At 37.5% G+C, this 72,089-nt stretch overlaps 1 non-coding gene and 3 pseudogenes across 1 annotated transcript; 2 read left to right on the top strand and 2 right to left on the bottom strand.

Annotated features, from left to right (window-relative positions):
* Window positions 1–33,282: 33,282 nt before the first annotated feature.
* On the top strand, window positions 33,283–36,089 carry LOC127128910 (50S ribosomal protein L2, chloroplastic-like; annotated as a pseudogene).
* A 435-nt stretch (window positions 36,090–36,524) lies between these two features.
* Window positions 36,525–37,241, top strand: LOC127128899 (30S ribosomal protein S3, chloroplastic-like; annotated as a pseudogene).
* Window positions 37,242–48,944: 11,703 nt separating this feature from the next.
* On the bottom strand, window positions 48,945–50,855 carry LOC127128887 (ATP synthase subunit beta, chloroplastic-like; annotated as a pseudogene).
* A 3,082-nt stretch (window positions 50,856–53,937) lies between these two features.
* On the bottom strand, window positions 53,938–54,044 carry LOC127115937 (small nucleolar RNA R71). Its single transcript, XR_007800934.1, has one exon. It is a non-coding gene; the product is annotated as a small nucleolar RNA R71 (small nucleolar RNA).
* Window positions 54,045–72,089: the final 18,045 nt, after the last annotated feature.

Below are 72,089 nucleotides of genomic sequence, written 5' to 3'. Positions count from 1 at the left end.
TTTTTCAGGTAATCCTTGCAGGTTGAGTCTAAGAGAAGTTGTTATGGATGTTTCAAGGGATGTTGTTTATCATGATCTTCCGCTGTGGAGTTGTGTGCAATGAAGGTATTGCACATAGTTCTTAGATTTTTATTGTTTAGGCATTATTGTATAACATGTTCCATTGATGTTTTTAGTTTGGACATGTATATATATATATATATATATATATATATATATATATATATATATATATATATATATATATATATATATATATATGTATATATATATATATTGATGCCATTAGGCACTTATGTTGGATAAGTACCAATTATTAACACTTGTATGATATTATTCTAGATATATATTATACGGGTTGTTACAGTTGGTATCAGAGCAGGTCGATTCTCGACCTAGCCTTGAAACATCATAAGTAAATCTACTCCTGCCTCATATGTGTGTTTAGCCAACATGATTCTTAATATCACTGTATGTAGTATTAGGCATGATCAACCTAATGCTATGTGCATGGTAGGTAGTGTAGCGGGGTATTCGTTACCTTTAGATTTATTGACTAAATCAAAAGTAAACATACAATTCGAGTCGCCACCGCACTTTTATTTATCCAAAGGAAAGGTTAAAAAGCGAACAAAAACCAAGTAAGAAGTTTTATCAAATCAAAACCTAATAAAAATGTCAGAGATCTGGGTAAGGGGGTTGGTTATGAAATGGGAAGGTTTTACGCACCCAAAACATCCTTGGTACTCTAAGGGAGCCCGTTTTGCAAATGTGTGTTATAGGTTGGTATTTGTGAAAATATTTGTGCAAACAAGATTGGGGGAATGGGAAGAGAATGTACATTATATTTACAATTTTGTTGTTTGAATGGATGAACCCATTGCCTACGTACCATCACAAAGGTAGGATCAAAACCTCGTAGTTCGGGGTAAAAATCACAAAGATTGGTGAATTGATTTGATCAAAAGCCTTAAGGTCTTTTGTTATCAAAGGGAGAAAACTCAACCTAAACCATCAATCCACCATGTGAGGAGAGCTTCAACATACTAGTGAGGGGTTAACCCTATAATAAGTATGGAAGACTTATAGTCCAATCACTAAGGATAAGGTGAGGTTTACATCAACCACTATGATAACTCAAACCTATGACTAATGTTTATGAAAAAAGTTTTAACAAAGGTGGCCATTGGAACCACAAAAATAACTTGAAGTGAGTTGTACTTACTAGTTAGAGGTATTTACAAAGTGAGGTCAAAGTTGACATAAGGTTCATTCATAATGAGTATTAATGAAAAGAGTTTGAAAAATCAAAGGCATAAGGCCTAGGTTTCTATTTTGAAAACCATGTCAAAGTTTGCACAAAAATGAGTTTGGCATGGGTTAGAGTGGAGAGAAGAAGAGAAAGGATAGTCCTAAAGCATACAGAGATGAGAGAAGAGATAAAACCCTTGGAGTTCCTTTTCTTGAAATCATAAAGATGATTCAAGATACTCCTTTCCTTTGGACTTAGCAAATACTCAAGCAATCAAAACAAATAAGCATTCAAGCTCCTAGGATCTCCATTTGGCTTGTCTCACATAACTTGGCTACTCATGACAATGGTCCTTACTATCTCAAGATGGAATCCCTATCACACAAGAGCAAACATCAAAAAGTTCACAACACAATAAGAGGAATGGACAAAGAATGAGTTTAGATTAGGGGTCCTTTGAAGTCAACTTTAAGATTTAGCATTCTAAAGGCATGAGGCCTAGTTGCTCTTCAACAAGTTTAGCATTCTAAAGGCATGATGTCTAGTTGCTCTTGAACTCCTTTAAGCATAGGTAAGGTCCTAATTCTAAGTCCTTTCTCCTTTTTTGCATTGGGTTCACACAAACAAAGACAAAACAAACACAAAGCAACAATATATTTATATACAATAATGAGCTCAAATGAGCAAAAGGAAAATGACATAAACATAAAATATGAGCTCAGGTGAGCAAAGTAAAAAGCAATATAAATAAATGAGCAAGAAAGTAAATTGCATTAAAGTAAATTGCAAGAAATTAAATGCTCAAATTAAAGTTAGTAGTTAATGGTTATGTTAGTGTGTCATAAGACAATTTAGCGCTATGTTAAGCAATCGTAAGTGGACTAATGTAGTAGTCACACCTATCTGAGGCCGGTCAAAAAAACTATAGGCATATAAACACAAGTTAGAGCTCACGAATAGTAAGCCAAGCTCCTACAACTTGCCATGCCAAAAGAAAAGAGGAAAGGCCTTGTATGGACTTTAGGTTTTTTGCTTGACCAAGAAGCAACTATCTTGGACACAAAGCAACTCACTTAATCATGGATCAAGTTGAGTTTGATTTGGATCAAAGAAGGTTAAACTTCTCATATGTCAAGACCAACCACAAATCATTAACTCATTGGCAAAAAGAAAAAGAAAAGAGATGGAGATGAAATGAAAAGGAAAGAACATTCAAATGTCAAACACAATTCGTCAAAAATGATCCAAATCATCATCAACCAATGTAAAACAGAAGAGAAATGAAGATTAGAAGTCAACAAAGTCAAACATATTTTTTGGTATTTTCGGAATTAAAATAAATGCAAAAATTAAAATGGGCAAAATATGGTCAAACCTCAAATTCAATTCAAATCAACTTCAACAAGTCCAATTGAATTCTCATAGGTCTAACATGGTCAAACAAGGTTTGACAAATTTTCTCAACAATTTTTGAAAACAGAAACTATTTAAAATCAATTAAAAACAATGAAAAATAACACAAATGAATTAAAATCTCAAATCAATTAAGAAATTGATAAGACTATTTTCATAGACTTATCATGATCCATATGTGTTAAGAAAATATTTTTGGAATTTTCAGATATCAAAAAGTATTTAAAATGAATTAAAAACTATTAAAAACAAAATAATTCACAAAAAATATTAAATGAAGTCACAAAAATTATTAAAAAACAGAATATGAAACTAGATTTTTCAAGAAAAATTTTGTTGTTGGTCTCATATTTTTGTGACTTCAAATAAAATAGTTATGAATTTTTGAAATTAAAAGGAATTAAAAGAAATTAAAATAGAAAATAGGAAAAATCAGGAGCGCTTGGATCTGATTCATTAAATGACGTGGCTCCATCACACAACCCAGAAGCGTTGATGCACCATAGTCTTTGGTCAGGCGCATCACATGTGGTATTAAAATAAGTCAAACAAATGCAAGGCCACGATTAGAAACAATTGAGAGAGATCCAAAGGCTCAGAGGCATCCACGTGGGGATGGTGGTGGAAACCACCATCTTCTCCGGCCAGAGAACAAACTCCGGCCACCACGCGCAGGTTTTTCAACCTCAACCAAAATGAAAAACTATGGTACCAAAATGAAGCTGGGGTGATGTACATCACCCCTGTAACTTTGGATTGTCCTCAATGTTTGTATTAAGTGAGAAATCTGAGCTTGAAAGTCAAGGTACAGAAACTGAAATGGCTCAAATCATGAAATCAAGACCACCACTGGCCTGCCTCTTGCTCGAGGACTTCAGAAAACAGTTCCAATCAAAGCAATTCACATTGTATGATAAGATCCAGATCAAAACAGTTGAGTGATATACCTTTGAAGTGCAGCTTTGAACAACACGATTCCTTCAAGCTTTTGATTCCAATTTGATCAGGAGATGTAATGTGGATGCAAGGCTAAGGAATTAAGACTTGAAGATCAACTAAGGATGTTGAAATTCAAGCTTGAAATTGAGAAATGAAAAATTGAAATTCCTTTGAGTGAGGTTAGGTTTTGAATTCTGCAGAGTTTCAGATCACCTTGAGGTTGAAATTTGAATGAGCAAGGCCCTCTATTTATAGCTAAGCTGAAAGGCAAGGCAATGAAATGCTCGTGTGCATGAAGATTGGGTCCTCCATGCATGGGCCTGTACAGGCGCATGTGAGGCCCAAAAGTGGATGGAATTGCAAGTTGATATCACAATGAGTTGAATTGGACATGCAATTGGCCTGGCATTAGCTTGCATTTCAAGTTACAAAGTAAATTGTATATTTGATCACAAACATTCATCTCTTCGAAAGTCCCACATGGAAAATCCAAACATGGTGGTGTGAGTAATGGTTGGAAAGCTCTTGACATAAGGAACAAAATCTATGTTGGGAAAAAATCCATTTGGAGTTTGGAAATTTGTGAAAACTGGCCTTGAAGTTTGAGGTACAAAACATGTCTAGGTTTCCTTGGAAATATTTTACCAAAAGTGATTAACTTCAAGCCCTTCTGTTTCAATGATCCAAGCCTCAAATGGAAAAACCTCCAACATAAAAGTTGTAGATCTTTTCAATATTATCAATCTAGACTTAAATTTTTCATCATTTGGATATTTAATGAAAAGGTTATGGGCACTTGAAGTTGGACATTTTTCAAATTCAATGGTTTTGGTCCAAAGTGACCTATAATGTTTTGTATTATCAAAAGTGTTTCTATTAGGATTATGAAATTTTGTCCAACATAACATTTGAATTAGACATCTTTAGCTTTCCAATTCAATTGGTATCACCTCAAAATCATAAAAAATGAGGAAGTTAGGTCTTTGGGAAGTTGACCCAAAATTAGGGTTTCAATCAAAATGACCTGTAATGTTTTGAAATGAATGATGACCTTACAAGTTTCAAATGGATTTTTGATGAACATGAGAGTTGTTCATATGGTTCTTAAGAACACATTTTCTCTTGGGATCATCTTCATTTGACAAACACATCAAAAGTTGTGTCTCAGTGATTCTCAGTTTAGTCAGATGACTTGACTGGTCAACTTCTCAAGGCCAAACTTCAAATCCTGATGAATGAATGATTTAGAATACTCACATAGGCTAATATATGCATAAAATAATGAATTAAAGAACTTCCCTTGATTAAATTTGATCATAGGTTGAGGTTGCTTCATGAGCAAGGTATAGTCAAAGCACAATTGAATTAGGGTTTCCTTGGGAAACAATCCTCAAGCCCTTTGGGTTATCCTGATCAAATTGACAAATTGAGATGATTGGGAGATATATATGATAATTGAGAGCTTTGGGAACCATTATCATGCTTGTTCTCATCTTCATCTAGCCACTTCATTGAGCATAGGATCCTCCTAGGAGCAGGGGATCTCATGATTACTTGAGCTTCAAAACAAAAAGAGTTAGTGACATATTTTTTGCTTTTGGTTAGTAAACAAAATAAGAAAAGCAATAATATACAATACAAGCATGCTTGGTGGTCTCAAACCAACTCACACAAGTCCCAACCCAAGGGTAAAGGAGCCACAAATGCTATGATCCTTGAGGTAAATGCATTGAGCAATGATATGATGCCATGAGGGATCTTACGGTCAAAGTTAGAGTCTTACAGATGCCCCTATTTAAGGTCATTCTAGCCGGAGATATGAAGATTAAAATCTTCGTCTCGACGAGGTAGAATGGGCTTAAATAATAACAAAGAGACGAATTTTGGTCCCTAAGAGACCTCTTGATGTAGATGTATGCATGCAAAAATTAATACTTTGTGGGGAAATATGACCACAAAGGAAAAAGAAATCAGAGAAAGACCGAAAGTCCAAAGGAGGAGCACACTCACTAGGGAGACAGAGACTCTGGGAAAAATAGGGCAAAAATGCGTGAGCAGGTTACGACTTGGAAACTTGCTGGGAGACACGAAGGGATTCCACGAAAATAAATTGATGGAAAGACTCGAGCTGACGCAAAGCTGCATGTATTGGGGAATATGCCAATATAGCAAAACTATCCACAAAGGATACTTCGGATAAAAAATCCGGACTCAGACGGGGATGTCCACAAAGGACTCAGCTGAGGAGGAAAAAGCAAGATATAATCGGTTACTGGGTAATAAACTCAAAGGGAGACATGTTATCAAAACATAGGTTATTGGGTGAGAGAACAACATGCTCAGGGAGAAAGAATATCTAAGACCGGTATAAGGGTGAGAGATATCAATCATCCAAAACATCCGAGGAGGACCCGAAGGCATATCTCAACTCAGGGAAATCTGACACCATAGGGGACAAAAAGTCATAATAGGGAGCAGAAGGAAGGAACACCAGGGATACCGATTACTGGGCATATAATAGGTGACCAACCAAGCGTGAATTGGGAACATATCCAAGACACTCATCATCCGAAAATGAGGGTTGAAAAAGCAAACTCAATTTACAGGATGGGTATTTGATTCCACAAGGAAAAATGAATCTTACTCAACTGGGGAAGAAAAAGACTTCGATTGAAAAGTGCATGAGATATATTATCTATTACCGTCAGAACGTAGATAACAAACTCGCATGGAAGATTATCCACAACCGGTTACTGGGTTAATAAAGGATAAATCGACCGAAAAGAAAGGACATCGGGATACCAGTTACTGGGTATAAAATGATGACCAATCCAAAGGAGAAACAATCATTACCAAATAAGGGTAAATGAAAGATGACTCGCGGGGGATGAATTGCTTGGCAAAAGCAAACATCCGAGAGATATATCACCGGTTACTGGGTGGTATGCTCAAAAATGAAGGAATATCAATACCAAACATTGGATAAAGATAACCAACAGAGAGGGGATTACATCTACCGGTTACTGGGTAGAAAACCACATAAATAAGACTTACAAATACCGGTTACTGGGTAGAAGGCCGCAGAAAAATCCACTGGGGAAAAGATGAACAATTACTGGTTACTGAGCAACTGAACAACTAAACCACAGGGAAAAGCAGGGGAATAACAAGAAATGAGTCAATCTAGGAACAAACTAGAAAGACACAATCAAACAAGACTCAACCCGATGAGGATATAACTCAGGGGAGTAATTCCATCCAGATACACAATTGGGGAGGAAACTGAAACAAAAATCATCCACGAGGACATAACTCAGTGGGGAATATAGAAGGAAAGATATACACTTTCTGCTTGGGGAAGAATATTTCACCAACAACAGGAGATAACAAGCAAAGATATATGGCAAAGAATGCAACATGAATATCTGGATGCTATAATTATGCATGTATATGCATGGTTTATGTATGATTAATGCTGACAGACAGACATATCTAACACAAACAAGTCCGAAAATCAATGGACGGACATCCGGTATAACATCTTAAAAGAGAAAGGCCGGGCCCCCAGGAGAAATCAATTCTGGTGGGGAGCATCAAAACCAGGAGACACAGACCACCGCTGGGGATAGGCAAAGTATTAGTTGGGGAACATGCAGAGATATCAATAAGATCTGCTGTTGAACAGACCTAAGATCCATCATAGAGGAAAGTCTATTGGGGAGCTCAACACAGATAAGATCCTCCGTAGAAGAAACTCTACTAGGGAACTTATCAGGGGATAATATGAAATTCCGTGGGGAACAACCACCAAATAGATACACATCAATCAAGCATTCTCTTCTAACTGCTGAAGAGACATCTCTGCTAACGGGAGAAGGAACAAGTTGCCCCGCTGGGGAAGGAAACAACACATCTTCCTCAAAATCCCTCAATACTGGAAAATGTCTTCCACTCGGAGGGGATACCAATGTCAAACTAGGATCAGGAAACCCTACAGTGTCTGCAAGCGACCAAACTGGGGATAATCTGCTACAAGCAACCCTACTGGGGGTGAGTTGTAGGCAAACCTGCTGGAGAGAAACCACAAGTACCTCCGGAGGAACTGTCTTGGCTGAGGGAATCGGAAGTGAATCCTTCATCAACACGTGCCATGCTGGGGATGAAAAAGGAACAAACCCTTCACCAACTGCTCTAGGCAACCACTGCTGAGGAGATATCTGAAAAATAGCTTTGTAGGGAACACATGCTTACTTCGCCGAGGACTTTTACTCATGTTGGGAATTTCTGCTCACTGGGGAAAGACAAAATTCCTCATGAATAGATAACATATCAACTTTTATCAATTTAAGGGATTTTAGGTCAGTCCACACAAGGGATGACAATCATATGATTGATAAAACACAATGCTAGTGCCTGATATAGAGGTATACACATCTCTAAAAGATCGAGGCCAAGACTCCAGACTCTCTGGGGAATTCCTGAGGTTTTGTTCTTTCTGCGCTCGCTGGGGAGAACCTGAAAGATGAAGAAGAGGATACAAACATGCCAGAAGTATGAACAAATGTCTTACCCTTTGGAAGATCATACTATCTTTAGGAGAGCATTGAAGACATTCCATTTATCCTTTCAGTCATTGTGAATGTTCACTTTGTTTAAAAACAGTTTATAAAAACTTTATTCGTTTAAATCAATGATATTTATCAATTTAAAACATGCAAACATTTGTTAAACAGAAACAAATAAGAGTGCAAAGAATTGGATAAAGGCTCAAATTTATTTGATAGAATGGTAGTCCGCAAATGGCGAGACTCCATGGATCTTTACAAATTTGAAATTGGTGATATATATTGGAAAAAGGGCTACATTGAACATAATGACCGTTTCTCCACCAACTCTGAATCCAATGTATTTGAAGCTTCAATTGACGATGACTGAGCGAGAATCTTTGACAGAAGACACTGCAGAACAAAGTCTTGTCAAGATGCAGTTACTTGCCAAATCCCTAATTTTTCCCTAGATTGCCCCAAGGTGAGGAGGTACTCAATCTAGCGGGATATATATTCATTCATTTTTTTTATGTCTCTAACTTTTGCCTGGACCGCCCTTTCGGGTTTTCGATCCACCAAGACGCTCATTTTTTCCTAAGTCGCCCTTTCGGGTTTTCAACTTAGCGAACTATTATGTTTTTATTTTAGGCGAAGTATTTCATGATTGCATCTGAGTTCACAGGACAAGTGAAATCCTCCCCATCCATAGTTGTGAGTATCAAAGCACCGCCTGAAAAGGCTCTCTTAACAACATATGGGCCTTCATAGTTTGGAGTCCACTTGCCCCTGGAATCGGGCGCGAAAGACAAAACTTTCTTGAGCACGAGGTCACCTTCTCGGAACACACGAGGCTTAACCTTCTTATCAAAGGCTTTCTTCATCCTTTGCTGATATAACTGACCATGGCACATGGCAGTTAATCTCTTCTCTTCTATCAAATTCAACTGGTCATAACGACTCTGAACCCATTCAGCCTCAGTCAACTTGGCTTCCATCAAGACTGTCATTGATGGGATCTCGACCTCCATGGGGAGCACAACCTCCATGCCGTATACAAGAGAGAAAGGGGTTGCCCCTGTTGAAGTGCGGACAGACGTACGATAACCATGTAAAGCAAATGGAAGCATCTCATGCCAATCTTTGTACGTAACAACCATCTTCTGAATAATCTTCTTGATGTTCTTATTAGCAGCTTCAACAACCCCATTCATCTTGGGTCTATAAGGAGAAGAATTATGATGTGCAATCTTGAACTTGCTACACAGCTCTTTCATCATCTTGTTGTTCAAGTTAGATCCATTATCAGTAATGATCTTATTTGGCACACCATAACGACATATGAGTTGATTCTTGATAAACCTCACAACCACCTGCCTGGTTACGTTCGCATACGATGCCGCTTCAACCCACTTGGTGAAGTAATCAATTGCTACGAGAATAAAACGGTGACCGTTTGACGCCTTTGGCTCTATCATGCCAATCATGTCAATTCCCCACATGGAGAAAGGCCATGGTGAGGAAATAACATTCAGAAGTGTCGGGGGAATATGAATCTTATCCGCATAAATCTGTGTAACAACCCGTATAATATATATCTAGAATAATATCATACAAGTGTTAAATTTTGGTACTGTCACAACATAAGTGCCTAATGGCATTAAGATATACACATGTCCAAACTAAAAACATCAATGGAACATGTTATACAATAATGCCTAAACAATAAAAAAATCTAAGAACTATGTACAATATCTTCATTGCACACCACTCCAAAAGTGATCAAATTTTAGCCCTTCTGTTCCAATGATTTAAGCCTCAAATGGAAAAACCTCTAAAATCATAGTTGTATATATTTTCTAGATGATCAATTTAGACTTAAATTTTGCATCATTTGGATTTTTAATGAGAAAGTTATGAGCACTTGAAGTTGGACATTTTTCAAATTCAATGGTTTTGGTCCCAAGTGACCTATAATGTTTTGTATTATCACATGTGTTTATCTTAGGATTATTAAATTTTGTCCAACATAACATTTGAATTAGACATCTTTAGCTTTCCAATGCAATTGGTATCACCTCAAAATCATAAAAAATGAGGAAGTTAGGTCTTTGGGAAGTTGACCCAAAATTAGGGTTTCAGTCAAAATGACTTGTAATGTTTTGAAATGAATGATGACCTTCCACGTTTCAAATGGATTTTTTATGAACATGAGAGTTGTTCATATGGTTCTTAAGAACATGTTTTCTCTTGGGGTCATATTCATTTGACAAACACATCAAACGTTGTGTCTCAGTGATTCTCAGTTTAGTCAGATGACTTGACTGATCAATTTCTCAAGGGCAAACTTCAAATCTTGATGAATGAATGATTGAGGATACTCACATAGGCTCATATATGCATAAAATAATGAATGAAATAACTTCACTTGATTAAATTTTATCATAGGTTAAGGTTGCTTCATGAGCAAGGTACAGTCAAAGCATAGTTGAATTAGGGTTTCCTTGGGAAACAATCCTCTAGCCCTTTGGGTTATCCTGATCAAATTGACAAATTGAGATACTTGGGAGACATATATGATAATTGAGAGCTTTGGGAACCATTGTCATGCTTGTTCTCATCTTCATCTAACCACTTTATTGAGCATAGGATCCTCCTAGGAGCAGGGGATCTCATGATTACTTGAGCTTCAAAACAAAAAGAGTTAGTGACATATTTTTGTGCTTTTGGTTAGTAAACAAAATAAGAAAAGCAATAATATACAATACAATCATGCTTTGTGGTCTCAAACCAACTCACACAAGTCCCAACCCAAGGGTAAAGAAGCCACACATGCTATGATCCTTGAGGCAAATGCATTGAGCAATGATATGATGCCATGAGGGATCTTAGGGTCAAAATTAGGGTCTTACAGGTAGGATCGTGGTTGAGCGACCATGAGGACTTCGAAGCATGGGTGGAACTTGTGCTTTGAGAGTAGACTCAAGCCAAGAGTTAGAAAGTAGGGAGAACTGGATAGCCCACATACGAAGAATATTTTTTGTTGCCGTGGGAAAAAGTAGAAGTCCTACCCCTATTAAAATAGGAACTGGAAGAGGGATGAAAGGTATGATCCATGAAGATGGATGTGTATATTCCATACAAAAAAAATAAAGAATAAAAAATATTTAGATTCTTGATGAATTTTGTTTCTTATTTGTTTGTTTTATCTCTTGGCTTGATCATGTGAATTTTGTTTCCTATTTTAATAGCGGTAGGACTTCTACTTTTTCCCACGGCAACAAAAAATATTCGCCGTATGTGGGCTATCTAGTTCTCCCTACTTTCTAACTCTTGGCTTGAGTCTACTCTCAAAGCACAAGTTCCACCCACACTTCGAAGTCCTCGTGGTCGCTCGACCATGATCCTACCTACCATGAACATAGCATTAAGTTGATCATGCCTAATACTACATACTGTGAAATTAAGAATCATGTTGGCTAAATACACATATGAGGCAGAAATAGATTTACTTATGACGTTTCAAGGCTAGGTCGAGAATCGACCTGCTCTGATACCAACTGTAATAACCCGTATAATATATATCTAGAATAGTATCATACAAGTGTTAATAATTGGTACTGATCCAACATAAGTGCCTAATGACATCAATATATATATATACATTGTAAGGGCAAAGTGTCAAACAACATACGATCGCAAGTTTCGATGATGACAAATGACCACCATGCATGTCTACAAACAAATGCAACACATCACCTATCATATCCTTTCCTATGCTTATCTAAATCTGTTATAATTCTTAAAAACATATGTGGACAAAGTGTGATCATGACGAAATGCATGAAAATCACAAAATACGAATTTTTGCAGGTTTGCAGGCTTTGAGTCGACCGCAAGGGTCAGCGCATAAGCCTCGGGTCAGCGCATGATGCTTTGAGTCAACCACAGGTCAACTCATGGAACCTTTGAGTCGACCATAAGGGTCAGCTCAAAGCTCACGGGTCAGCGCATGATGCTTTGAGTCAACCACAGGTCAGCTCATGGAAGCTTTGAGTCGACCATAAGGATCAGCTCAAAGCTCACGGGTCAGCGCATGATGCTTTGAGTCAACCACAGGTCAGCTCATGGAAGCTTTGAGTCGACCATAAGGGTCAGCTCAAAGCTCACGGCTCAGCACACGCCGACCTATGGTCGACCGCTCGCGCGTAAACTCAGTTTTCTGAGTTATTTCCACTGTTTGAAATTCTGTTATGTTTGATTGGTTTTGTCAGTTACTATATATATACAAGTCAAAACACTTGTATCAACTAACATTTGCTAATTTGAGTTCAAGTGTTCAAGGAAACAAGAAAGAGTGAAAAAGGTGTCCAAGATTCATCATCTTCATCTTCAACGTTTCACAACACATCAACTACACACAATCATTTTTGATGTGGTTCGTGATCGATTAAAGGTGATAAGGTTCGAAGCTGTGATCGAAGAATCCAGTTCGGGTTGATTCTTGTGGCAGGTTCTTTCTTGAATAAAACCGTTAGGGTTTTGTCCTCCAATACGGGTTTGTGTTTGGGGGTTTTTGGACGAATCGTTCTTCAATATTCAGCCGAGCGAAGGTGATTGAGAAGAGGAAAGTCTTCATCAGTCTAGTAGCGGATTCGGTGGCATTGAAGTGAAGGATTCGGGTTCGACTCGTTGTGTTTGAGATCAGCCGGGCCGAGGGTTTGAAGAACGGAAGATTCTTCAACAAAGGGGCTGGAATCGGAGGTCTAGCATTAACGATCGAAGGTCTTGATTCATCTTGAATCAAGGAGCAAGGATAGGAAGCATCATTCAACACATTGGAAGTTCTGTTGTTTACATGCTTTGCAATCCTTGTATAAACGATTAAATTTCACAGGTGATATCTAATTAATCATCTCAATTCTATTTTTAGAATTGAGGGCAGACGTACCCCGAAGCGAGGACGGCGGGGGATCTGCCTCATCAAATCTGCGTCTTCTTTAATTTTCTACATAATCTGTTTTTCAGCTTAAAAATTAAGTGATTTTAGTTTAAGCAATTTTACCAAACGTTGATATAAGTTGAGTAAGAGATTAAAACTGTTGTTTGAATACAAAGTACAATAGTGTATTGTACTAGATAAATTTGAATTACTTACTCAACTCAAATATCTCTTGGAGTGTATGCACACCAAGTGTTTGCAAATTTGCATAAGCCAAAGTTGTCTTAAGTTTACATTCAGTTTTATCTGGTATTTTGGATCATTGGAACTAGGCTTGCTAGTTAGTGAAATATATCAATTGAGTGTGCAAATTGTGTAGTAATTAGTATTTCATTTTATCTCAAATCCATTAGCTTAACGCATATCCGGTTTTCCAATAACGGTTCGTTTTAGACTAAAATTTTCCTCGGCCGCTTCCGCATTCAAAACAAATTTTAAAAACCAATTTTCTCTCAAATTGGTAGCGCCGACTCAAGTTTTTTTAATTGGGATCTATTCAACCCCCCCTTCTAGATCCGTGCCATAGTCTAACATACATGTCCAAACTAAAAACACCAATGGAACATGTTATATAATAATTCCTACACAATAAAAATCTAAGAACTATGTGCAATATCTTCATTGCACACAACTCCACAGCGGAAGATCATGATAAACAACATCCCTTGAAACATCCATAACAACTTTTCTTAGATTCAACCTGTAAGGATTCCCTGAAAAATAACAACAATAATGGGATGAGATAATAATCTCAGTGAGTTCTCCTATCCTATGGGTCCACTCGGCTCTACAGGATTTTCTAATCAATATTCAACTCATATCCAACTCAAGTCAACAAGGGAACGAAGACTTGAGTGATGGGGAAACTATCTCGCAATTGTATGGCAACATGCATCTGAGTTCTCATAACTCAACCACGATCATTATTCAGATCACGAAACATTAATTCCCGAACGGACTTACGTCTAAGCCAGGCCCAGTTCATGCATGCTCGTATGATTCGACTTTCGCGATGGATATCCAGTTCCCCTATAGGACTTAAACTCACTATTGAGAACCAACACTCGTATGGGACTCTACCCACTTTGAGTCTCTTTCACCGTATGGGCCTTATCCCACTTTGGTGTCCACCTTTCCCCCATGTCCGCCATGGTTGGGGGTCAAACCCAATTGAGACTCGAATCATTGGTCCCACATCCCAATACTTAGTCGTTTAAGCATACCAAAAGAGATGTGTACCATCACAGAAAACACACATTCTGCATACATGATCGGTTCCACAATCATCAGTTCCACGAACCATAACAAAATCCATCAAACACAAGGTACTTCATTCACCATAATACACAAATAGTAACATGGCATGTTCCATACAATGCGTCTCATTCTCAATCATGGCAACAATTCGTCCACGACCTCCACATAAGCGTCGTACGAATGAATACCGTATTCTCATACATATATCACACATGTTCCATAACCTAGATTATCTTTCTAAGTTATTAATCATGTTATACTCCTAGGTTTCCTCACTCACCTTTGTAAAGTTTTTAATCATGTTATTTCATAATCAAACATATCAACCATGTTTAACATCCATCATAATATAATTCATAGAATTTGTAAGACACATAATAAACTATAACTTGGTATCATAATAATAGCCTTTTTCGTTATCTTACTGACGCATTCGTCCGCATCCAAAACGGAGTTATAACACTCAATTAATTCATTAATCTATCTTACTCAAGATTTAGATTAACATTTATTCATTGCATGACTATTCAACAACAAGATCCTTAGCCTAGTGGTAAGGCTTGTACCATATCAAGGAGGTCCCGGGTTCGACCCCCATTGTAAACATATTTTAATTTATCAAATAATTAATTCATGTCAATAGATTGATCAAATGAATCGATTGAATGTGAATTATTCTCAAAATTTTCACTAAACCAATCGTTTGTTCTTCAAACTTCTTCAAAAATTCATCTTTTAACCACTCCTTTTTCCAAATTCAACCCTCCCAATCCATACTAAAACATATATTGTTATGAAATCATGTGATTAACCTCCATAACTTCAACAACAAAACACATAAGCATCAAACACTCAAGGATCACAACTTCAACAACAACAACATGATATCAACACATAGCATGGATGAGGAGTATGAACACAACAAGTTCATCACAAATTCACACAAATCCTAACCCCCCAAATATAGGTTATTTTCCCCCAAATGCTAGATCTATCTAAGAACTCACCTTGTAGAAGAAGAAGATGAAGTTTGGTGAAGGTGAGAGTGAAGATGACATGATGATGGTGGTGAAGATGATGATTCTCCATGGTTTTTTTCTTCTTTTCCTTCAAGCTCTTCTTTCCTCTTTCTCTCTTCTTCTTTCTTCTATTTCTTTTCTTTTTCCTTTCTGATATCTCTCACTCTCTCTTACCTACTTCTTCTTATCCTTTTCTTCTTCTTTCAACCCCCACCATACAAAAATATATATATAATATATATAATATCAAGTAGTAATATAAAATATCCCAATTGATATTTTATCTTCCAGCACCAATTGACCAATTTTTAATGTTATCAAAAATGCCCTCTCTTGTATTTATTAATATTGGTATGTCTCTTTTATTAATAATTAATCTTTTCAGAGTTCAATGGTTACTCTATTGTTCCCATTTTATAACATTTATAGCACATAGGAGCTCTAATTTTTCCAACTGACAAAAGATAGCATACATAGGAACTCAATTGGTCTCAACTGACAACTAATTAAGCATTTAAGGAAATATGGGATATTACATTCTCCCCCCCTTAAATTGAAATTCGCCCCCGAATTTCTTTCACTCAACAAACAAATAATTCTTGCATTAACGTCTTAGACTAGCACTTAACTTCTCTTTGATTCCAAGCCTCTGACATACTCATTCTTCTAACCTCTCCCCCTTGGAAAACTTCTCTCTTGTGGGAACTCTCAATACTTCATGGTCTTAACCATATCCTTACTGTAATATTGGATTAACGTTTAACTTTGCTCCCACTTAATTCATCTGATATACCACTCAACATAAGTTGGTCACGTTCCTCCCAGAAACCACGACTTCCCTTCCTTGCACTAAGTTACACAAAACATAATTACGACATCTTATCTTGACTTGGTTAATCAATACTCATTAATTCTTCATAAGAAAGTTTATTGGTTCCTTGACCACACACAATATTGACTACTTTTTTTTTCTTATTATTCTTCAACAAGTGTGACAAACTTTATAATTCATCTATTGATAATCTCATAAACTTCACTTGATATGATAATGTATGCTACAAGCCCTTACTCCTACTGCTTCACTTCTCTCGTACTACTCCAATGAGATAGAACCATTAGCACGAGATTGTCTTACTCTCATCCTTACCTGCATTCTTACGAGCAATTATCTCCATTATCACCATAGACTTGATTGAGCTCTTTCTTTTGTCACCTTCCATTGTGATACTCTGATTCCAATAGTGGAACACTTGGGATTCCTAGGCACTACTGTTTAGCTAACAATCTACAAAGAAACACACTTACCTTCCAAAGTGCTTACTATCCAAAATGGTACTAGAACCTTACTGACTTCCATTAGTAGAATAACTTCCTTGATGACTCACAAAAGTTTAGAATAAGACCAACACTCTTCAGAAGATAGGTATCTAGGAGTTACATTGCTACAACCATAAAAACGTAGAACATCCAAATTCATCATGTGTTTGATGCAGCTAAACCAAATTAGTTTGACAATATCTGGTTCTAGTTACTATATTCCATATCAAATCCTCTTGTTGGGTTTTATTTCATTCAAGATTTCTCCCGACACATGATCTCGACCAAAAACAACATAACACCATCAAGGAACTTTAAATCATCAATGAGACACCACTTCTAAGGAACTTAAGCAATCTAGAGCGTAACTATGAGTGTCCATACACCTCATAGAGTCACACACAATATTTCACACACATTTAGCGACAACATTTCACTTCGTATCCAAAATCATTCATCTCAATCGTCCCGTCCCATCTTCCATAATCTTAGCTCATGCTCTTACTCATATATAGTCCGAGTTACATGTTTAACTTCAGGAATAACTGACTCTTGTTCCTCCTGGGAAGTATAATTCATGAATCCTTCCAATAAGGTAGAGTATCATTGTTCACACAAATACTACTCTCCTAAGGGACCTCATCCGAAGCCATGAATCCAAGAAATTATTGAATTCCATATTCTGACTAATCAATTTACACCTTACTAACGCATACAATATATTAAACTAATCCCTTCCAAATCACCACTTAGTAGGTCTCTTCCAGCTCTGTTCCTTATAGTTATTCATAATCATAATAATGGTACTTCTAAGACTTACTTAAACTGAGCATGGTTCACCAGGTTGGTTTTCCCAAACGTCTGACTTCCATGATATCTCTACAGATGAATAACGACGCACTACACCTTCATAAATCCCAATTTTAAAACTACCAATCTGACTTGTGGTGACTTGTAACTCCATCCTCAATTTGTACATCCACAACGGTACACTTATGACATTTAAGAAACCCTTAGCTCCAACACGGTGTGAAAGTTTATACTCCGTGACCAACCAACCAAACACTCCTCAAGAAGATAAATAACAATCAGACTTCCAATAAGCCATTATTACTCTTGCAATTCAAATAAAATGGACTTAAGATGAACCTTAACATTGCCAAACACTTATGACTGAAATTTTCTTCTAAACCAATACCTACTACACACTTCATCATACTGGGGTTACTTGTCTAGATGACTTGCTACGGACAATCCTCATTGTCTCCCAATAAGCTCTTACATCATAACATATTTCAAATGCTACACTTAGTCCCCATGCTCCAGCTTGGCTTATCTTTTGTTGTCTATCATCAACTCAACTTCTTAGAATACAAGACTCAATACTCAATAAAATGTGTGTTACTTCGCATACATCTCAAGACAAGAAATCCATTACACTTACTTGTGACCATAACGCTGCTATCACATACTTCTCTTAATACCAAGGTATAACTTCCCCCACTCCACTACATACTCTAGAAATCCTCGATGCGAACAATCACCAACTACATACCCATAACTTCGTCTTAATGAATCTTAATGGTCCCATTGTACCTTTATCTAAAATGTACCCCATTACAACAATTGTATTGTAACATTCATGCTTCTTCCACACTCTGCGTTAAAATATCTTCATATGGTAATTCTCCCAGTTCCAATTACAAAACCATTCTACTAGAATTCCTTAAATCCAACTTACTTGCTCTTCTCCTCAACCAAGTCTCCTACAACCAAAACTCACCGGAGCTTCCATTACTATATAATGTGCATTCTCTCTTTCCACACGAACTCTTACAATTGATCCTTAGGTAACTTAACATTCCATAATGGTCTCTTACTAACACTGAACCGCTGACGAGCTATCCCAAATCCGATCTCCCTTCTAAGACTGAACATACTTGGTTTATCTTCTAGCTTCCATTTGGCCCATACATGTTTCTCTTGAAATAGGTAGTCATGTCCTCGAGTCTCTCCTTAAACTTCACCACTACCTTAGGCTCCCAACAAAACTGAACGTCCTTATCCCTCAAGTCCTTAACCACTTGCAAGGTACAATTCCAAATATATATACTCCATGAAGTACTCTCGTTCTTCCAAAATATTTTATTGGCCTCAGAAACTGAAACACTGATACACTACGGTTAACAATAAAATACTAGGAAAAGCCCACATACGGCGAATATTTTTTGTTGCCGTGGGAAAAAGTAGAAGTCCTACCCCTATTAAAATAGGAACTGGAAGAGGGATGAAAGGTATGATCCATGAAGATGGATGTGTATATTCCATACAAAAAAAAATAAAGAATAAAAAATATTTAGATTCTTGATGATTTTTTTTTCTTATTTGTTTGTTTTATCTCTTTTGTAAAGGGGTTCGGGTAATAAAAAAGTGGATATAGAAATAGAAAGGGGAGGCAACCCACGTGTTCCAAAAACTTGATCGGAAAAATAGCAAGTGTACTATTTTTACCGATGTAGTAATAAGGAGTTTATTTCCCAGTATTGATCTCAAGGATTGCGTAGGAATTACGTACTTTAATTCGATTCTATCAGAACAAAAAGATAATGGTTGTGTTGTTTTGGAATTTAGAATAGTAACACGAAAATAGTAAAAGTAATTGATTAAGACAAAAGATGCTAGGGTGAGTGGTTGATGTAACCAGTTATGAATTCAGTCAAGATTTCCTTAATACATATGAAACATTCAATCACCTAACCTCAGAATGTTCTTACTTAAGTCCTTAAGGAAGAAACTATTAAACTACCAATTCTTACTCAAATGTCCATTCAATTAAGTATTGGTTTTAATCATACATAATATCAAGGTTTACGGTGATTTACGAAAGTTACTAGTCCTAGATGATGCATTCATAAACCCAATTGTGTGAAAACCCTAACAATCACAAGCCTGTTATTGAAAGTCATAGATCAATTTGTATTTGTCCGATACAAAAGCATAATAACATCACACAATTGAATTGAAATAAGTAACATAGTAATCAAGAAATCATTTGTTCAAATTCATAACATGCGATAACATCAGGACCACCCCCCTAGCATCAGGGGGTTTAGCCTCTCATAGTACTTAAAGAATTCATAACGTAAAGGTTAGACATTACAAAGAATTAGGAGATTTTGATCTTCAATGGTTGATGCCTTTGAATCTCGCCGTCTTCGAATCCTCTGTAGTAGCTATCTTGCAATCTTTTCTTTCGTCCGTCAAAAGTCCCTTCTTCTTTCTCTTCCAAGCCTTCTTATAGCTTCAGATGACTCTCTTCCAAGCTAAAAGTCCAAACTACCCTTAATGAGCATAATCGGGTTAAACAGCAAAAATTAGGTTTTCCAAGCTGCGTTGAATCAACACGGCCGTGTGGTGGCACACGGGTGGCCGTGTTGTTCTTCAGTATTAATTAATTTCAGCATACGTTACAGTGGCAACAACACGGGCCGTGTCCCTACACACGGGTGCCCGTGTTAATGCACTGTTTTAATCAACACGGCCGTGTGGTGGCACACGGGTGGCCATGTTGATTTCTGTTTTCTGCTCCATCTCTGCTCTGCTTGATCAACAACACGGCCGTGCGGTGGCACACGGGTGGCCGTGTTGTTCTGCTGTTCTTTCATATTTTCGTCCTTCAAAGTGTCCAGAACTTCACCATTTTTGCGTTTAAACCTGGAACAATGACACTACCAAACGAAGCATAAACGAGATCTTTTTTTTTGACATAAACTCTTAATCGAATGCAATGCAATACCAAACCTACAAAACATGATAATTGACTCAAATGCAACTAAAAACAAACATAAATCTTACCAAGGTGATGAAAATATGTCGGATTAGCGGCGGGAATTCAATGGAAATGGTGACCGATCACAACCCCAAACTTGTCTCATTGCTTGTCCTCAAGTGATGTATTGAGTCCAAACAAAGGTCACCCCCGAATTCGTTTTCCACAATGCAACCTAGTCTTTCACCATTCGTGTTCTTCCTTTCCAATCGAGTTTCAGGTCTCTCCGAGTCAGGCAGTTTACCACATTTCCACATCCGAAACCTTTTCACCTGCAAGCTTTTCACACACTCACAATATCTCTCAGGGTTAGGTGTGTACACTCACAGCACAGTATCCAATATCAGACTCTTAACTTTGAATACATTCTAATGTCACTACCACAACAGATTCCACACACTTTTTGAGGTCTTTTTAGGTTGTAACGGGGCTTGGGTGCGGTGGGATAAACAAAAAAAATTGGATAACAAGGGTTTTTTGAACTCGGTAGTCATGTTGTGTACTTTTTCTTTATTTTCTTTTTTTTCCGTGCATCACGTATACTCTGGGGTAAAAACTCTTTTGACTTTTTTTCCTACTCACATTTTCCGAGCACTTTATATCTGTTAGAGTCTAAGGTCTCGGCAAGTGCATTTTTCTCTTTTGTGTTTCTTTTCTTTTTCTTTCTTTTCTCTTTTTTTTTTCTTTAAAAGACAATACATACTGTTTTTCTTTTTGTATGATCTCATCTTATGCACTTGCCTTCTCTTTCAAGATTTCCACCCCAAACTTAGTTTTATTGCACATCTTGCAATTCACACAATCATACCGAGTTATGACACAAAAGGAAATGGATGATTAAAAGTTAACAGAGGGTTTATGAGGAATAATGCTTAAACGTTAACATGGGGTTTACAATGAACAAAATGGCTAAGGCTCAACGGGGTTTACGAAGGGAAACATACATATAGGGATGGCTAGAAAGGCTCTGGCTAAACAAACAACTTGCCTCAGTGTGTGTTGTCATGCTGTGACGTGTCAACAGAACATACGTAAAATCAGAGTGATAAAGTCATACCTGGCTGAACTCTCATGTTGATATTTCGTGTTTGGCTTTTTGTGATCTCACCATGTTGGTTAGCTTGCAAGCTCTGAAGTCTCTTCGTGTTATGTGGTTCTTTCCTGACTTGGTCTTTCCATACCGCTTTCTTAGTCCGGTGTCCCCAAAATGTGTCCGACTTCTTTTCTCAAGGTTGCATCAACTTCCGGGGTGCCTTATCAACCTTAGTTTGAGGGGTGTCCTTCATCCACTACCATTGACCCCGGGCTCGTCCAACCGTTTCTCATCACCCTGTACACACAGTAGGTCCAAAAGAACCGAAAACAAACAAGACACACAAACATACTAAGATAGTGATAACATAACAAAAACAAAATAAAAACAAAACAAATTAAAAGAAAATAAAACATGAAAGGAGAAAAACCCCCCCACACTTGAACTAAACATTGACCTCAATGTTTAAATTCAAACACGAAGGGGACTTACAGTGCTCACTGTTGAGGAGGCGGAGGATCGTGCGGGAAATGCAACATCAGACGTTGCATCATGGCCTGCATATCATCCATGACTGTCCCTTGCCGGAACAGTTCCACACTCTGTCTATCAAGTTCCGCACCTTGCCTGGTCTGCTCGGTACGGAGGGTTCCCATCTCCGTCTGGATCCAACCCCACTGATCCTGCGACATAAAAGAGGAGCCTTCACCCGGTAGGCTCGAATCATGTGGGGGCGGCATACCGTGGGTCTCATCTTCTTCCATGTTCTCACCTGAAAGCTCATGGTCAAATTGTTCATCTTCCCCTACCGCCTGGGCTGAACCTGTGTATAACCAATTAGCAGCATTGGCAATGCCAATGGACACGGGTGCCGGAAGTGCGAGCACTTCCACATTGTGAATCATCAGGGCGTAATGAGTCGGCCTGATGGCTATCATTTGTAGATTGACTAGCGTGTGCATGTCAATCCTATTCTTGCCCATTACCGCAGTCTCTTCCATCAGCAGTTGATCATACCCGAAATGGCCCGCAATCTGCGTGATCATCCCACCTATAGAAATATCCCCAGTAGTTGCATGACCAACCTGTTTCAGATGATTGGCGGCGAAAGCTGCTGCATTGATTCGCTCATTGTGAGCCATGCAATACAGAAAATATAATTCTCTCTTTGCCGCAACCCCAGTACTATCACCCCGTCCGAATAGGGTGTATGCTAACCCTTTTTGTGCATACCTAAAGCACGGGTTGTGAATTCCAGAAGCCTTTCCCGAGCTGGGGTTATACCCAGTTTTACCTGTAATAGCTTGCCAAAAATCAACAACAGAAAAAGTGTCCGGTGGGGATCCGGGTCCAGATACCGGGAGTTTCAGAATACTCCCCAGTTCCGCAACCGATAACTCATGATCTTCATCAAACAGCCGGAAAGTTATTTGCCCATAAAACTCTAACTTCGTCCCTGTCCACCTTCTCCGCATCTTGAACTCAACCGTACTAAAAAATTCAAGGGTTATCCGAGCGAAGGTCGGTGCCTCAAATTGCATATATTCCAACATACCAATGGTGTGGAACATGCGGTGCACCTCTTCTTTCAAACCTAACTCATCCAGGGTGGCATCACACATGTATCTGGTTGGGATAAGCTTACGTTTGGCTAGAATGACATACCTCTCTTGATGCTCCTGTTGGTCAAACAAAATGCCATGATTGTTTGTCGAGCGTCTAACCCGTTGCTTCGGTCGAGACGACGTGGCTACCTCCTTCTCCTTGCTTGCACGCTTTGGAGGCATAATGTACCTGACAAAAATATCTCCAAAAATCCAACGAAAAGGTTAGTGAAAACTGCAACCGTCACTGTGTAGAGGACGGCGAGGGGAACACTTTTTGTGAAGGTGAGTGGATGTGAAAGTGCGTGGAGCTAGGAGAAAATTGAAGCTTAGCTTGATGGAGGCTAGGGCACCAATGGAGGAAGTGGGAGAGAGAGGTTGCCAAAATCAGAAAAAGTGAGATTGAGTGGTGAGGAAGAGAGATAATAGCAAGTGGGGCCCATTACTTAAAATACCCAAAATCCAAAATTTTGAAAAATTTACCCGTTACAAACAACACGGCCGTGTTCCTGCACACGGGCACCCGTGTGAATTTTCTGTTTTAATTAACACGGCCGTGTGACAGTACACGGGTGTCCGTGTAGACTTACTATTTTAATTAACACGGCCGTGTTCCTGCACACGGGCAACCGTGTTAATTTTCTATTTAATCAACACGGCCGTGTGTCAGCACACAGGTGGCCGTGTTGATGCCCCTGTTTTTTACATTTTCTGAATTCAGAAATGCTTCTTTGGTCTGGCATCCTGTCACTGCGATGCTAGTATGGTTATGGTATCCTTTCTCCTTACCTGCAACAACATGTCACACTCATACAGAAGAGAAATGAAAAAAAACAAAATAAGTTAGCCTTCGAACACATGGGTTGCCTCCCACGAAGCGCTTCGTTTAACGTCGCATGGCTCGACGATTGCCCACCTCATTAGGCGAGGCGCATCTGGTCAATCAAACCCGGTTGTTGGCCTCTGTAATATGGCTTCAGCCTCTGACCATTCACCTTGAAGATATCTCCATTGTCTTGGTTCTTAATCTCTATTGCTCCGTGTGGAAAAACCTTATGCACAACAAATGGCCCGGACCATCTGGACTTTAATTTCCCATGAAACAACTTGAGCCGCGAATTGAACAACAAAACCAGTTGTCCTTCCCAAAAATCTTTCCTGATGATTCCCTGATCATGCCACCTCCGTGTTTGCTCCTTGTACATCTTTGCATTCTCATATGCCTGATTACAAAATTCTTCTAACTCATGTAGTTGAAGAATTCGGGATTCACCGGCTTTTGCAAGATCACAATTTAAGAACTTGGATGCCCAAAAGGCTTTGTGCTCCAATTCCAAAGGAAGATGACAAGCCATACCATAAATCAGCTGATACGGAGACATGCCAATTGGTGTTTTGAAAGCGGTCCGGTACGCCCATAGTGCGTCATCCAATTTGATTGCCCAATCTTTCCGTGAAGCACCGACTATTTTTTCCAAAATCTTTTTAATTTGCCGATTAGACACTTCAACTTGCCCACTCGTTTGGGGATGATATGGTGTGGAAATCTTGTGCTTCACATTGTATTTTTTTAATAAGTTCTCCATGAGATTATTCAAGAAATGTGTTCCTTCATCACTGATAAGTGCTCGAGGCACACCAAACCTGGAGAAGATATTTTGTTTAAGGAAGCTTACCACTGCTCTAGCGTCATTAGAGGGGAGAGCTACGGCTTCCACCCATTTGGATACGTAGTCCACAGCCACCAGAATATAATTCTTCCCAAATGAGGGTGGAAATGGTCCCATAAAGTCTATTCCCCAGACATCAAATAATTCCACCTCAAGCATGCCCTTTTGAGGCATCTGATTCTTTCTAGAGATATTTCCTGTCCGTTGGCATTTGTCACATTCCTTCACCACGACTTGTGCATCCTTAAACAACGTGGGCCAGTACAACCCGGATTGGAGGACTTTTGCGGCTGTCCTGTCTCCACTAAAGTGTCCCCCATAATCTGAGTCATGACAAGCCTTTAAGACTTCATTTTGTTCTTCCTCAGGGACACATCGACGAATTAGTCTGTCTACCCCTTTCTTATACAAGAATGGTTCGTCCTACAAATAAAACCTGCAATCATGAAGAAACTTTTTCTTTTTGTTATAATCAAAGTCGTCAGGAATTATACCACCTACCAGGTAGTTTGCATAGTCCGCAAACCAAGGAACACCCATCACCGCGAGGATTCTTTCATCTATAAACTCATCCTTTATGGGATGGTCCTCTTCCGTCTCTCCAATCGGAGACATTCGAGACAGATGGTCAGCCACGGTGTTCTCACACCCCTTTTTATCTCGATTTTCCAGGTCAAATTCTTGCAACAGCAAGATCCATCGGAGCAACCTTGGCTTCGAGTCTTGTTTAGAAAAAAGATATTTCAACGCAGCATGGTCAGTATAAACAATTACCTTCGTTCCCAACAAGTATTGCCGAAATTTGTCAAAGGCATAAACCACAGCCAGTAACTCCTTCTCTGTGGTTGCATAATTCATCTGGGGTGGATTCAACACATGGCTAGCATAGTAGATGACGTGGAGGCGTTTGTCTTTTCTTTGCCCCAAGATAGCCCCTACTGTTATATCGCTCGCATCGCACATTATCTCAAAGGGTAGAGACCAATTAGGCGAGATCACTATAGGAGCAGACACCAATTTATTTTTCAGAGTCTCGAAGGCTTCGTTACACTTCTTGTCAAACAAAAACGGAGTATCCTTCACAAGCAGGCTAGTCAATGGTTTTGCGATCTTGGAGAAATCTTTGATGAACCGCCGATAGAATCCTGCATGTCCCAAGAAACTCCGTATACCTTTCTCGTTCACCGGATGAGGGAGATTGGCGATCACTTCCACTTTTGCCTTGTCAACTTCTATCCCTTGATGGGAAATTTTATGACCTAGTACGATCCCTTCTCTCACCATGAAGTGACACTTTTCCCAATTCAGAATTAGATTGGTTTGTTGACACCTTTCCAACACAAGTGACAGATTATACAAACAATTTTTGAAGGAAGATCCAAAAACCGAAAAATCATCCATAAACACTTCCATGTGCTTTTCCAGCATATCGGAAAATATGGATGTCATGCACCTCTGAAATGTTGCAGGTGCGTTGCATAACCCAAATGGCATTTTTCTATAAGCAAAGATTCCGTATGGGCATGTGAATGCTGTTTTTTCTTGATCCTCAGGTGCCACCGCAATTTGGTTTTACCCTGAGTATCCATCCAGAAAACAGTAGAAATCGTGACCTGCCAATCTTTCCAACATCTGATCGATAAAAGGTAAAGGAAAGTGGTCCTTCCTTGTAGCAGTGTTCAGTCTTCTATAGTCTATGCAAACTCGCCATCCTGTAACAGTACGGTTGGGGATCAACTCATTTTTTTCATTTTTGATCACAGTTGTCCCTCCCTTCATTTTTGACCACGTGAACTGGGCTCACCCATGAACTGTCAGATATTGGGTAAATTAACCCCGCATCTAAAAGTTTCACGACCTCCTTACGAACTACTTCTTTCATAGCTGGATTCAGTCTTCTTTGAGGTTGGACGACCGGTTTCTGATCATCCCCCATTAAAATCTTGTGCATACACATTGTCGGGCTGATTCCTTTCAAATCGTCCATCGCCCACCCAATAGCACCTTTGTATTTTTTTAAGAATTTGATTAGCTCTCCTTCTTGTGTCTCTCTCAAACCTGAATTGATGATTGCTGGACATTTTTCCTCCTTGTCAAGAAAAACATATTTGAGATGTTCCGGTAATTGTTTCAACTCTATCCCCTTTTTTATATCCTGTTTTGATTCTGAAGATGTTTTAGGTCAAAGCTCCTCCCAGCGTTGCGGTCGGGAACGAACCCAAGGCGGTTGTTCCTTTAACATTGCTACCACTTCAGATTCTTCCTCATCAATTCCTTCAGTGTCCTCCACAATAGATAAACTCAAAACTCTCTCCAAAGGAAGCCTGGGTGTTGTAATCTGCATAGGTTGAGCAAAAACTGTATCTAACACTTCAATACTTTTACTCGCCCCTTCGTCCTCTTTGAATTTCATAGTATCCCTCACATCAATTTTGAGCTTTTCATCATAAACCTTGAGAGTCATGGTACCTTCTTCAATGTCTATCATGCATCTTCCAGTTTCTAGGAAAGGTCTTCCCAATATGAGAGGAATCTCCTCATCTTCCGGCATCTCAAGTATCACAAAATCAACCGGAAATACAAATTTATCAATCTTCATCAGGACATCTGTTGCTATACCATATGGTATCTTCATAGAATGATTCGCAAACTGCAGTGTCATGCGGGTATCCTGCACCTCCCCTAACCCAAGTTTTTTGTAAATTGAGAGAGGCATTAGACTCACACTTGCTCCCAAATCGATCAGTGCTTTCTTGAAGGATCTATCTCCAATGCTACAAGGAATAGTGACTGCACCTCTATCTTTTTTCTTCATCGGAATTTTTAGGCCCTGCAAAATAGCACTACAAGTTTCAGTTAGCATGACTGGTTCGCTGTTGATCGACCTTTTCTTTGATATGATGTCTTTCATGAATTTGGCGTAGATCGGCATCTGTTCCAGAGCTTCAGCAAAAGGTATGTTGATCTCGAGCTTCTTGAATAATTCTAAGAATTTCTCAACAAAAAAATCATGGAGATCTTTCTTCTTTATTCTTGTCGGAAAAGGAAGAATGATCTTTGGTTTTTGTTTCTCTTGCTGGCTTGTCGGCTCGACTACCACTTCTTCAGTCTGTTTTGGCTCTTCTCTAATCTCCAAATCAACTTCCAACAATCCCTCTTCTTCAACCTGTTCGTCAAATTGTGGTTCCTTAGCCTTTCCTTTTCTGGTGACCACAACTTTAATGTGACTTTGAACACGGGGATTAACGATTGTCCCACTAGGAAGCGTCCCAGGTGCATGGGAATTTGAAGCTAACTGTTGGGCAATTTGACCCATCTGAATTTAAAGATTTTTTATTGATGTTGTGGTGTTCTTCTGATTATTTCGAGTTTCCTCTTGGAATTGGATGTTGTGAGCTGCCATCTTTTCAATTGCGATCTCCCAATCTGCTTTCTTAGGTACCTGTTGTTGCGGCTGCTGATATTGATTTTGATATTGGCCCTATGCCGGTTGTTGCACGTTCCCTCTTTGATCTTTCCATGCAAAGTTGGGATGATTTTTCCACCCCGGATTGTATGTGTTTGAATAGGGATCATTCTGCTTCAAAAATTTTATATCTTCGATCTGTTGCAGTGTTGCAAAACAATGAACAGTATTGTGTGGTCCATTGCAAATGTCACACACTTCACTCGGTGCCTGTTGCACTTGAGCCACTTTCTGAGCACCTATATTTAGTGCTTTCAACCTTTTCTCTACCTCTGCAGCAACAGCTTCTTCAATTTTCACCTATTTATTTGTTTCAAGCTTCAAGTCAATGACTGCCGATTTGCTTGATACCCTGTCATATAACTCTAAATGCTCGTTCGAGGCAATAGCTTCAATTATCTTCTTCATACCGGTGGCTGTTGCAAAGTTGGTTGAGCCACCAGCTGCTGAATCCAGGATTTGTCTTGTTTGAATTCGAAGACCATTGACAAACATTTGCATTTGTTCAGTTTCATCCATGTTGTGAGTAGGACAAGCCACTAGGATCCTCTTGAATCGTTTGTAGGCATCTCCTAGTGACTCACCCTCCTTCTGTTTGAAGTTTAAGATCTCATATCTTTTCCGCAATGACACAGATGTGGGAAAATACTCCTGTAAGAATGTTGTTTCCATGTGCTCCCATGTAGTGATACTACCAGCAGGTAAGGAATAGAACCACTCTTCAGCCTCATCTACTAAAGTGAATGGGAACATACGAAGTCGGACTGCTTCTTCGCTATGTCCTGGAATTTTCAGTCTTGTACTCATGGTTAAAAATCTTTGCAGATGCTTGTTGGCGTCTTCATTCACTCTTCCAGAGAAAGACCTTCTTTCGAGTTGATTAATGGTGTTGGGATGCAGCTGGAATTGTTCCACAGTAACTGGTTGGTTGACAATTGTCATACGACCACCCGGGGTGTTGGTTCCCCCATAGTCACCGAGGAGTCTCTCTGGTGGTGGTGGATTAGCAGCCATGATTTCAGGAACTGTTTCCGTGTCTGAATCTGAATTCTCTGAGTGCATTGGAACCGCTTCTTCCTCCGCTTTCTCTGCTAATTCCAGTTTCTTTCTCTTAGCTTGTCTGAGTCTCACGCGAAGAGTTCTTTCTGGATCTGCGTCAAAAGGAAAATCCGCTGAGGCCTTACCTCGCATAAACAAGTTAGACAAAGATTAGAATTGAATAACAAAATTGTCACAGATAGAATTTTGGTTGGCAAGCAACAAAATTTCGATAGAACAAAAATTAAAATATGTAGTTTGGCAATCCCCGGCAACGGCGCCAAACACTTGATCGGAAAAATAGCAAGTGTACTATTTTTACCGATGTAGTAATAAGGAGTTTATTTCCCAGTATCGATCTCAAGGATTGCGTAGGAATTACGTACTTTAATTCGATTCTATCAGAACAAAAAGATAATGGTTGTGTTGTTTTGGAATTTAGAATAGTAACACGAAAATAGTAAAAGTAATTGATTAAGATAAAAGATGCTAGGGTGAGTGGTTGATGTAACCAGTTATGAATTCAGTCAAGATTTCCTTAATACATATGAAACATTCAATCACCTAACCTCAGAATGTTCTTACTTAAGTCCTTAAGGAAGAAACTATTAAACTACCAATTCTTACTCAAATGTCCATTCAATTAAGTATTGGTTTTAATCATACATAATATCAAGGTTTACGGTGATTTACGAAAGTTACTAGTCCTAGATGATGCATTCATAAACCCAATTGTGTGAAAACCCTAACAATCACAAGCCTGTTATTGAAAGTCATAGATCAATTTGTATTTGTCCGATACAAAAGCATAATAACATCACACAATTGAATTGAAATAAGTAACATAGTAATCAAGAAATCATTTGTTCAAATTCATAACATGCGATAACATCAGGACCACCCCCCTAGCATCAGGGGGTTTAGCCTCTCACAGTACTTAAAGAATTCATAACGTAAAGGTTAGACATTACAAAGAATTAGGAGATTTTGATCTTCAATGGTTGATGCCTTTGAATCTCGCCGTCTTCGAATCCTCTGTAGTAGCTATCTTGCAATCTTTTCTTTCGTCCGTCAAAAGTCCCTTCTTCTTTCTCTTCCAAGCCTTCTTATAGCTTCAGATGACTCTCTTCCAAGCTAAAAGTCCAAACTACCCTTAATGAGCATAATCGGGTTAAACAGCAAAAATTAGGTTTTCCAAGCTGCGTTGAATCAACACGGCCGTGTGGTGGCACACGGGTGGCCGTGTTGTTCTTCAGTATTAATTAATTTCAGCATACGTTACAGTGGCAACAACACGGGCCGTGTCCCTACACACGGGTGCCCGTGTTAATGCACTATTTTAATCAACACGGCCGTGTGGTGGCACACGGGTGGCCGTGTTGTTCTGCTGTTCTTTCATATTTTCGTCCTTCAGAGTGTCCAGAACTTCACCATTCTTGCTTTTAAACCTAGAACAATGACACTACCAAACGAAGCATAAACGAGATCTTTTTTTTTTTGACATAAACTCTTAATCGAATGCAATGCAATACCAAACCAACAAAACATGATAATTGACTCAAATGCAACTAAAAACAAACATAAATCTTACCAAGGTGATGAAAATATGTCGGATTAGCGGCGGGAATTCAATGGAAATGGTGACCGATCAGGTTCGGTTAATAAAAAAGTGGATATAGAAATAGAATTGGATATTCTTAATTGTTCTGAATCTTTGCACAATGGTCCCAATATTGGAAAGTACAAAGTGAAAACCGGCCAATAAGAAAATTCCTAGTGAAACAAAATATTATTAAAAGTAATATATTCATTAAGTAACAACATTTGTTTATTTTGATAGAAATTATAAAAATAATATAAAATAATATTTTTTTTATTCAGAAACATTAGCTCAAAAGGTTTTTTTTGTAAGAAAAAAAATGTAGAAAAAAAATGTTGGACTAGAATACTATGAATTAGCTCGATTCAAAGAGTATTCTTTAATAGTCATTTTATACTAATAGTATTTACTAATACTATATATAGAATAGTAAACATCTATTTAGAATATATTATATATTATAGAATAATATATAATATATTCTAAATATATCTATAATCTAATTTTTTTGAATGAGTCATAAGCAACTACAAAAAAATAATTCTTTTTCATTATTGGATTGAAGTCAGAACGAGATAGCTCTAGTTTCAACAGTGCTTTTTTTTTTAATTTGAAAAAGTCAAAATTGAAAATAATAATAATAATAGAAATAAATATAGAAATCAAAACGTTGTTTTACTTAAATATAAAATGATTCCATATATAATATATTTCTATATTCATATCTTTTCAATATTTAGAAAAAATGAAATTACCTTTTTTTTATTATGAATTTATATAATAAATGTTTAGTAAAGAAATGTACTCAATAAATATAGGACTTTACTTTATTCAATCTCGACGATTGAATAAAGAATTGGTTATTATGATTTCGAGTAAGTCGTCGCTATGGTGAAATTGGTAGACACGCTACTCTTAGGAAGCAGTGCTAGAGCATCTCAGTCCGAGTAGCGGCATGGCATACTATATTTTATTTTAAATTAAAAGAATCATAAGTCCTATAATGAATTCAGTTCCCTATTTCTATTCCGAGTATTCATACCTTTTTTATTTTCATTATAGATATTTTTATTTTCATTATGTATATGATATTTTCAACTTTAGAGCATATATTAACTCATATATCATTTTCCCTGATATCAATTGTTATTTTAATTCATTTGATAACCTTATTAGTCAAAGAAATTGTAGGATTATATGATTTGTCCAAAAAAGCCATGATAATAACTTTTTTCTATGTAACGGGATTGTTAATTACTCGTTGGTTTTTTTCGGGACATTTACCATTTAGTGATTTATATGAATCCCTAATCTTTCTTTCATGGGTTTTTTCCATTTTTCATATGGTTCCTTTTTAAAAAAAGGATAAAAACCTTTTAAGTACAATAATTGCACCAAGTGTTATTTTTACCCAAGGCTTTGCGACTTCGGGTCTTTTAACCAAAATGCATCAATCCGTAATATTAGTACCCTCTATACAATCCCATTGGCTAATGATGCACGTAAGTATGATGATACTGGGCTATGCAGCTCTTTTATGTGGATCATTATTATCAGTGGCTATTTTAGTCATTACGTTTCAAGAAGTCATCCAAATTCTTTCTTTTAGCAAGAATTTGGATTCTTTAAAAAAAAGTTGATTTTTTTGAAATCAAATACATGAATAGGAATGAAAGAAACAATGTTTTACAAAGAATTTCTTTTTCATCTTCTAGTTCTAGAAATTATTACAGGTGTCAATTTATTCAACAATTGGATTGTTGGGGTTATCGTATTATTAGTCTGGGTTTTCTCTTTTTAACGGTAGGTATTCTTTCAGGAGTAGCATGGGCTAACGAGGCATGGGGTTCCTATTGGAATTGGGATCCAAAGGAAACTTAGGCCTTTATTACTTGGACCATATTCGCAATTTATTTACATACTAGAAAAAAGAAAAAATTAGAAGGTATAAATTCTTCAATAGTGGCCTCGATAGGATTTCTTATAATTTGGATACGTTATTTTGGGATCAATCTATTAGGAATAGGACTACATAGTTATGGTTCATTTACATCTAATTGATTAAAAGAACCTGAGAAAGGAAAATATGGAAAGCATATAAATATATACTTTCCATAAATCATCGAGAACCCTTTCAATCAAGTAATGTAATGATTCAAGGGGTTCTCACAAACAATAAACATATTCAATTATAATTTCAATTTTTTAAGTGAATATAAAATCTAACGGAAAAATATGTTTTTTATCTTTTTGATTCATTTATTCACAAAAATCAATGTTAATGATATAAACTTCAATAATTCATCATTTCTAAATTTAGTAGTATTATTGAGACGAAGTTCTGACCATGTGTCTGAGAAACAAGAGCGGTTGGATCTTTATCAATGGAATCTCATCACCCATACATAACAAATTGGTGCGGTATATTCAACTTATATTATAATATATGAACAGTAAAAAAGCTAGTATTCTTATTGAGACTAGAACTCATAGGGAAGAAAGAATAAAATAGATTTATGAATGGAATCAAATATGCAGTATTTACAGAAAAAAGTATTCGGTTATGGGGAAAAAATCAATATACTTTTGATGTCGAATCAGAATCAACTAGGACAGAAATCAAACATTGGATGGAACTCTTCTTTGGTGTCAGGGTAATAGCTATGAATAGTCATCGACTCCCAAGAAAGGGTAGAAGAAGAAGAATGAGACATATTATAGGACATACAATGCATTACAAACGTATGATCATTACGCTTCAACCGTGTTATTCTATAGAAATTAGAACTAATCAACAATCCGGAGATATATGATAATATTACTTTTGGATATTTTTGAATTGAATCAAAAATGGATATCTGAATTCTCGGAAAAACTTGACAAAGACATTATTATTAGGGTGAATAAGGAAGTAGGGCAAACATATCTTGTAGTATTATTCTGGGATGAAGATTAAATTCATCAACAATGTATGATCATTACGCTTCAACCGTGTTATTCTATTCCACTTCTTAGAAAGAAAAGAACTTTAATAAAAATACACTTAATAACATAACATGGCGATACATTTATCCAAAACTTCTACCCCGAGCACACGCAATGGAGTCGTAAACAGTCAAGTGAAATCCAATTCACGAAGTCGTTTGATTTTTGGACATCATCATTGTGGTAAAGGGCGTAATGCCAGAGGAATCATTACCACAGGGCATAGAGGGGGAGGTCATAAGCGTCTATACCGTAAAATTGATTTTAGACGCAATGAAAAAGACATATATGGTATAATCATAACCATAGAATATGACCCTAATCGAAATGCACACATTTGTCTCATACACTATGGGGATGGTGAGAAAAGATATATTTTACATCCCAAAGGGGCTATAATTGGAGATACCATTGTTTATGGTACAGAAGTTCCTATAAAAATGGGAAATGCCCTGCCTTTGAGTGCGGTTTGAACTATTGATTTGCGTAATTGGAAGCAACCAATTAGGTTTATGGCGAAACCTAGAAATCGATCACTGATCCAATTGGAGTAGATAGACTTCAACAGAAAATTGAAGAATAACGGCAGCAAGTGATTGAGTTCAGTAGTTCCCAATATACAATTATTGACCCTAGAGATATAGTAATATGGAGAAGACAAAATTGTTTCAAGCACCGATAGAACACGAAGCGCTCCTCGTTTCAAATAACGGGAAGACAAGGATTATTCACATTTCATTTGATGGTCAAAGGCAAATTGAAAGCGAAGCGGTGGTAATTCTAAGGATTCCCCCGGGAAAAAATAGAAATGTCTCCTACGTTACCGATACTAGGTGTAAGTAGCAACGTAATTTCATAGAGTCATTCGGTTTGAATGCTACATGAAAAACATAAGTCAGATGAAGGAACGGAGCAGAAAGACCTAGGATGTAGAAGATCATAACATGAGTCATTCATTCGAAAGATTTTGATTCGTAGATTATATATCCACTCATGTGGTATGGTACTTCGTTATGTCATATATAATCTACGAAATAAACGATATATAAGATGCATCTGTATAGATATTATAATCTACATCCAGAAAATCGTATGCTTTGGAAGAAGCTTGTACAGTTTGGGAAGGGGTTTTGATTGATCAAAAAGAAGAATCTACTTCAACCGATATGCCGTTAGGCATGGCCATACATAACATAGAAATAACACTTGGAAAGGGTGGACAATTAGCTAGAGCAGCGGGTGCTGTAGCGAAACTGATTGCTAAAGAGGGTAAATCAGCAACATTAAAATTACCTTTTGGAGAGGTCCGTTTGATATCAAAAAACTGCTCAGCAACAGTCAGACAAGTATGGAATGTTGGGGTAAACCAGAAAAGTTTGGGCAGAGCTGGAGCTAAACGTTGGTGAGGCAAGCGTCTTGTAGTAAGAGGGGTAGTTATGAACCCTGTAGACCATCCACATGGGGGTGGTAAAGGGAGGGCGCCAATTGGTAGAAAAAAACCCTCAACTCCTTGGGGTTATCCTGCACTTGGAAGAAGAACTAGAAAAAGGAATAAATATAGTGATAATTTGATTCTTCGTTGCCGTAGTAAATAGTCAGTGGAGCATAGAGAAAATAGAATTTGTTTCTTCATCTTTACAAAAGAAAAGAGCAATTTACTATGACATTATATGATTTTCTTTTTTTAGAGATTCTATATTTTATTTTAAAAATTTTGAAATATAAAATATAAGAGAAAAAATTCACTTTTTTACAAATTATAAGAGGAATAATTAACAACTATGACACGTTCACGAAAAAAAAAACCTTTTGTAGCGAATCATTTATTAAGAAAAATAAAGAAGCTTAACACAAAAGGAGAAAAGGCAATAATAAAAACTTGGTCCAGAAAATCTACCATTATACCTATAATGATTGGGCATACCATTGCTATCCATAATGGAAAAGAGCATTTACCTGTTTATATAACAGATCGTATGGCAGGCCATAAATTGGGAGAATTTTCACCTACTCTAAACTTCGGAGGATTTGCGAAAAATGATAATAAATCTCGTCGTTAAGATTTCTATTAACCTACCACATTCATTTGAAGTTACAAAATTCATATTCATCATTTTTCAATCGGAGGATCAAAAGTGATAATACATATTGTGCTTAAGATTTATATTTACCTACCGTTACCATTCATTGAGTGGCTGATTTGGTGGTTCTCAATCAACAACATGAGTGTTGGCCTATATTTCCTTAACATTCATTTGATGCTACAATTAGTATTCATCACTAATGATGATTAATTAAGAAATTTATCAATTTGTGTCGAGTCACAACACAAACAAAGTGTGAATGGTAATTAATATTAATAATATTCAAAAATTGAAAGGTCGAACTTATGTTTTATGGAGTTGGGCATGTTATTCTATTTTTTTTGAATTTCTTTCTTCTGCAGCAGAAAAAGAAAAAAGATATATAAAGATATAGATTAATAAATAAATAAAAGAGATAGATAAAAAAGTAGATAAATAAGACGTATCATTTGATATAGAGTGGTGAGGGGTTATGGGACAAAAAATGCATCCGCTTGGTTTCAGACTTGGTGCAACTCAAAGTCATGATTCTATTTGGTTTACACAACCAATAATTTATTCCAAGAATATAAAATAAGATAAAATGATCTGATATTGTATCGTGCATTATATACTAAACACGATAAATGGATCCTTGGAATTCGATGTCGATATCTCTGGCTATGGAATTGGACGAATAAAGATTCAAAAAAGAATCGATCGGATTAAAGTGATAATCTATATGGGACTTCCAAACTTATTAAAAGAAGAGGCGAAGGCTCAAATAATCGAAGAATTAAAGACTCATGTACAAAAAAAAAGTAAATTGTGTGAACCGAAAAATCAAGCTTGGAATTACAAAAATTGCAAATATTTATAGAGATCCTCATATTCTTGCACAATTTATAGCCCAACTATTACTGAATAGAATTTCGTTTCGTAAAGCAATGCAAAAAGGTATTGAATTAGTTGAACAGGCAGATACAAAAGGAGTTCAAATACAAATTGTTGGACGTATAGACGGAAAAGAAATTGCACGTGTCGAATAGATCAGAGAAGGTAGGGTTCCTCTACAAACCATTCGAGCTAAAATTGATTATTGTTCCTATCCATTTGTAACTATTTGGGGGGTATTTGGAATCAAAATTCGGATATTTCTAAACAACGACTAATCAACTTTTCCTTATAACGTTCCATCTTTTGATAAAACAAAAAAAAAGTAAATTGTGTGAACCGAAAAATCAAGCTTGGAATTACAAAAATTGCAAATATTTATAGAGATCCTCATATTCTTGCACAATTTATAGCCCAACTATTACTGAATAGAATTTCGTTTCGTAAAGCAATGCAAAAAGGTATTGAATTAGTTGAACAGACTGATACAAAAGGAGTTCAAATACAAATTGCGGGACGTATAGACGGAAAAGAAATTGCATGTGTCGAATAGATCAGAGAAGGTAGGGTTCCTCTACAAACCATTCGAGCTAAAATTGATTATTGTTCCTATCCAGTTGTAACTATTTGGGGGGTATTTGGAATCAAAATTCGGATATTTCTAAACAACGACTAATCAACTTTTCCTTATAACGTTCCATCTTTTGATAAAACAAAAAATGATGAATTCTTACTACATTCTTATTCTCAAAGAATAAAATTTAGAAGATTGAATAAAAAAAACTAATTAATCATTTTAGAATGAAGGAGTTGTTATGCTTAGTGTGTGACTCGTTGGTTTTTTTGTATAGTGGTTAAATTTCTACAAAAATTCGTAGAATTGATTATTATAAAAAACCTACTCATCGCTTCCCATTATCTGGAGATAAAGAACTGCCTAAAATCTAAAATCAAAGTAAGGATGTGGTCACATAATTATAGCAACTGAAATAAAAAAAAATCAGATTATTAGTTGTAAAGCAATAAGAATATACAGATAAATGAAGGGGTGAAAGAAAGATAGAAAAAGGATATCAATGATATAGAATTCTACTATGTAAAGGTTTATGGGTCATCTCATAAAAAGGTAGTGTAATAAAGCATCAATATTCAAAATTCATCCATATATGGTTAAATATATTCCTAGCATAAACGAATCAAGAGCCACGAATCAAGAAAACTGAGAAGGTTGATTCAACAAAAAAGAATCAAATAAGAAAATTTCAAAAAATAAAAAATTATCGTATTAATATTAAAGAGGCTCCATTTTAGAATTTAGACCTAACCATAAATAGAAAAGCGATGGGAACGACGGATTCATTAGATGGGATGGCGGAAGGAACTAAGAATTCATTGTTTTTGGAGGAGTTGTGGACTAACTCAATATTACATCTTCAATATGATAATAATAATAATAAGACAAAACCTTCAATGATTGGTTTAGTGAAATTTTTGAGAATAATTCACATTCAATCGATTGATTCATTTGATCAATCTATTGACATGAATTAATTATTTGATGAATTAAAATATGTCACCAATGGAGTTCGAACCAGCAACCTCCTTGGAATTGTACAAGCCCTACCAATAGGCCAACGATTTTGTTGTTGAATACTTATGCAATGGATAAATATTAATCTAAATCTTGATTAAGATAGATTAATGAATTAATTGAGTGTTATAACTCCGTTTTGGACACGGACGAATGCGTTAGAAAGACAACGTAAAGGGCTATTATTATTGTTCCATGTTATAAAATATTATGTGATTTATAAATGCTATGAATTATATCATGATCAAAATTAAATATTGTTGTTATGTGGAAGGTGAAGTAACATGATTAAAAACCTTACAAAGATGAGTGAGGAAACCTAGGAGAATAACTTGATTAATAACTTAGAAAGATAATCTAGGTTATGGAACATGTGTGATATATGTATGAGAATACGATATTCATTCGTACGACGCTTATGTGGAGGTCGTGGATGAATTGTTGCCATGATTGAGAATGAGACGCATTGTATGGAACATGCCATGTTATTGTTGTGTATTGTGGTGAATGAACTCACTATGATTGATGAATTTTGTTATGGTTCGTGGAACCGATGATTATGGAACCGATCATGTATTCAGAATGTGTGTTTTCTGTGGTGGTACACATCTCTATTGGTATGCTTAGATGAGTAAGCATTGGGATGTGGGACCAATGATTCGAGCCTCAATTGGGTTTGAGCCCCAACCATGGCGAACATGAGGGAAAGGTGGACACCTAAGTGGGTTAGAGTCCCATATGGTGAAAGAAACCCTAAGTGGGTTAGAGTCCCATATGAGTGACGGTCGCTTGAATTGGGGATTAAGCCTCATAGAGGACCCGATATCCACCGCGAAAGTCGAATCATATGAGCATGCATGAACCGGGCCTGGCTTAGACGTAAGTCCGTTCGGGAATTGATGTGTCGTGATATAAATAATGATCGGGGTTGAGTTATGAGAACTCAGATGCATGTTGCCATACAATTGCGAGATAGTTTCCCCATCGCTCCAGTCTTCGTTCCCTTGTTGACTTGAGTTGGATGAGTTGAATATTGACTAGAAACCCTGTAGAGCCGAGTGGACCTATAGGATAGGAGAACTCACTGAGATTATTATCTCATCCCATTATTGTTTATATTTTTCAGGTAATTGTTACAGGTTGAATCTATGAGAAGTTGTTATGGATGTTTCAAGGGATGCTGTTTATCATGATCTTCCGCTGTGGAGTTGTGTGCAATAAAGATATTGCACATAGTTCTTAGATTTTTATTGTTTAGGCATTATTGTATAACATGTTCCATTGATGTTTTTAGTTTGGACATGTATATATATTGATGCCATTAGGCACTTATGTTGGATTAGTACCAATTATTAACACTTGTATGATATTATTCAAGATATATATTATACGGGTTGTTACAGTTGGTATCAGAGCAGGTCAATTCTCGACCTAGCCTTGAAACATCATAAGTAAATCTATTCATGCCTCATATGTGTGTTTATCCAACATGATTCTTAATATCATTGTATGTAGTATTGGGCCTGATCAACTTAATATTATATGCATGGTAGGTAGGATCATGGTTGAGCGACCACGAGGACTCCGAAGTGTGGGTTGACCTTGTGCTTTGAGAGTAGGCTCAAGCCAAGAGTTAGAAAGTAAGGAGAACTGGATAGCCCGGTTGAAGTTTCGGAGGAGTTGTGATTGGGTATTATGGAATTGAAGAGTAGTGTATCATTCAAGCGATTCTGCGATGTTAACAGAGTTGAGAAGTTGAGGATCTCTATTGGATGAATTGTCAGAGCTTTGAGAAAGGTATGAATTGCTAGTGGAGTAAGACATACTCACTGATATGGAATAAGTATTGTGAGTAATTCCGTATGGTAAAGGAGAAAGGATGGTTATGTTACACATATGTCATAAGGTCTGGAAGTGAGGTAGTGTATCAGTGTTTCAGTTTATAAGGCCACTTAAATATTTTGGAAGAATGAGATTACTTAATGGAATATATATTTGGGATGGTATCTTTGCAAGTGGTTAAGGACTTGAGGGATAAGGACCTTCAGTTTTGTTGGGAGCCTAAGGTAGTGGTGAAGTTTAAGGAGAGACTCAGGGACATGCCTACCTATTTCAAGTGAAACAGGTATGGGCCAAGCGGAAGCTAGTAGATAAACCAAGTATGTTGAGTCTTAGAAGGGAGGTCAGATTCAGGATAGCTCGCCAGTGGTTCAGTGTTAGTAAGAGACCATTATGGAATGATGAGTTACCTAAGGATCAATTATAAGAGTTTGTGTGGAGAGGGAGAACGTACATTATATAGTAATGGAAGCTCCAGTGAGCTTTGGTTGTAGGAGATTTGGTTTAGGAGAAGAGCAAGTAAGTCGGATTTAAGGAATTTTAGTAGAATGGTTTTATAATTAGAACTGGGAGAATTACCATAGGAAGATAAGTGAACATAGAGTGTGGAAGCAGTGTGAGTGTTACAATAAAACCGTTGTAATGAGGTACATTTTAGATAAAGGTACAATGGGACCATTAAGATTCATTAAAACAAAGTTATGGGCGTGTAGTTGATGATTGTTCACATCAAGGATTTCTAGAGTATGCAGTGGAGTGGAGGAAGTTATACCTTAGTATTAAGAGAAGTATGTGATAGCAGCATTATGGTCACAAGTAGGTGTAAGGGATTTCTTTCCTTGAGATGGATGCGAAGTAACACACATTTGTTGAGTCGTGAGTCTTGTATTCTAAGAAGTTGAGTTGGTGATAGCCAACAAAAGATAAGCTAAGCTGGAGCATATGGACTAAGTGTAGGATGTTGAATATGTTATGTTGTAAGAGCTTATTGGGAGACAATGAGGATTATCCGTGGCAAGTCATAAAGACATGTAACCCTGGTATGATGAAGTGTGTAGTAGGTATTGGGTTAGAAGAAAAATTCCAATCATAAGTGTGTGGCAATGATAAGGTTCATCTTAAGTGCATTTTATTGGATTGCAAGAGTAATAGTGGCTTATTGGAAGTCTGGTTGTTATTTATCTTTTTGAGGAGTGTTTGGTTGGTTGATCACGGAGTATAAACGTTCACACCGTGTTGGAGCTAAGTGTGTCTTAAATGTCATAAGTGTACCGTTGTGGGTGTACAAATTGAGGATGGATTTACAAGTCACCACAAGTCAGATTGGTAGTTTGGAAATTGGGATTTCTGAAGGTGTAGTGCGTAGTTGGTCATCTATAGAGATATCATAGAAGTCATATGTTTGGGGAACCAACCTAGTGAACCATATTTGGTGTGAGTAACTCTTGGGTGTATCACTATTACAAATAATGAGGACCCTAAGGAGTGAGGTTGGAAGAGACTTACTAAGCGGTGATCTGGAAGGGATTAATTCAGTGTATTGTATGCGTTAGTAAGGTGTAAATTGATTAGTCGGGATATGGCATTCAATAATTTCTTGGATTCATGGCTTCGGATGAGGACCCCCAGGAGAGTAGTATTTTTGTGTACGATGATACTCTACCCTATTGGAAGGATTCACGAGTTATACTTCCAAGAAGGAACGAGGACAAGATATTCCTGAAGTTAAACATGTAACTCAGACTGTATATTAGTAGGAGCATAAGCTAAGATTATGGAAGATGGGATGGGATGATTGAGATGAATGATTTTGGATACGAAGTGAAAGGTTGTCGCTAGATGTGTGTGAAATATCGTGTGTGACTCTATGAGGTGTATGGACATTCATAGTTACGATCTAGATTGCTTAAGTTCCTTAAAAGTGGTGTCTCGTTGATGATTTAAAGTTCCTTAATGGTGTTATGTTGTTTTGGTCGAGATCATGTGTCGGGAGAAATCTTGAATGAATCAAAGCCCTACAAGAGGATTTGATATGGAATATAGTAACTAGAACCGGATATTGTCAAACTAATCTGGTTTAGCTGCATCGAATAGGTGATGAATTTGGATGTTCTATGTTTTTATGGTTGTAGTAATGTAACTCCTGGATACCTATCTTCTGAAGAGTGTTGGTCTTATTCTAAACTTTTGTGAGTCATCAAGGAAGTTATTATACTAATGGAAGTCAGCAAGGTTCTAGTACCATTTTGGATAATAGGCACTCTGGAGGATAAATGTATTCTATGTAGACTGTCAGCTAACCAGTAGTGCCTAGGAATCCCAGGTGTTCCACTATTGGAATCAGAGTATCACAATGGAAGGTGATGGAAGAAAGAGCTCAATCAAGTCTATGGGGATCAGGGAGATAGTTACTCGTAAGAATGGAGGTAAGGATAAGAGAAAGACAACCTCGTGCTAATGGTGCTATCTCATTGGAGTAGTACGAGAGAAGTGAATTAGTAGGAGTAGGGACTTGCAGCATACAGTATTAGATTAAGTGAAGTTTATGAGATTATCAATAAATGGATTACAAAGTTGTCGCATTTGTTGAAGGAATAATAAGAGAAGAGTAGTCAATATTGTGTGTGGTTAAGGAATCAATAAATTTTCTTATGAAGAATTAATGAGTATTGATTAACCAAGTCAAGATAAGATGTTGTAATTATGTTTTGTGTAACTTAGTGCAAGGAAGGGAAGTTGTGGTTTCAGGGAGGAAAGCGACCAACTGATGTTGAGCGGTATATCAGATAAATTAAGTGGGAGCATGTCTAAATGTTAATCCAATATCAGGATAAGATTATGATGGAAATCAAGAAGTTTCAAGAGTTCGTGAAAGAAGAAAATTTGTCAGCAAGGACAAGTTAGAAGAATGAGTATGTCAGAGGTTTGGAATCGAAGAGAAGTTAATTGTTGGTCTAAGACTTGATACAAGAACTGTTTGTTTGTTGAGCGAAGGAAATTTGGGGGCGAATTTCAATTTAAGGGGGGGGAGAATGTAATATCCCGTATTCCCTTAAATGCTCAATTAGTTCTCAGTTATGACCAATTGAGCTCCTTTGTGCTCTAAATGTTGTCAATTGGGACAAATAGAGTAACCAGTGAACTCTGAGATATTAATTATTAATAAAAGAGACAGACCAATATTAATAAGTACAAGAGAGGACACTTTGGGTAACATTAATAATTGGTCAATTGGTACTGGAAGATAAAATATCAATTGGGATATTTTTATTACTACCTAATATTATAATATATATATATATATATATATATATATATATATATATATATATATATATATATATATATATATATACATTTGTGTGGTTAGAAAGAAAGAAAGGAAGAAGTGGATAAGAGGAGAGGTAGTATGTAAAATAGAAAGAGAGAGTTATCAGGAAGTGGGAGAAGAGAAAAGGAAAGAAAGAAGAGGAGAAGAAGAAGACTCATGGAAGAAGAAGAGGAAAGTTCATAATCTAGGTTATGGAACATGTGTGATATATGTATGAGAATACGGTATTCATTCGTACGACGCTTATCTAGAGGTCGTGGATGAATTGTTGCCATGATTGAGAATGAGACGCATTGTATGGAACATGCCATGTTATTGTTATGTATTGTGGTGAATGAAGTCACCTATGATTGATGAATTTTGTTATGGTTCGTGGAACCGATCATGTATTCAGAATGTGTGTTTTCTGTGGTGGTACACATCTCTATTGGTATGCTTAGATGAGTAAGCATTGGGATGTGGGACCAATGATTCGAGCCTCAATTGGGTTTGAGCCCCAACCATGGAGGACATGGGGGAAAGGTGGACACCTAAGTGCGTTAGAGTCCCATACGGTGAAAGATACCCTAAGTGGGTTAGAGTCCCATATGGGTGACGGTCGCTTGAACTGGGGATTAAGCCTCATAGAGGACCCGATATCCACCGCGAAAGTCGAATCATATGAGCATGCATGAACCGGGCCTAGCTTTGACGTAAGTCCGTTCGGGAATTGATGCTTCATGATCTGAATAATGATCAAGGTTGAGTTATGAGAACTTAGATGCATGTTGCCATACAATTGCGAGATAGTTTCCCCATCACTCAAGTCTTCGTTCCCTTGTTGACTTGAGTTGGATATGAGTTGAATATTGACTAGAAACCCTGTAGAGCCGACTGGACCCATAGGATAGGAGAACTCACTGAGATTATTATCTCATCCCATTATTGTTGTTATTTTTCAGGTAATCGTTACAGGTTGAATTTATGAGAAGTTGTTATGGATGTTTCAAGGGATGTTGTTTATCATGATCTTCCGCTGTGGAGTTGTGTGCAATGAAGATATTGCACATAGTTCTTAGGTTTTTATTGTTTAGGCATTATCGTATAACATGTTCCATTGATGTTTTTAGTTTGGACATGTATATATATTGATGCCATTAGGCACTTATGTTGGATCAGTACCAATTATTAACACTTGTATGATATTATTCTAGATATATATTATACGGGTTGTTACAAATACGGATTTGTTAGAACCTTATATCCAAAAATATTAGCTAGTTTAGATACAGATAGCAAAAATGGTCTATAAGAATACATATTTCGTTATATATCAAAGCAAGATTCAAAAATTTCTAATAGATCCATAGATTCTATGTCAAAAAATCCCGCGATTATATTCTATTTCATTTTCTATTTTATTAAACATATGTATCTTATTGTATATTATTTTTATTATTATTATTTTTTTATCGGTTCAATATTTTTCAATTGATTTATTTGCGAGGAGCCGTATGAGGTGAAAATCTCATGTACGATTCTGTAATAGAGATGGAATTGAGAAATAACCATCAACTATAACTCAAAAAGAACGAGATTCCGCAAACATCATAGAGGAAGAATGAAAGGAAAAGCCTCTCACGGTAATAAAATTTGCTTCGGAAAATATGCTCTTCAGGCACTTGAGCCCGCTTGGATCACATCTAGACAACTAGAAGCGGGTTGACGGGCAATGTCACGAAATGTTCGCCGGGGTGGACAAATATGGGTATGCATATTTCCAGACAAACTTGTTACAGTAAGACCTACCGAAACGTGTGTGGGTTCGGGAAAAGGATCGCCCGAATATTGGGTAGCTGTCGTTAAACCCGGCAAAATACTTTATGAAATGGGAGGGGTCCCATAAAATATCGCTAGAAAGGAAATTTCAATAGCGGCATCCAAAATGCCTATACGAACTCAATTCATTCTTTCCAAATAATCATTAGAACGAAAGAGGTCTTTAGTATGAAAAAAGGCAATTCTTAGTTTCTTTTTTTTTTTGAACACATAATATTTTTTTTACTTCAACTTTTTGACTCAAAGATAAGAAAAAAGGATATGATTCAACCTCAAACCTATTTAAATGTAGTCGATAATAGTGGAGCGCACGAATTGATGTGTATTCGAATCATAGGAGCTAGTAATCGACGATATGCTTATTTGGTGACATTGTTGTTGTTGTAATCAAAAAAGCAGTGCCAAATTCATCTTTAGAAAGATCTCAAGTCATCAGAGTTGTAATTGTACGTACTTGTAAAGAACTAAAACGTCGTAATGGTATAATAATAAAGTATGATGATAATGCAACGGTTCTCATTGATAAAGAAGGAAATCCAAAAGGAACTCGAATTTTTTCCGCAATAGCCAGAGAATTGAGACAATTAAATTTCACGAAAATAGTTTCATTAGCACCCGAGGTATTATAATCAGAGATCATGATATAGATATATTATCTATAACTTGAATGAATAGGAAGGAAATAGATTAGAATACGAATGAAATATATATTCTATATTCAATATATTCAAAATAAAAATTCGAATTCTATTTGTATAAAAAAAATTGAATTCGAATTCAATATAAGATTATTTATATATTTTCGAATAGGTCATACGTTCATTTTCTTTCTATCTTTTTTTTTAGTTTAGAATATTCTATATTCTATATTGAGATTATCGTAATGACAATCAAATTTTCTATACATATAGAAAGTATTATTCTATTCTCATATTCAATATTAGATATTTTATTTTATTGAATTAAAAAATAAAAAATAAAAAAACGGGAGCACGTTGATTATATGGAAAGGAAGGAGTAAAAATCTATCATGGGTAAAGATACTATCGCTAATATACTAACCTTGATATTATTTACATATCGATCATTATTTGTGACCTTATATCAACATAGAATAATGAAAACTTGCGAAAAATCAAATGATTTATTATAATAGGTTATAATAGGATAATAGCAGAGAATAATGAAAACTTGCGAAAAATCAAATGATTTATTATAATAAGTTATAATAGGATAATAGAATAATAGGATAATAGGAGAGAATAATTCAAACTTCCTACCGGTTCCTACCGGGAATAATTATAACTTCATACCAAAGAAAAAAAAAGAATAAAATAAAAATGTTTAGCATATGATTTGCAAGTATTTTGTACGAGATTCTTTTAGAGGTTTCTGCCTTCAAATATTTAATTCAGCCGTTGTGATCGGACTCTATTATGGATTTCTGACTACAATCGCCATAGGATCGTCTTATGTCTTGCTTATTCGAGCCCGTGTTATGGAAAAAGAAGGGTCCGACACGGAAATAGCAGCAACAACTAGGTTTATTACGGGACGCCTGATGATCTTCATATCCATCTATTATACGCCTTTGCATTTGGCATTGAATAGACCTCATACGGTATCATTCTTACTAGTACCTTATCTTTTCTTTTATTTTCTATCGCTGATATACTAACCTTGACCAACTCCAGGTCTCAATGTTTTGTTTAATTGTCAAAATATTCAAGAATTAAGACCATTATAATGCTCCCTTTCGCCATGCATAAACTAAACCAACAATTAGGATAAGCACGAAGATGAAAGCTTCTAGAAATACGGGTACTCCCAATACATCAAAACTCATTGCCCGTGGGTAAAGAAAGATTGTTTCAACATCAAAAACAACAAAAACTAGAGCAAACATATAATAACGGATTTGAAATTGTAACCAAGCATCTCCCATCGGTTCTATTCCAGATTCATAACTAGAAAGTTTTTCTGGCCCTTTCCTAATTGGAGCTAAAATTCCAGAAATGAGAAATGCCAAAATAGGAATCAAGATCGATATTATTAGAAATGTCCAAAAATATTATATTCATAAAGCAAAAACATAAATGTACTCATATGAAAGTGGAAAATATACTGGATTCATATTAATTCTTAGTCGATTTGAATTGAAATTTTCAAATTCTTAGATTCATTAATCTAATCTAAATCGAAATGCTTTGTATTTTACTAAGTTTACATTATTTCTAATAAAATTGAAATTAGTATCTGAGTATACTAATATCATTCCATCATTCTTTCTATTCCAAAAAGTATTTCAAGTATATTTATACTACTAGTATTTCGTATTCAATATAGTACTAATATAATAAATATAGTATTATTAGAAATCTATTTGTAATGACAGATATGAGATAATAAATAGAAATCTGAGTAGTATCGGTAGTAGTATTAGGGCTATACGAACTCGAACCGTAGACCTTCTCGGTAAAACAGATCAAACTATTCTTATCAAAATGATTTGAATTATTTTAAAGACCCAACTTGCATTTCTTTTTGCATTGGGCTTTTTCATTAACTGATAGAAATATCAATTAGTCTACCATCTTTTTTCTTTCCACAGAGAAAAAGGAAATGACTCCCTGTGCTCTGATTTCTTATTTAGATGAAAACCTAAGAGCACTACCAAAGTTTTTCAAAGAAGAAGGTTATCCTGACGTAGGTCTGCTTCTAGCCTGGATCAACTTAAGTTAAATGGACTCTCTATCAACCTAATTAAATAAAAATATAAAATAGGAAATGAAACTTCATACACCTTAAAGCTCATAAGATAGTAAGAAAAGAGAATTTTTTTGAGGTCCCTAGACTCATTGCCTAGCATTGAATAGATTAAGTATTCACCTTATCAATATCTCAAATCCATTATGGATTCCATTTGACGTCTAAATCCTTTGTCAGGCTATTGTTTTCGTATTTTGTTCCTGGAGTAAGACATCGATTTATCAATTAAGATCAACTCTTTTAATTACATGATGGACTCCTATGAAAAAACATTGGCGCATGTGTAAACGAGGTGCTCTACCTAACTGAGCTATAGCCCTTGTGCTTTTGATACATACATATTAGATGATATTTGATAAATAAATTCTTGTAAAAATAAATATTACATTACATCATCCAAGATCTTTGATTTATATTGCGTTTGTATTGTTTATAAGTAATATAACATTTAGAATCCATTGATCTGATAGACAACGACTTTTTTTATTTAGGATGATAAATGACCTACTTAACTCAGTGGTTAGAGTATTGCTTTCATACAGCAGGAGTCATTGGTTCAAATCCAATAATAGGTAAGGTATTGGGAGAACTTATTAGATACCATTGATTCCGGTATCTAATAAGTTTTTCTACTCACCATTTTTTATTGTAATTTTCCATCTTTTTTCTTGTTAGGAGATCCTCTTGATAGTCTCTACGATAACCTCTACTCGTGTCTTAGCTCGCCGGAGAGATAGATTTGCTTCAATTATTTCTCTCTTGCCTTCAGCCTTATTTAAGTTTGCTTCTGCTATTTGAAGAGTTTGTTGTGCTTCTTGTGGATTAATGTCACTAGCGCTTTCTGCATCAGTTACTAAAATAGTGATCTCATTATTGCCTATTCTAGCAAAACCGCCCATCACAGCCATCGTTAACCATCGGTCCTAAAGGCGTATTCTCAAAATACCTATATCTAAAGTTGTGGCAATAGGCGCATGATTTTGTAATGCCTCAATTTGTCCACTATTAGTAGATAAAATAGTTTCTTTCACTTCGGAATCCCAAACAATTCGATTGGGGGTCAATACACAAAGATTAAAAGTCATTTCTTGAATTTGTTCTCCATTTCTAAGTTAAGTTCGTAGCCTTCGCAGTAGCGTCATTGATATTACCCACCAAATAAAAGGCTTGTTCAGGAAGACTATTTAATTCTCCAGAAAGAATCAATTGAAATCCTCTAATTGTTTCTGCTAGACCAACATATTTCCCTGGAGAACCGGTAAATACTTCTGCTACGAAAAAAGGTTGTGAGAAGAAACGTTCAATTTTCATGCTCTTGCTACGGTTAAGCGATCCTCTTCGGATACTTCGTCCAACCCAAGAATAGCTATCATGTCCTGAAGTTCTTTGTAACGCTGTAACGTTTGTTTAACGCTTTGTGCAGTTTCATAATGTTCTTCACCGACGATACGAGGTTGGAGCATGGTTGACGTTGAATCTAAAGGATCTATTGCTGGATAGATACCTTTGGCAGCTAATCCTCTTGATAGTATAGTAGTTGCGTCCAAATGTGCAAATGTCATGGCAGGAGCAGGATCGGTCAAATCGTCTGCAGGTACATAAACTGCTTGAATAGAAGTTATAGACCCTTCTTTGGTAGAAGTAATTCTTTCTTGTAAAGTACCCATTTCAGTACCCAGGGTAAGTTGATAACCCACAGCGGAAGGCATTCGACCCAATAAGGCGGATACTTCGGATTCGGCTTAGGCAAAACTGAAGATATTGTCGATAAATAGAAGGATGTTCTGCTCATTGACATCTCAGAAATATTTTTCCATAGTTAGGGCAGTTAAACCAACTCTCATACGAGCTCCGGGGGGTTCATTCATTTGACCGTAGACTAGAGCTACATTTGATTCCGCAATATTTTTTTCATTAATTACTCTGGATTCTTTCATTTCCATATAAAGATCATTTCCCTCATGAGTACGCTCACCTACTCCGCCAAATACGGATACACCTCCATGAGCTTTGGCAATGTTATTGATCAATTCCATAATGAGTATTGTTTTACCTACCCCAGCTCCACCGAAAAGTCCTATTTTTCCGCCACAGCGATAAGGAGCTAAAAGATCGACTACTTTAATTCTTGTTTCAAAAATGGATAATTGTGTATCTAACTGTATAAAAGCAGGCGTAGATCTATGAATAAGAGATGTTGTGCGAGTATCTACAGGACCCAAATTATCAATAGGCTCTCCAAGCACGTTGAAAATTCGACCTAAGGTTGCTTCGCCGACTGGAACACTTAGAGTAACTCCCGTGCCAATCACTTCCATTCCTCTCTTTAGACCGTCTGTAGCACTCATAGCTACAACTCTAATTCGATTATTTCCTAATAATTGTTGTACTTCACAAGTTACATGAATTTGTTTGCCAACCATATCTCGACCTTGAACTATCATAGCGTTGTAAATATAAGGCATCTTCCCAGGTGGAAAAACTACATCGAGTACCAGACCGATTATTTGCGTGATACGCCCCAGATTTTTGTTTTGAAGTACAGAAACCTCAGCATCAGAAGGGGGAGGAGTTATTGTCATATTGCAAAATATCGTTTTTTTTTGAAAAAAAATGTTCGATAACAAAGCAAGTGGTTAATGATATTGAATAATAAATGTAAGTTAATAATCTATTTTCTTGGTACCATCCAATCAATTCAGTTGTTTTAAAATTTCAATGATTGAATTTTCAAGGTCAACCCAGTCATCTAGATTATAGACAATACTATATTATCTATGGAATTAGAACATGAACTTTGTTTATGATTCCGTTTTTCTATCTCATTGGTCCTTCTTTTTTATTTCCTCAGCATAGGATTTATACTTAGCATATCATTTTTACCAATTTTTCTTTTTATTGGGAAAATTCTGCCGATTTTTACATCTAGGATTTACATATACAACATAGATCACTATCAAGGTCAAGAATATCTTTTTTATTATTTAGATTAGAATATGATATTCCAAAAAAAAAATAAGAGACTAAAAAAAACGGTTGGGTTGCGCCATACATGTGAAAGAGTATAGAATAATCATGTATTTCCCAAATAAAATATCATGGTAAAATTTAACAATGACCCATTCGGATTCATTGATAATATTAGTTGATGGATCATTTGTAAAAAGGTTTTATTAACTCCTAAGTTATGTCGAGTAGACCTTATTGTTGTTGCTATAATTCTTAATTCATGCGTTGTAGGGGGAGATTCATGTCACCACAAACAGAAACGAAAGCAAAGGTTGGGTTCAAAGCTGGTGTTAAAGATTATAAATTGACTTATTATACTCCTGACTATCAAACCAAAGATACTGATATCTTGGCAACATTCCGAGTAACTCCTCAACCTGGAGTTCCGCCTGAAGAAGCAGGTGCAGCGGTGATCACACTGAATTACACCGTGTTTTTGACTCGGATTTCACATGTTTATTAGGACTTTATTATCATTTTGTTTGTATTATGCTCTCCTTTCTCTTGTTTTCAGATATTTAGCACTTTCGAACTCTTTTGGAAGAAACGAAGCAAAAATACCTAAAATTAGGGTTTTTCAGCGAAATTACACACATGGCGTTGCACATGGCGGCCGCTATAGGGGAAGCCATGAGTCACCAGCCCTCAACTAGGAGGTAACCACCACGTTCCCATGATTCACCCTATTTACACACATGGTGGGCGCCATGAAGGGATGGCGGGCGCCACCTTTGTAAATCACATTCCCACTAAGTCCCACTAAGGAGAAGTTGGAGGGCACCATGGTCTTTACAAACTGCGGAAAATCTCTATAAATAGCTCATTCCATCTCGTTTTCTAGCATCCGACTTAGTTTTACAACACTTAGCATATATTTATCCTTTGTAATAGCAATAATTCATCACATCGGGGGGTTATCACACCTTAGTGAGATTGAGTTGGGTCACTTCGAGTTGCTGTCGTCTTTAGCTTCAGGAGTCGGAGGTTTATTTTTGTACCAGAATCGAAGCCTCCATTTGGAGCAGGTTCTTATTTATCGCTTTATTTATTTATTTCCCGCATCGCTTTATTTATTTCCCGCATCACTTTTATTTTATTTATTTCCTGCACTCGCTTTACTTTATTTATTTTCCGCACCCGCTTTACATTTATTTATTTCCTGCACTCGCTTTACTTTATTTATTTTTCCGCACCCGCTTTACTTTATTTATTTTCCGCACTCGCTTTACTTTATTTATTTTCCGCACTCACTTTATTTTATTTATTTTCCGCACTCGCTTTACTTTATTTACTTTACGCACTTTACTCGCTCTCTACGCCTCACATTCTAAAACAAACTTTTCATCACGATTAACACTGTTGTGTTCGTTTGTGTTACCATGTCTGGCTAAATCTTTTAAAGGTTAGAATGTAAGGATCACGGTTAAAGTAATGTTTCACATATTGAAATCTGTAGAAATACTTAAAAGGCTGTTTTGATTTTTAACTTGAGTTTTCTAAAACAGACATGATTAGTTTTAACTATTCGAGGAGTGCGAAAGCACCCTGGCTTAGTAACTAGGAATCTTTATCACTTTAAGGAAAAACTATTTTTGAAACTGTTTTCGAACGCGTTGATAGGTTTAAAATCAGGAAACTCCTTGGGTAAACTTTCCAAATCAAAATCACTTTTCAACTAAGTTTGCGAGTCTCATTTCTTAAAAATAGATTTACTACTTTAGCATTCTGCGCACCTTTTATAAGTGACAATAAAAGGCCTTAATTTAAGGGTAAACTCGGTTCTGAATACACGAAAGCGACAGTTCCTATTAAATGGATTATTTTCAAGAGTAGAAAATATTGCCTCATAAGTAGTTCTATTTAGACAATCGAAACATCACATAACTGACGTGAATTACATTCAACCTGTCTTTACCTGCATTTATTATTTACCGTTATTTTGCAAACCTAATATCTCTTTCATACTGCCTTAGATAAACACCGTAACGATAGTAATCGATAGATTGACGATTGGTCTTTGTGGGATCGATATTCTTTTATATTACTTTGACGTTATTCGTGCACTTGCGAATCGACAACGATCAAGTTTTTGGCGCCGTTGTCGGGGACCAACTTCGTCAAATTTCGTACCCTGTTGTTACACCGTATAGACTAAGGCATTATTAACCGGTAAATGCAAAGAACCCATAGTACCGGAAATTTAGTAGATCCTTTAGCGGAACCCGGATGTTATACTCGTACATGCCTCTTACTCATCCGAATTAAGAAAGCTATGGTCGAGAATCGCGATAGGAGACCTCTTAAGGAATTTGCCCAACCCTCTGATGAGGAACCTAGTTCGAGTATAGTAAACCCCCTTATACCTGCTAACAATTTCGAACTAAAACCGTCTTTGTTGCAATTAGTGCAACAAAACCAATACGCGGGTCTTGCTACTGAGAACCCGAATCAACATTTAAAAGTTTTATCCAACTAGCCGACACCTTTAAATCTAACGGCGCTTCACCCGATGCGATCCGTTTAAGATTATTTCCTTTCTCCCTCAGGGATAGAGCTCGTTCATGGCTAGATTCACTTCCAGCCAATTTAATAACTACTTGGGAAGACCTTAGGAGAGTATTCCTTGCTAGATATTTCCCCCATAGTAAGACTGATGTTCTTCGAAACCAAATAACTAGATTTGCTCAAAACCAAGGAGAATCGCTTTTCGAAGCTTGGGAGAGATATAAAGAGCTATTAAGAGTCTGTCCTCACCATGGCCTAGAACAATGGCTGACCGTTCATACCTTCTACAATGGACTCCATTATAACACCAAGATGAGCATCGACGATGCCGCAGGTGGCGCGCTGATGAACAAACCTTATCTAGAAGCTTGTGACCTAATTGAGGATATGGCCTAAAACCATTATCAATGGGGAACTGAACGAGCATCAATAGAGAAAAAGGAGACCCAAGGTGGAATACATGAGGTAAGCTCTCTAGACACGATGCAGGCGAAAATGGACGCTTTAGCCCTTAGGATTGAACATATGTTTACAAACACCAACACCGTAGCAGTAGTCCACACAGAGTGTGAACTCTGTGGATCTAAAGGACACAAATTGGCGAAGTGTAACCTTTTGAACAAATTAAATACCGACCAAGTGAATTACGCCCAAGGTAACCCATTTTCAAACACTTACAACCCTGGATGGAAGAATCATCCAAATTTCTCCTATAAAAACCAGAACCCTATCCAAAATCATGCACCTCAAAGACCGCAAGGTTATCAAGCCCAAAAACCAAATCAACTTATGCAAGTTGTGCCCCAGAAGTCTAACCATGAGAAGATCATGGAAAGCTTTACATCGGGCTAGACTCAGCAAAATAAAGAATTCCTAAACCAAAACATTCACGCAATTAGGAACCAAGGTTGACCAGATAATCACTCACAACAAGCCTCACGGAATCCATGTTGAGAGAGATAAATTGAACAAGTATGGACGTCCCCTACCAGAAATATTTTTGGGCCGAGCTGGATTTGAACCAGCATAGACATATTGCCAACGAATTTACAGTCCGTCCCCATTAACCGCTCGGGCATCGACCCAAGAAGAATCCAATTTAGTCTTTATTGATAATCCCTGATCCATTTCCTTTCGTAGTACCCTACTGTAGCGGTGTATTCGTTACCATTGGAGATATTGACTAAATCCAAGGTAAATCATACAAAGTCGAGTCGCCACCGCACTTCTATTTATCCAAAAGAAAGGTTAGAAAGCGAACAAAAACCTAAAGTTTTACAAACAAAACTAGTAAAAGAAGGTCAAAGATCTGGGTAAGGGGGTTGGTTATGCAATGGGAAGGTGTTAGGCACCCAAAGCATCCTAGGTACTCCTAGGGAGCTCTTTTCACGCTTGTTGCAAAGGTTATTGTTTATGAAAATTATTTATGCAAACATGATTGAAGAGATGAGAAAAGAATGTACAAGTTTATTTACATTTTGTGTTTGGATGGATGAACCCATTGCCTACGTACCCTCTTACGAAAAGATTAGGATCAAAACCTCGTAGTTCGGGTAAAAGATTTCAAAACAAATGAGTGGATTGATTGGTCCAAAAGCCTTAAGGTCTTTTGTTATCAAAGGGAGAAAACTCAACCTGAAAAACCACAAGTCCACCATGTGAGGATAGCTTCGACATGCTAGTGACGGGTTAACCCTATAATAAGCATGGAAGGCTTATTGTCCAATCACTAAGGACAAAGGTGAGTATTATATCTACCACAAAGATAACTCAAACCTAATAGCTGAAGGTTATGAAAAATTTGACTAAGAAGTGGACATGGAACCACAAAAGAAGCACATTTGAGTGGGTTGCATTAACCAATTAGAAGTATGTACAAAAGATGGTCAAAGTTGACTTAAAGATTCAATTCAAAATGAGTATTATGAAAAGAAAGTTTGAAAATCAAAAGCATAAGGCTTAGGTTTCTAATGTTGAAAACAAAGTCAAATGTTTGCACAAAAGTTTTTGGTTTGGGTTAAGGTGGAGAGATGAAGGAATAAAAAAGGTGAGGGATGAACAATGAAACCACACTAGGAGTTCCTTTCTTGAGATCATAGAGATGATCCAAGTAAGTTCCTTTGGAATAAGCAACAGCAAGGCAAAAGCCAGTCTCAATAAGAGATCCACAAATAAAAGGAAACAGAATGCCAATACATGGACTTACATCCAACTCCAACCATAAAAAGGAAACAGAATGCCAATATATGGACTTACATCCAACTCCGAACAACAAACAGGAAACAGAATGCCAATATATGGACTTACATCCAACTCCAACCACAAACAGAAACAGAATTCCAATATATGGACTTACATCCAACTCCTAACAACAAAACGGAAACAGAATGCCAATAAATGGACTTAGATCCGACTCCTAACAACAAAAAGGAAACAGAATGCCAATATATGGACTTATATCCGACTCTAACCAACATACAAGCATCAAAAGCAAACACATTAAAAGCAATCAAGCAAACAATGCATCATACACTATATACATACAAGAGGCTCAATCAAATAGGTGGGCTTTAGTCAAGAGGGGTCATATCAACCTTGACAAACAAGCCAAACTGCAATGGGTAATCTGTGAGCTCTTAACCACTAACATTGAGAGTTAGGGTGAAGCTGATCAAAAATGGAAATGAGGATGAGACCTCATGCTCTTAACCCTGGCCTGGGTGAGCTCATGATGAAGAAAGCGTGGGGATCCAGAAAGTGGGATCCTATTCCACTTGACAGACACTGGACAAAGATCTTGGGTACATGTTCAAGAGCATCAGCACGTAGTGCGAGCATGATGAACGACTCACTAAATAACGGGGGATTGATTGCTAATCCCTTTTATCCGTCAATTGCCTCTTCACTTAGGAGGACTTAACAAGTAACACATGCCTCATCTAGAGGTCTTTGGCACAATCTGTAAACAAACACAAATAGAGCCTCTTAAGGAGGACTTCCAGCCAAATGCCTGCCAAAAAGGTGACAGGACTTCCAGACTACATGGAGTAAGAGAATAGCTACCTAAGTGGTGTATCAACCATAATCCAAAGCTCAAGCAAGAGCTAAAAGCAAGCAACTAATGTACCTGTACAAAAGCTAAACAGTTAATATCTCAAACAACCAATCAGAAAAACAAACAGTGAAACCATTCAACTGTTGCACAATTCAATGAGTAATGGTCAAGCAATCAAATGAAGCAATGAGCTCAACACATCAACTCAAATCCCTACAAAACACAAAGAAGTCAGAACACAATCCAATTTGCATCTCAAAAGGTGAGCAACTCAACCATTAATGCTAAGTGTCCAAACCTGAAACACAAGTCAAGGTTAGTTCATGTACAAAACACTAGTACAAAGACTAGGTCCAAAACCAAATCAAATGATCAAAACAGAAGTCAATCTTTTGCATAAAGCAAATTCAAACATGCAACAAAATGTCCTCAAAAGGACCAATATCAATCCACAAGGCAAGTAGCTCAAATGATCAATCTAAAGCAAAGGCAAGCAAATGTGCACAAAATGGACATCCAAATTAGAAAATCCAAATCAAAATAGAAAAGCATGCAATGGCCTTGAAATGTTTTATGCAAGTTTCTCATGTTATGAACAAGCAATGTGCAAAATATCAAATCCAGAAGAGTTCAAATGATAGATGAACAAAAATGCACAAATGCAATGCCAAAAATGTGACACAAATTGTCACATTCATCTCCATGTCTCAAAAACAATGAATACAAATGAGCAAAAAATCAAACCAGTGCTCAAAAATCCATATCACATGTGATGATCAAGCATGCAAAATTTCAGATCAATTGGATCAACACATAGCATTTCACAAGGCATTGAATTCAACATTTCAATTTAGCACAATGTCCAATCAAAAATCCCAAAAATAAAATTCCAGAAGCAAACAAATCATGGAATTAATCCTATAAAAAACTACACATTAAAACAAGATCATGAAAAAAAAATGGACTCAATTTGGAGCATTTTACTATTTTTTATGAATTTTTCAAATGAACAAAATAATATTGACATAATAAAAGAAATGGAGGGAAAATAATGTTTGAATTAATCCAGAAATGATCTCAGCCATAGGATAAGGCGCGCAAAACACATCAAGCGGTCCAGGTTTGAAAGCCAAAACGCACAGTATTACTAAAACGCGTGGCAAGCATAGTCAGCAGTCAAAACACACGCAAGCATGGTCAAAAGCATGACAACCAATGGAATACACACGTAATAGCACAATCATCAGCCAAATCATTTAAATGAAATGCCGTGTTTCAATAATGTGTTGGCAACACACATCAGCATAGTCAAACACGCACAAGCCAATGGAACTGCCAAACACGCGCTTACACGGAATACACCTAGGATTCAAACCCTAAACGAACCAGACGGCGGAAACAACCGTCTTCTCCGGCCGTCTCCGGCGGAGCTTCATGAAATTTTTTCCAGATTTTGGCGAATGATACACCGTTGGAACCAGCATTCAACCAGGAGTCCAAATATCATGTTCATGTCATCTAATTCATGCTAGGTTTTATGGATCGAGCAAAAACATTATCAACATTAAAACTGAAAGTTCATCTAACATGTTCAATATTCATCCATTTTCAAAACTAAACCTATCAGCATGCTCCAGGCTACAGGATCTACACAATCATATCAAGAAAATGGCAAAAGGAGGTGATGAAATTTTGACTTACTTGAGATGGAGTTTGCTGAAATCGTGTGTTCAAGCTCTCACAATCTCTAGATCTACTCCTCTATGCTTGACTAGAAGCTTTGTGCAAGAAACAACAGCTGAAACCACCTAGATTCACTTTAATTTCAAACTTCCATTAACATGTGATGCACTTGAATCTGCACGAAATCTTGCTCAATTCGTCAAACCAATGGTTGGATCTTGCTCAGAATTCCTCCAGGATCATGAATCTACAAAGAGAATGAAGAAATATCTGGAGAAAATTGAATTTCGAAGAGAGAGAATTTGGAGGGAATTTGAGATTTTCAGATCTGAATTCTGTTATCTTTCTTTCAAAACAGTTAGGGTTTGCTATTTATATGATGTGCTAATCATGCTGAAATCAAAATTAAGCATTGGCTAATCATGATTAGAGAGATATGAGGTGAAATGCAAAAAAGCAAATGTGAGCTTATGTGGCCACGCTACACGTGAACAGTGCCATGCTGAGCTTCAAATCCACTTAAAATCAACCAATAAACAACATGGAATTGATAATTTGCTTGAATCTTGAACCAAATTTGAATTGTAGAATTTCCCTCCAAAATGGTCATGAATGAAATAGTGAGCATACAAGCTTCTCTCATGCATGGCAATGATTGATTTGAAATTTATTGGTTATGAGGAGCATTTTGCAAAAAGAATGGACCAATTTGGAGTTTTGAATCAAAAGTTATGCCATTTTGAACTTCCATGTATACTTTGTGATCATTTGGCCATAACTTCTCAACCATTCATCATATGATCATGAACTAGGACTTTTTGAAAAGGGGAGACAAATATCTTCAACTTTCATGTTCACCAAAAATCTATTTGAAGCTTCTTTCATGTTGATAAGTCAAGTTGAATGTGGACCAGAAACTTGCCATTTTTGGAAACTTGAAATTACAGGTCACTTTCCATTTTTGGAAACCTTTGCCATGACTTCAAAATCTTCAAGATATATGTTTGAAATGACAAATAGACTTCATTTGAACATGATTGAGGTGTTCAAATTCATTTCCCCACCCTCAAAGTCCTCTGTTGACTGCACAGTTGACCATTTGGTCTTCAGATGACCTTGACATGCTTTGATGAACTTGAGCCTTTACCACTTGGGGATTTGCTTCAAAATGAAACCCTAGCTCATGTAAGCTCAATGTAATGATCATATGGTCCTTATACCAAGGAAAATATCTCAGCTCTTGTACAAAGGATGCTCTTTGAAGTGCTTGACCTGTGATTGCTTCAACTGCAAAACAAATGTTAGTGACAATATTTTTGTGCTTTTGGTTAGTGAATAAAACAAGAAAAGCAATGATATATAATACAAGCATGCCTGGTGATCTCAAACCACTCACAGGAGATCCCACCCAAAGGGAAAGAAAGCCAGGATGCTCAATGATCCTTGAGGCTATGCAATGCAATGATATGATGCCATGAGGGATCTTAGGGACAAAATTGGGGTCTTACAGATGCCCCTATTTAAGGTCATTCTAGCTGGAGAAGTGAAGGTTAAAATCTTCGTCTCGACGAGATAGAATGTGCTTAAATAATAACAAAGAGACAAATTTTGGTCCCTGAGAGACCTCATGATGCAAATGTATGTATGCAAAACAAACTCTGTGGGGATATATGTCCATAAAGGAGAAAAGACATCAATAGAAATGAACAATCCATAGGAGTAATACACTCACTAGGGGACAGAGACTCTAACGGGACTCTTATGGGGATAAGAAAGAAATGCGTGAGCAGGTCACAACTTGAAACTGGGGAGTGAAGGGATAAAAATGCGTGAGCAGGTCACGACTCAAAGCTGGGAAAAAGTTCCAAAGGGAAATAAATCCAATGGAAAGACTCAAGCTGACTCAAAGATGCATGTATTGGGGAATACGCCAACACGGGAAAACTATCCACAATGGACACATCGGATAAAAATTCGGCCTCGGGTTGGGGAAAGATCTGAACAAAACATCCTTGCCAGGAAAAATGCATGTATTGGGGAATATGCCAACACAACAAAAGGAGAATCACAACAAAAACTCCGCTGGGGAAAACTAAAAAAAGACTCTCCAGGGGAAGCAAAAGGATGAGGTGTTGTCGGTTACTGGGCAACAAGCTCAGGAAGAATGAATATCTAAGACCGGTATAAGGGTGAGAGATATCAATCAACCAAATCATCTGAGGAAGACCTGAAAAAGGTATATTTCAACTCAGGGAAATCTGACTCCACAGGGGACCAAGGTCATAATAGGGAGCAGAAGGAAGGAACACCAGGGATACCGGTTACTGGGTATATAATAGGTGACCGACCAAGGCGTGAATTGGTTTTATGCCAAAACACTCATCATCCTGAAGAAAGCTGGAAAAGCAGACTTGTTTATAGGATGGACATTCGATTCTGTAAAGGAATACGAATCTTACTCAAATGGAGAAGGACAAAAGACTTCGACCATAGAGTGCATGAGATATATTATCTATTGCCGTCAAAACATAGATAATATACTCGCATGGAAGATTATCCACAACCGGTTTGTAGGTTAACAAAGGATAAATCGACCGAGGCGTGAATTGGTGTGTGTGCCAAAAGACTCATCATCCTGAAGAAAGCTGGAAAAGCAGACTTGTTTATAGGATGGACATTCGACTCCGCAAAAGGAATACGAATCTTACTCAAATGGAGAAGGACAAAAGACTTCGACCATAGAGTGCATGAGATATATTATCTATTGCCGTCAAAACGTAGATAATATACTCGCATGGAAGATTATCCACAACCGGTTTGTAGGTTAACAAAGGATAAATCGACCGAAAAGAAAGGCATCGGGGTACCAAAACTAGGTGTATAATGATGACCAATCAAGGGAGAAACAATCGTTACCAGCAACAACAGGGTAGACGAGAGATGACTCACTGGGGATAAATTGCGCAAACAAGGCAACTATCTCAGCAAATGGATAACGAATCTTACTCAACTGGGGAAACACAAAAGGCTTCGACTGAAGAGTGCATGAGATATATTATCTATTGCCATCAAAACGTAGATAATATACTCGCATGGAAGATTATCCACAACCGGGTTGCAGGTTAACAAAGGATAAATCGACCGAAAAGAAAAAGGCATCGGGATACCAAACTAGGTATATAATGATGACCAATCAAAAAGGGGGAGCAACAATCATTACCGGCAAACGGTAAATGAAAGAGGACCCGCTGGGGATAAATTTGCTTACTCAGAGCAATCATCCACAAGAAGGAAGGAATATCAATACCGAATACTGGATAATGATAACCAACAAAGAGGGGATTACATCTACCGAATACTGGGCAGAAAACCACAGAAGAGTAACCGTCATCGGTTAGGATGAACAACAAAGGTTAACTCTGCAAAGGGGAGAAATAGGATTTACAACTACCGGATACTGGGTAGAAGACCAAAGACTCAGCTGAGGATAAGGATAGGGTTTACAACTATCGGATACTGGGTAGAAAACCACAAATTCCACTGGGGATAAGATGAATGATTGCCGATTACTGAGCAGTTATTCATTTATACCGCGGGGAAGCACAGACTCCGATGGGGAGGGAAAAACATAGGATTTATAACTACCGGATACTGGGTAGAAAACCACAAAATCCGTCATCAACCAGGATGAACCACAATGGTTACCTCTGCTAGGGGATGAAAGTAGGATTTATATCTACCGGATACTGGATAGAAAACCACAAAAATCCGTTGAGGATAAGGTGAATGATCACTGGCGACCTTACTGGGGAAACACCAGAGATAGTCATAAGAAGCCAATTTAGGATCAAACCAAAAAGGCAAACTGAATCAAGACTCATCCTGATGAGGATATAACTCAATAGGGAACCCCATCCCAATATATGTGTTGGGAGGAAACGGAAACCACCGTCGTCCACGAGGATATAACTCAGTGGGGAATGGCAGGAAAGAAAGATACTTTCTGCTTAAGGGGCTGACTCTATATTGAAGGATCGGACACACCCACATCTGCTTGGGGAAATACATACCACCAAATAGCAGGAGACAACAAACAACGATATATGGGAAAGAATGCAACATGAATATCTGAATGTTATAAGTATGCATGTATATGCGTGATTTATGTTTGATGAATGCTGACAAACAAACATTTTTAACACAAACAGGTCCAGGAATCAACCACCCGGTACTACATCTCGAAGGAGAAAGCCAGGATCACCGGAGAACATCCAAACTGCTGGAGATCCGAGATGCTAAGAAGCAAAAACCTTGCCGGGAAAACAGAGATATCAGGAAATCACAAAATCTCTGGGGGATGAATCATCAATCAATCCGGCTAGGGAAGAGAGTTCACTACACAGGCAGAAACTGCCACAAAGCAACTCTATTGGGGAATCCATCAACAACTCTACTGGGGAATCCAGAGATACCAGGAACGGCAATATCTCTGCAGGGGATAACACCATCACAGATAAAATCGAACAACTCTACTGGGGATCTATCTGAGGAAGAAAAGATTGCTCTTCAGCTGAAGGGGAGAGTGGTGAACATCTGAACAAGCATACCACTCTTGGATAGACCACAAATCTCAGCTAGGGAGAAGAGCTTGATGCACAAGTAGAATCTGGCACAAAAGCAATTCTGGTTGGGGAAACTGTCATCACAGATAAAATCCACCACACCAATACCTGCTGGAGACTGAACCATCATAGATAAGATCCAACACACCAACCACTCCGCTGGGGATCTATTTGAGGAAGCTGGAGGAAATTCTGGGGATCAACCACCAAATACCGAACCTTCCAAAGGGGCCACTTCTGCTGAGGAGGGAAGACCATTGCTCTGCTGAAGTGAAAAGGGATGAATAAATCTTCCCAACACTTTGCTTAGGGGAAGAAGCCACAAAAGGCAACCTGCTCGGGAGAAAAACCTACAAAAGGCCCCGGAGGAAGAGGATACAGTCAAATGCCAGGGATATGAACAAATGTCTTACCCTGTTGGAAATCATACCACCCTTGGGAGAGCACTGAGGGTCTCCTAAGTATCTTTTTTATCATTGTGAATGTTCACTTTGTTAAAAAACAATTTGTGAAAAATTTGTTTGTTTAAAACAATGATATTTTATCAATTAAAACATGCAAAACATTTGTTGAATTGAAACAAATAAGAGTGCGAATAATTGGATAAAAGCTCAAATTCATTTGATGGAATGGTAGCCTGCAAATGGCAAGACTCCATAGATCTTTACAAGTTTGTAATTGGTGATATATATTGGAAAAGGGCTACATTGAACATAATGACCATTTCTCCACCAATTTCGAGTTTGATGTATTCGAAGCTTCAGTTGACGACGAATGAACAGAATTCTCTGACGGACGACAGATGTAGAACACAGTCTTATCAGGATGCAGTTACTTGCCAAATCCCTAATTTTTGCCTAGATTACCCCAGGATGAGGTACTCAATCTAGCGGGATGCAAATATTCGTTTTTTCATGTCTCTAACTTTTGCCTGGATCGCCCTTTCGGGTTTTCAATCCACCAAGACGCTCATTTTTGCCTAAGTCGCCCTTTCGGGTATCAACTTAGTGAGCTATTCTGTTTTTATTTTAGGCGAAGTATTTCTTGACTGCATCTGAATTCATAGGACGAGTGAAATCCTCCCCATCCATAGTTGTAAGTATCAAAGCACCACCTGAAAAGGCTCTCTTAACAACATATGGACCTTCATAGTTTGGAGTCCACTTGCCCCTGGAATCGGGCGCGAAAGACAAGACTTTCTTGAGCACAAGGTCACCTTCTCGGAACACACGAGGCTTGACCTTCTTATCAAAAGCTTTCTTCATTCTCTGTTGATATAACTGACCATGACACATGGCAGTCAATCTCTTCTCTTCGATAAAATTCAGCTGGTCATAACGACTCTGAACCCATTCAGCATCAGTCAACTTGGCCTCCATCAAGACTATCATTGATGGGATCTCCACCTCTATTGGGAGTACGACCTCCATGCCATAAACAAGAGAGAAAGGGGTTGCCCCTGTTGAAGTGCGGACAGATGTACGATATCCATGCAAAGCAAATGGCAGCATCTCATGCCAATCTTTGTACGTGACAACCATCTTCTGGATAATCTTCTTGATATTCTTGTTAGCAGCTTCAACAGCCCCATTCATCTTAGGTCTGTAAGGAGAAGAATTATGGTGTGCAATCTTGAACTCACTACACAACTCTTTCATCATCTTGTTATTCAGATTAGATCCATTATCAGTAATGATCTTATCTGGCACACCATAACGGCATATGAGTTGATTCTTGATAAACTTCACGACCACCTGGCGAGTCACATTTGCATATGAAGCAACTTCAACCCACTTAGTGAAGTAATCAATTTCTACGAGAATAAACCTGTGTCCATTGGACGCTTTCGGCTCAATCATGCCAATCATGTTGATTCCCCACATAGAGAAAGGCCATGGTGATGAAATCACATTCAGAAGTGTCGGAGGAATATGAATCTTATCCGCGTAAATCTGATACTTGTGGCATTTCTTCACATATTTGCAGCAGTCAGACTCCATTGTCAACCAATAGTAGCCTGCTCTCATTATCTTTCTAGCCATCAATCTCCTTGTGCATCATAGTGGAACAAGGTAGTCATAGCTTGTTGATACGTGGCTCCGGCGTTCTTCAAACCGAAGGGCATCACTCGATAACAGAATGTTCCCCAAGGTGTGATGAATGTTGTCTTCTGCATATCCTCGGGTGCCATCTTGATCTGATTATATCCGGAAAATTCGTCCATAAATGAGAAGATATTGAATTTAGCTGTATTGTCTACCAACATATCAATGTGTGGTAGAGGGAAATCATCTTTCAGACTAGCTTTATTCAAATCTCTATAATCCACACACATTCGGACTTTTCCGTCTTTCTTAGGCACGGGCATAACATTGGCCACCCATTGAGGATACGTAAAAGTCACCAGAGACCCCGCATCAATTTGCTTCTGAACTTCCTCTTTGATCTTCACTGCCATACCAGGATGAGCTCTTCTGAGCTTCTGCTTCACAGGCACGCACTCAGGTTTCAAGGGCAGGAAATGTTGCACAATATATGTATCTAGACCTGGCATGTCTTCATACGACCAAGCAAAGATATCAACATATTCTCATAGCAATTCGATCAACCCCTTCTTAACAGATTCTTCCAGGAGTGCCCCAATCTTCATTACTCGAACACAATCTTCAGACCCCAAGTTGACTGTTTCCAGATTCTCAAGATGCGGCTGAATGATCTTCTTTTCATGCTCAAGTAGACGGGTAATCTCATCAGGAATCTCGTCAACATCATCTTCCTCTGCCTCAAATACAGGGAACTCAAAATTGGGAGATGGCGTTGGATCATTATGTTCAATGGGTTTAGAAATCAACCTACATAATGATTTTGGATATAAACAGCTTTTTAGAAATCAAACAAGGCAATCATTATGCAGATGAAAAGATTGATTTTATTCTTGTTTAGGGTTTTTTGTGATCACCAATTTCATGCAAAAAAGCAAAAATGGAAAACAATTGGAAAAACAAACATTTAACATGAATTTATTGAATGAAAATATCATTGTATTAATGTTGCCAACAATGTCATCACTTCTCCTTTTGGCATGGGAGAAGGGTTTTTCAAACAAAGTGATCATTACTCTGACTTATGGATAACTGTAGGAACATCCACAGCGACCCAATTGTTGCAGATCCCTCTAGGGATGACAAAATTGTCAGAGTCCTTTGCATCCTCTTCCAAGATAGCAGCAGCTTCCTCGTCACGACCGGTGTGGATGAAACCTCCACTCTTGAACAACCCTTTCTCATTGAAGACCCCAGAAGAAAAGCCAATGCCAGCCCGAGACTTATTGTCTTCAAGCTCGATCATTTTTCCTAGACCAGCAAATGCACCACATTCAATGGCCAGTTTCGCATCTCTATAGGAAGCAAATGAAGGAGTTCTCTTCTCAATAGGCTCAGCTATAGATAAAGCTTGGAAAGGAGTTCCAACTTCATCCTCAGCATCTATGTATGAGAAGGAAGACAAGTGGTTATCAAAGCACTTAGTCTGATGACTTGTTCCTCGAGTTCACGGTTCTCTTGCTCTAGATGATCCATCAATCTGAAAGAGTTGGCTCTGGTGTAGTACCGGTGAGTCAGCTTGTCTTCAAAATAAATGAAGAGCACAGAGTTAGACCACAAGACCAGAGGCTGGGAACAAAACCTACTTATGCATATGATGCATGCAATGCTCGTGCATATGATTTGTTTTTATTTCAAAGGAACTTTAGGGTTTTATTTGGAAATTTTGGAAATATTAAGCATCTTATCGCATATGGAAATATCTTATCATATATCATCAGGAAAAAGAAGTACAACATTGTCAATCATATACAAGAGAAAAGGAAAATAATCATCCTATGGATCCCTAGAAGCTCGGGACACAGGAAGATAAGCTGCACGAAGCCTCTTCACCTCTCTCTCGTAGGCTGCCTCCATATCCGCCTTCTCTTTGGCGAGTCGGTCATACCTCCTTTTCCAAAACTTGGAAGACTGAGGAAGTAGAGAAGTCCATGCATCATCAGGATCATCAATGACTTGATGCTCGAGGAACTCGATCAAAGCATCTTTCTCCTTAATCTACTGAAGCAACTCTTCCCTTTCACGGATCCAGGCACGTGATAGGTCTTCGTCTCTCAACTCCTCTACTCCTTGGTTAGGGAGGGTTGAAGGCCCAGCCACAACCAAAGGTGTAGGTCTCGGATAATCGTAAGGCATGAGATACTCAGATGCTCTCTTCCTTACCCAAGCAGTGTAAGGCTCCAAACCAATGCAATTCTTAGGACCCAACGCATTCCTTCCTTTCTTATGGAGTTTGCGCCAAGCGCGAACCATTCTTCCCTTCAAGCCTTGGGGATCTTTACCCTCCTGAAAGAACACACCCTCTAACAGAACGCTATTAGGTTTATCCTTTAGGGGGAACCCAAGCTGACGACGTGCTAAAACAGGGTTGTAGCTAATCCCACCACATGTACCAAGAAGAGGCACATTGGAGAATTCACCACAAGAGTCGATAATCTGCACACCATCATATACCCGGTTATACCAAGAGATATCATCATTAGTGAGAGACATGAGCCTTGTAGACCACCTTAGACATCCCTTGTTCTCCTTAAAGGCGACCGTCTGAGGTAAGTGAGAAATAAACCACTTATACAACAGAGGCAAACAACACACAATAGCGCCACCACCCTTTGCATTCCTCATATGCAAAGAGAAATAGGTATCACCCAACAGAGTGGGAACGAGATTAAGAGCAGAGAAGATCCTAATGGCGTTCACATCCACAAACTTGTCGATGTTGGGGAACAATACCAACCCATAGATGAGAAGTACAAATATGGCTTCAAAGGCATCCTCACTCATGGCCTTCCCATAAACAGTAGCTTGAGCAATGAGGAACTCGGAAGGGAGACCTTGAATTCCACCTTTGGTAGTTATATGAGCACTAATCAGAGATTCATCTATGTGCAACATGTCTGTTATCTCTTGAGAAGTAGGAATACTCTCCAAGCCACTGAACGGCAACTGATCCAGAATCGGTATACCCACAAGATAAGGCATACTCCTCAAGGGTAGGCAAAAGCTGAAAGTCCGGAAACGAGAAGCAACGATACAGAGGATCATAGAACTGCACCAACACACTCATCAACCCTTCATCCACCTGAGTAGTCAAAAGAGGAAGAAGCTTCCCAAAACGAGCCTTGAAACCCAAGGGATCTAATACATAGGATGTCAGATTCGTTAACTCTTTCAAATCGGGCTGTCTGAAGCTGTACTTCTTTGTATTCCTTCTTTGTCTTTCCATGTCTGAAAATTTTGCAAATAAACCCCTTAAGTTCCTTGAAATTTTTCTTTTTTTATCTGATGATATGGATGTAGATGAATGCATGAATGCATGAATGCAACAATCACACTCAAGGATCAAGCAAAGTACACCAAACAAAGGTCATGGGATGGCTCATATTATCCTTAATATCAATCATCCATTTTGGTGGATTATGGTTTACACCTTATCAACACCCAAGTTCCATTGATATTAAGGCCATACGAACGGATCGACCATGAATCAAGGGTTTGTTGCAAGTCACGAGCATGGAGTCTCGGTTGAGAACCACCCAAAAGGGAGTGTACTAGGGTTTAAACCTGCCAAACATGTTCTACCAGAGGTTCCCATAGTCATCATCCCATCTTTCGAATATTATCGGAGAAACGACTACTCGTATTCCAAAAATATTCTTAAGAGAGACTCTTATGAGTGTAGTATCGCGTAACAATCGTGTCAAATCTTACATTTGAACGACCTCCGCACTACGTCCTAAAAATAGGCCAAGATGGGTTTGGTAAACTAAGGTCCTTGGCTTCTAAGGTCTATATTGGAAAGAGTAATGTCTAACCACAACTTACTTGTGTGACATTATTGATCCCAACATGACCTCCACCAAGTGAATGGACTCGCAAGTCAACTTGCTAAGGAATAACTCCACACAAGTCGACGAGACTACGCCATTCTCCTATCCTAAGTGCACTCGAGTTCGGGTATAGAACTCATCTCACAAAGATCACCAAGCACATAAGCAATTGATATATCAAGCAAATCAAGCATTACATACAATACAATAATCCCAAATCGCACAAAAATATGTCATAAACAATATAATACAACAAGTGTGAAAAGTTGGCAAAACCCACTAGGGATCTGGTTTATTTTTCCCCAGCAGAGTCGCCACTTTTCTGTAGCGGTGTATTCGTTACCATTGGAGATATTGACTAAATCCAAGGTAAATCATACAAAGTTGAGTCGCCACCGCACTTCTATTTATCCAAAGGAAAGGTTAGAAAGCGAATAAAAACCTAAAAGTTTTACAAACAAAACTAGTAAAAGAAGGTCAGAGATCTGGTAAGGGGGTTGGTTATGCAATGGGAAGGTGTTAGGCACCCAAAGCATCCTAGGTACTCCTAGGGAGCCTTTTTCACGCTTGTTGCAAAGGTTATTGTTTATGAAAATTATTTGTGCAAACATGATTGAAGAGATGAGAAAAGAATGTACAAGTTTATTTACATTTTGTGTTTGGATGGATGAACCCATTGCCTACGTACCCTCTTATGAAAAGATTAGGATCAAAACCTCGTAGTTCGGGTAAAAGATTTCAAAACAAATGAGTGGATTGATTGGTCCAAAAGCCTTAAGGTCTTTTGTTATCAAAGGGAGAAAACTCAACCTGAAAAACCACAAGTCCACCATGTGAGGATAGCTTTGACATGCTAGTGAGGGGTTAACCCTATAATAAGCATGGAAGGCTTATTGTCCAATCACTAAGGACAAAGGTGAGTATTATATCTACCACAAATATAACTCAAACCTAATAGCTGAAGGTTATGAAAAATTTGATTAAGAAGTGGACATGGAACCACAAAAGAAGCACATTTGAGTGGGTTGCATTAACCAATTAGAAGTATGAACAAAATATGGTCAAAGTTGACTTAAAGATTCAATTCAAAATGAGTATTATGAAAAGAAAGTTTGAAAATCAAAAGCATAAGGCTTAGGTTTCTAATGTTGAAAACAAAGTCAAATGTTTGCACAAAAGTTTTTGGTTTGGGTTAAGGTGGAGAGATAAAGGAATAAAAAAGGTGAGGGATGAACAATGAAACCACACTAGGAGTTCCTTTCTTGAGATCATAGAGATGATCCAAGTAAGTTCCTTTGGAATAAGCAAGAGCAAGGCAAAAACCAGTCTCAATAAGAGATCCACAAATAAAAGGAAACAGAATGCCAATACATGGACTTACATCCAACTCCAACCACAAAAAGGAAACAGAATGCCAATGTATGGACTTACATCCAACTCCAAACAACAAACAGGAAACAGAATGCCAATATATGGACTTACATCCAACTCCAACCACAAGCAGGAAATAGAATGCCAATATATGGACTTACATTCAACTCCTAACAACAAAACGGAAACAGAATGCCAATAAATGGACTTAGATCCGACCCCTAACAACAAAAACGAAACATAATGCCAATATATGGACTTATATCCGACATTATATACATACAAGAGGCTCAATCAAATAGGTGGGCTTTAGTCAAGAGGGGTCATATCAACCTCGACAAACAAGCCAAACTGCAATGGGTAACATGTGAGCTCTTAACCACTAACATTGAGAGTTAGGGTGAAGCTGATCAAAAATGGAAATGAGGATGAGACCTCATGCTCTTAACCCTGGCCTGGGTGAGCTCATGATGAAGAAAGTGTGGGGATCCAAAAAGTGGGATCCTATTCCACTTGACAGACACTGGACAAAGATCTTGGGTACATGTTCAAGAGCATCAGCACGTAGTGCGAGCATAATGAACGACTCACTGAATAACGGGGGATTGATTGCTAATCCCTTTTACCCGTCAATTGCCTCTTCACTTAGGAGGACTTAACAAGTAACACATGCCTCATCTAGAGGTCTTTGGCACAATTTGTAAACAAACACAAACAGAGCCTCTTAAGGAGGACTTCTAGCCAAATGCCTGCCAAAAAGGTGACAGGACTTCCAGACTACATGGAGTAAGAGAATAGCTACCTAAGTGGTGTATCAACCACAATCCAAAGCTCAAGCAAGATCTAAAAGCAAGCAACTAATGTACCTGTACAAAAGCTAAACAGTTAATATCTCAAACAACCAATCAGAAAAACAAATAGTGAAACCATTCAACTGTTGCACAATTCAATGAGTAATGGTCAAGCAATCAAATGAAGCAATGAGCTCAACACATCAACTCAAATCCCTACAAAACACAAAGAAGTCAGAACACAATCCAATTTGCATCTCAAAAGGTGAGCAACTCAACCATTAATGCTAAGTGTCCAAACCTGAAACACAAGTCAAGGTTAGTTCATGTACAAAACACTAGTACAAAGACTAGGTCCAAAACCAAATCAAATGATCAAAACAGAAGTCAATCTTTTGCATAAAGCAAATTCAAACATGCAACAAAATGTCCTCAAAAGGACCAATATCAATCCACAAGGCAAGTAGCTCAAATGATCAATGTAAAGCAAAGGCAAGAAAATGTGCACAAAATGGACATCCAAATTAGAAAATCCAAATCAAAATAGAAAAGCATGCAATGGCCTTTTATGCAAGTTTCTCATGTTATGAACAAGCAATGTGCAAAATATCAAATCCAGAAGAGTTCAAATGATAGATGAACAAAAATGCACAAATGCAATGCCAAAAATGTGACACAAATTGTCACATTCATCTCCATGTGTCAAAAACAATGAATACAAATGAGAAAAAAATCAAACCAGTGCTCAAAAATCCATATCACATGTGATGATCAAGCATGCAAAATTTCAGATCAATTGGATCAACACATAGCATTTCACAAGGCATTGAATTCAACATGTCAATTTA

Source organism: Lathyrus oleraceus, chromosome 1, assembly GCF_024323335.1.
Source record: "Lathyrus oleraceus cultivar Zhongwan6 chromosome 1, CAAS_Psat_ZW6_1.0, whole genome shotgun sequence".
Taxonomy (NCBI): Eukaryota; Viridiplantae; Streptophyta; class Magnoliopsida; order Fabales; family Fabaceae; genus Lathyrus; species Lathyrus oleraceus.
The sequence above is the reverse complement of the archived record's forward strand: the minus strand, read 5'-3'. Positions and strand labels throughout refer to the sequence as shown.